Genomic DNA, 72,089 nt, shown 5'->3' with positions numbered 1-72,089 from the left:
GACTATAGTTTATGTAATTAGTACACATTACATTTGACACAATCAGAACAAATAATCTAATGAGCATCATAATTATGGTATTTCAGATATATTCAGGGTAGTGACCCATTCTTAAGAAAAGCTAGCCCTGCGCATTTCAGAAAAGGTCATCTTAGAGTTCTAAAGTAATGACCTTTCTTTGGGAATGAGACAGACAAACAAGAAATGCCTGTTAAGACAGAATCAGGCTAAGGAACCATTCTCACCAGCAGATTTGCATGCTGCTAACAGTCGATTAATTCAGTGCTCACTGATGGCACAGTGTGGGTGTCATTAAACTATTTTTAATGCTTTGTACAGATGGCTTTAAATCAACAGCTTTAAATATAGTGGGACTCATATTTATGTTTGAGTGGCAGGTTGTCACTTACTTCTAATACTATTCTCATATTTTTTTATTCCAGTGCCAATTCATAAAATGCATAGCAGAATAAAATCTACCTAAAATTTTTATTAAGATATTCATTAAGGATGTCAAGTTTAAACAAAACATACACTAAAAACAAACAAAAAGTTTTGTTTTGTGGTGAAACAAAAATAAGGAGCCCATTTATTCAAATTAGAATATTTCACTATAGAACATGGGTTTGGGTTACAAAATAAAACCTAACAACCTATCTAAGAAGGCAATCTCGTCTAATGCAATACTAGGTTTTTTAAGTACCAACTTTTTAGTAGCTACCCAACAGGAGTTGTACATGGCAGTGGACATTTGGAGAGAGAAAAGAAATGGCCCTTCCCTTGGAAACACTGCTCTATCCTTGTAATATTTGTCATTTGTGGTGGCTTCTATTGGAAATACCAAATTTAGATCAAATACCCATGCCACTTCCCTGCAATGAAATCCATTTCAGCCCAGTTTAGCTTTAAGAGCACACCAATCCGATTTGGGTTTAACTTTCTGAATTCATGCAGAAAGGACTCCAGAATCACCTGTTGTTGCTTGACATGAACAGGCTTTTTGAGGAAAAACCAAGGGCCAATGTCTGTTATCAAATCCAGTTTGTTGGATTTATGGACAAACCCTGTGACCTCTGGGACAATGAGGTGTTATAAATAGAAGAATGGGAGGGTAAAATATTAACTAAGAATCTTTTGCTCTAAGTTATTAATTAAAAACAAATGGAAAGTTTTCATTTCTGGGAGGATAGAGTAGACATATTTTCCCCATTTCTTCCACTAAGTAAAACTAAAACAAATACAAAGAAGACTCTGAAAGATAAAGAGAAGGGAGACTGTCTAGAGGCCTCAGAACCTGAGGAACAAAAATGGTGGCGAATTTCCTGGGTTTTTGTTTTGCCTTATGTATCCCAAATTTGGAGCCTGAAGAGGTTGAAGAAACCAGCAACCAGAATATGCCTACATGTTCAGATCAAAACAACAACAAAATCCTGCTCTTTGTACCCAAAGGGCCCAAACAAATACAATATAGAAGATAGAAAACCCTGAGGCAGTAACTGTTCTACTCCAGCCAAAAACCACAGATGGTCTCTCCCCCATCCATTTAAGTAAAGGGTAAGTGAGGAGCCGAGACTTCTACTCTCTGGAAATTGTAAATGAAGTTCACTACCTTGGTCCCCACCAGAGTAGTGTCAGACAAAGATGAGAGGAGAATACTTTTATCCCTAATAGGTGGTAACAAGCCACCAATCCCTGATGAGATGTCGGTAAAAACCATGTGAGGCGCCTGGACTTTCAACATCACACCAGTCATGAGTCACACTCTGATTTCTCTCTTGGGTGGTGTCAGAGGAGGCCAAATGGGGAGTAGGAACTTTTGCCACCACTGAGCTATAAGACAAAGCCGCCTGCCACATTTCCCCCATGCTTTATTTCAGAAGGAAGCCATGATGGGACCAATAACAAGGGGAAAGTAAACAAACAATGTTGACCTAAGTTTTACACCTTACATAAAATTTAACTCAGGATATATTATCACAGACTTCAATGTGAAATGCAAAACAATTTAACTATTAGGAAAAAGAATAGGAGAAAGTCGGTGGAATCTAGGACTAAGACAAAAATTCATTGTCCATAAGGATGATTCATAAAAGGAAAAATTGATAAATGGGGCCTTGTGAAAACTAAAAACTTTGCTCTGCAAAAGATCATGTTAAGAGGATGAAAAGACACACTACACATTAGAAGAGAGTGTTTGTAAACTGCATAATACAAGAAGAACGTTTTAATGCCTAGAATCTATAAGGAATTCAAAATAGTTTTAAAAATACAATAAGAAAATGGCCAAATACATGAATAGATATTTTGCTGAATAAGATAGATGGCAAATAATCATATGAAAAGATATTCATCCTTTTTAGATATTCAGAGCATGCAAATACAAACGATAGTAAGTTATCCCTACCCACCTACCAGAATGGCTAAAATAGAAAATAATGGTACTGACAAATACTGATGAAGATGTAGAACTGGATCACTCATACTTGAAAATGTAAGAATGGTATGCTGTGAAAAACAGTTTGGCAGTTCATTAAAAAAAAAAAAAAAAACTACCATAAGACCAGAAAATTGCAGTCTTGGACATTTATCCCGGAGATGGAAACTTATGTTCACACAAAAACCTCTATATTAACATGTAGAAGAGCTTCGTTCATAACAGCCTCCAAATGGGGAGATGTCCTCGAATGGTTGAAAGGTCACATAAACTATGGTATACACAGATTCTGTTCAAGGGAAAGAGTTAAAGAACAGAGTACTCGTATACACAATCATGACAACCTGGATGAATTTCAAGAGAATTATGCCCAGAGAGGGGGAAAAAAATTCCCCCCAAATTGCATACTGCAAGATTTTGTTTAAATAGCATTCTTGAAACAACACTATAGACATGAGAACAGATTAGTGTTTGCCAGGGGTTAGGGCCACAGCAGGGGTGAAAGGGGAGTATGGCTTTAAAAGGGCAACACAAAAAAATAAATAAAAAATAAAAATAAAAGGGCAACACAAAGTGGCTTTGTGATAATCGAAGTGTTGTGTATCATCACTATGTCAACGTCTATATCCTAGTTATGTTGTCGTATTGTAGTTCTAGCAGACTTCACTGTTGGAGACCAGTGCACGAAGGGTCCGTGGGAATTCTATGTATTATTTCTTATAACAGTGTGGAAATCTACATTTATATCAAAATAAAACTTTAATTAAAGTTTTAATTTAAAAAATTAATTTCTTATTAAAAAATAAACAGGGGACAGCCCACTTAATAAATTAGAAGACAGTGCGTGGTGGTGAAATGACCATATAAGCAAAGCGTTATTGAATTGAGGAATGCAGTCAAACCCAACAGGTGAGGTTTAGGGATGGCATCTCAGAAGAGGGGGCACGCAGCCAGGCCCATGGAACTAACAAGGTCCAAGGTCCCCACAGGCAGAGACTCACGGCCAAATGATGTCAAAGGTAGCATCCGAAGAGCCTGAGGATGGTGGCCGAGTGAAGGGGTAGGATGGGGACACTGTCTGAGGGTCATTTCTAGGAAGCAGCTTCCACAGGGTTAGAAAGGACAAAGACTGGAAATTTCACAGTTAAGAGGAATGTGTTCAGTGGTGAAAGGTGTATCAGAACTGTGATTTGTCAGTGCCTTGAGGACAGGGACGCCTCTGACTCAATATTGTGTCACCAAACTGCTGTCTACTACCTGGTGTACAACACAGGCCTTGTTAAATTGGCTGTGGCTGATTACACTAAGGTGGGGGGTTGACTGTGCTCTGCTAGGAGAGCAGAGCAGGAGCGCAGGCCCCAAGAAAGCCTCAGGTCTGGAATACGTGGGAATTGAGAGTAGAAACTCATTTCTTAGAGACGGAAGACAGATTTCTGCGGGCAATAGAGTCAAAGGGAAGTAAAAAAATAATCTCTTTTAAAAGACTTGGTTCAGAAGGTGAGAGCAAAACTGAAAATTAGAAGGCAAGGGCACAAAAAAAAAAAAAAAAAAAAAAGAAGGCAAGGGCACATTTAATACTATGTTCTTTCTGTGGTTTTAAGATGTGAGAAATGTGGATGTGCATCTTCGCCAGTGCAACAAGAGCCAAAGAGTTGGTGAAAAACTGAAAATCCAGGAGAGGAGATGAAAGGTAGATATGGAAAGGAACCTGAAGGAGTCCACTGGATGCAGATGTTTGTAGGTGGAGAGGTAGGAGTGCGTGCCAGATGGCCTCTATTTTTCACTTAAGTGGGAGGTTAACTGTGCTCTGCCAGGAGAGGAGAGCGGGAGCGCAGGCTGGAAGAAAGCCTCAGGCCTGGAATACATGGAAAATGAGAGAAGAAACTGAACCACAAGCATAAACTCATTTCTTAGACACATTTATCTACACTTGAGCCACACACACCTTTACTCACCGATGTATGCTTCTTCCCTTTGAAACTAATAACCCCAACCCCAAATGATGCATGTCTCTTCTGAAGCAGTTTTTTTTTCTGCTCCCGATAACCAAAGACCAAATGGCCCATGTATGAATGTCTGGAGCTATTTTCCAAATCATATCTAATCAACACAGCATATTCTTGAATTGCTGTAAACATATTGTTTTTCCAAAGACATAGTTAGGCGTTATATTTTGTTCGAGGACGGAACAAATGGAGGAACCTCGAGATGGATTTGCTCACTTGCCTTTGTAAGTGCCCTCCAGTGAATACAAAATATCTTATGAGTCATAGGACAGCACGACCTATTTTTAGACAAATACTCTTGTAAATTCATACGCGATGGTAGAAGGGTATTTTAAATCCTAATTGAACTAAGCCATCTCATTACCTGGCTATACTGACCGATGATGAGTGTTGCCATGGTGATGAGGCAATCAAGTTAGCAGGCCCTACTGTGAGAATTTTCTATTTCAGATGCTTTAGCAAGTTTCATCTAGCTCATCTCCAAACGCTTTCTAATCAGCGGGGAGACAAAGAAAATGATTCAGTGATACAGAAATAGGCACCACAAAGGAATAAAGGTTTTTTTTTTTTTTAAACAAATCTAATGACAAAGTATACTGACATATAATTTACAAAGGAAGATTTTTTGTTTTTTAGTTCTAAGGCTTTAAGCTTCTCGACAACAAATTAAAACTTTTCAAGCTATATGTATCAATTTTGACATTTTAAAATTTTATTCAAATTCAAGTAAGAATCAGAGCTTAAACAAACATTTTATTGTCTGCACAACTGGTCTCAAAGAAAATTATGGCTTGTGCTATCAACTGAACTGTGCCCTCTCCTAATTCAGATGTCAAAACCCTAATTGTCAATGTAGTGGTATTTTGGAGATGGGACTTTGGCAGATAATTAAGTTGAGATGAGCTCATGAGGGTGAGCCCCCCCCCGATGGGATTAGTGCCCTTAAAAGAAGAGGAAGAGACACCAGATGATTTCTCTGGCCCCCTCCCTCTTTCTTTCTCTGCCCGTCTGTCCCTTCATTCTGTGAGGACCCCAAAAGTCTGCTTATCCTGCAAGCCAGAAATAGAACCCTTACAAGGGAAGGGAATTAGCACTTTAATCTTGGAATGTCCAGCTTCCAGGATTGTGAGAAATAAACTCCTATTGCTTAAGCTACCAAATCCATGGTGTTCTGTTGTGGCATCCTGGGATGATAATATGGCTTGTTTGGGGAATACATCTTACAACTTGATGGAGGTCAGATATTGACAAATAATAAGTAATTTCCACGCTTAAAAATAAATCTAAGAGCAAGAGTTCAGAGTAGTTTCAATTTTATCTCAAAAAGGGAGTATGGAGCTATAAAAGCTGTGTCTGAAACTATAAAAAATTTTAAAGTTTTATCACTTCTATATGTTTGCTATTGTTATCTTCTTAGTCTAAGTGGCAATACAAGCTTGCAAATTCTAAAGTATAAAATTGTGTTTAGGAGCAGAAAGAAGAGGAAGAACCCAAAAAAGTATATCCTTTTTTTGGTCATTTGCATTATGGGAGGAAAATGGAATAGAATGCTTATGACAGGATTTAGTAAGAAAAGTTCTAGATAAAAATGGCAGTGGATTAACCATGCCAGTCAGTGTCTTCTAAATCCCATTATATTTTCTGCAAAGGCATACTAAAATATAAGACAAAGATGAACAATCACACTGCAAACACAAAAGAATAGAGGACAATATGCCAAATCTGGAGTTCCCTTCTACTAACTGGATTTCCTATGTGCTACAAAGGTAAGTATCAGCTCTGGTTTCTTTTGTTTGTTTGTTTGTTTGTTTGTTTTCCTTAAAGATTTTATTTATTTATTTGAGAGGGAGAGAGACCATGGGTGGGGGAGGGGCGGAGGGAGAAGTAGACTCCCTGCCGAGCAGGGAACCAGATCCAGGACTCAACTGGCGACTCCAGAATCAGGAACTGAGCTGAAGGGAGGTGCTCAACCTTCGGAGCCACCCAGGTGCCCACACTGGCCCTGTTTCATTTCACTGGTGGATGCCCAGAATCTAGGATCGCCCTTGGCACCCACGAGGTTCTCTGTAAACATTTGTCATCACCATGGTTCACAAGACAGCTACCGGGAATTGATAGAGAAGAACCTTTTGAACCACACAGCATATGTTTCCCCCTCGACAGCATCATGGACAGCTTCTAAAGAAAACAGACAAACATGATTCTCCATCCCAACGTGACACCGGGGTTATGCTGACCAGAGGAAAACTCACTACACAAGTGCTATCATCTAAGCCATTCAGAACAGACTAATTCTTTTCAAGGACTTATTTCTCTTTAACAACTGTTCTTACATTTATCTGCTCCATAATTCCCAGGACTTCGCCGGGCAATAACAAGAGAGGTGTGTACAGTGGTGTGCTGCAGCACGGTACACAGATACAGATACCCAGGGAAGCAGAGTTTGAGATGGTAAAATTTATTAATTAATTCTGGGTTATTTAGATGTTCACCTCCTACATGATACAAAGCGGATGATAAACAACATTGGCTTCTTTGGCTTATCTCTAGAACTGAACTGTCAGAGGAAAGAAGGTTCAATTGGAATTCATTCCAACCCGTCCATACAAAAAACCAAAAAACAAAAAACAAACCCAGTACCCCTTGACGTGGCAAACCAGAATGGAGTGGGATGCTTAGTCGTATAACCTGCACCTTTAGATCTGAGTGGGAAAAGGGGATAGCATCTAAGTGAACAATAAACACTGAGGCTAGGGTCACTACATCCCTGCTTCCTGGAAGCCGACATCAGAGCACCAAACTATGAATTGAGCAGAACTCTGGTGAAAGCAATGATAAACAGGACCTGTGCAATGCTAGTTTGAAACTTGGAAAGAATCTCAGGGAAAACGTGATTGATGGTAATTTTTCTAAAACAAAAAAAAGAAAACAATATATATGTGTGTACGCTTATCACCAATGACCATTATTTTCTTCTTCCATGTGCTAAAAACATAGATGGTTTATTCAAAAAGAATTAAAATTGTAACCTCTAATATAAAATTAAGCCTTCCTCAAACTATGATTTCAGCCAAAATATGTAGTATAAATGTGTAGAACATGGGTTTTGTTGGTCGCTGATGAACCTCCTTATCACTGCCTAATTAGCAATGCTGTCATTCTGTGGGAACTCTGACAAGTTTAGACAGCTTTTGACAATTTTTTGTTTGTTTTGCTGATGTCAACGAAACACCTTTAGTAAAACGTGGTATGTCCTGAACAAAGAGAAGGGGAGCTCTCAGTAAGAAATTGAAGTTGGAAGGATCATTTGAATCACTGACCTATTTTTTTTTCCCCAGTGCAAATCACTGACCTATTTTACCAACTACTGGCCCACGGCCCTGAGAGATACATAATCAACCCCCACACCCCAAATGATTTCCCATTCCCTTTCGCTATGATAATAACTGTGTCATGTTCTGTCTTTCTTCCCCTCCCTTCATTTCCTGTCTCACCACCCAAACAGAAAGCCCATTTATTGTTTAGATTAGGAAATACTGATATAAGGAAAAGAAGGAACAATGGAATGCTAATTAGCGAAGTGTTCAATAGACTCTTTGTTCCCTGATCTTTTCTATTTGAGTCCCATTTTTCCCCTTCAACTCATACCTCTTCCAAAATTATCATACTCTAAGTTCTTATCAACTCATTCTTTTTTTTTTTTCCCTTCTCTTTTCTCTACCTCCCCATAAACCTCCATAACCTGGGCTTTCTATTAGGCTGGCGAGTGTTTTTATTTGGATGACCATATTAACACATGAAGTAACCTTTTCCAAAAATTCCTGTAAAAAGAAATCAATTTACTGGATTTTCTTAGGATATGGGATAAAGTTGCTCTAGTTTTTTATTTTTCCTCCTCCACCTGTAAGTATCAAAAATATCCCGACAAAAATTGAGAGGGATAGCTTACAGAAAGTTCCATTTCTCTACTTTTCCTTATTCATCTCCTCTGCATTCAACCACCTACTAAGCTGAATATCTTTTAGAACAACAGATACTAATATCGCAGTAAATAAAATTTTGAAAATATTTCTGGAATTAGTTTTATGAGACATAAAATTTGGGGCTAAGTACTCTTTTAGAATCATTGCAGCTAGTCAATATTTCTGATTTGGGGAAATAGACTCCCATCCAGTCTCATGATTTAAAGTAATAACTTTGTGGTAAGAGCCGACAAATACCTAATTATCCCACTTGTCATAAATGTGTTCTGCAGACAATTAAGCATGTCAACTTTATGCAGACTTACAGAGATAGAAGACGTGACTCTAAGGTATGTGAATCCATGGAGGAATTCTTTATGAGGCTGCCTCCTGCTTTAGAAAAATGCAAACAAATCTTGCTGATGACCCAATAAAATCTGGAGGGCCATATTTCTGACTTGCAGTAAAATACTTAATTTTCAAATTTCTTGTGTTCCTATGCACACCCTTCTTCCCTTCTTTATATTAGCAAACTTTCCACTATATCAGAGGGCTGGCTTGTGCCAGGCACAGCTTTTTCAAGGCTGTCTCCCTGCTGATTTGTCTCCCCTGACTAGATTCAGTTGACTTTATAAAACACTTTCTGCATAATTTTGAACTTGATCGATTTCCTTGAGACATGAGCTCACATTAGAAATGCATCTTTCCAGATGCTGAAGCACATGCTTTCTCTTTCTGGATCCCTGTGAGGCATGAACTCTGGTGACCCAGCCTGGCAATTGGAGTTTCTGTAACAATATATTATGAGTTTTCTTCAAGTCATGGCAGCATGCAAATGCTCAAGCATGTGCTTATCAGAGCAAATGAAGAAATGTCCTGAAACCCATCTACATGCTATGATGTCACTCAGCAATGATGGTTCTTCTATGAGGTCAGAAAAAAATAGTCCATGTCCCAGACTGAGCCTCTGATTGTGCCAGGACCACACATGACCGTGACAATTTTCTTCCATCACCTACAGCAAATGTCATCTTCAGGATCTCTACTATTGATTAAACTTGATACATTCTAGCACTAGCAACTTGGCATTTCTCAACAAATGGTTGATGGAAAGAACATATTTTTTTCTTGAGCATATATTATATATCTGGTACAGTAGATAATCCATATACCTTCAGTATATGAACATGGGGTGAATGACCATTGGGAAAAATATGATTGCTTCTCTACAAATGAAAAAAAATCAAGATTCAATAGGGCTGAGAACTGACTCATGACTATATCACCCCTCACTTTGAATAAAGTTTCATTAGGTTTTTACCATTTTTAAGGTTCCATTAACAGTTTTCATCTCTACCTCAACCCATGCCACCATCTTAGAATTGCACTAATTATGTCACACCTGGAGGTGCCCCACTTTCAAATTTTGAACACTGTTTCACATTTGGCCTTGACTTCTATCTTGCTGTTTCTCTTTTCCTTCACTTGGAAACATGTGCTCTTAACTCTGTTGAGCCTTCCAGCACCTCAAATCTCCTGTTGTCTCGTGGCCTTACCAGATCTAGAATGGCCTCACTTTTTCAGCTGTCTATTCCTGGAAGTGCCCTTTCTTGAGCCCTATCACTTTCTTTACACATCTACTCCTGTGCTGCACCTGTAACAGACCCCACAAATTGGTCCTATTTACCTACATGCCCACTCTTCTTCATCTGAAGTATAGAGACTTAACTGGGCAGCTAGGAACCACTTATAAACCCATGGTTTTCAAGTCTTTCAAATCTCAAAGTCAGATTATCACGCTCTTTCTTTTGTAAATTATCTTCTCTCTTTTAACATATCCTTCCAACTGGTATGGAAATATGCTCATGTTTTTCCCTTTTAAAAAAACCCACAAAAATATTAGGATCCTACAATACCTTCTAGTCTTTGCTATTTCTCTCTTCTGCTTTACATCCAAACTTCTTGACTAGTTATCTATATACAATGTATTCATTTGTATTCTGGATTTCACTCCCATTGAAACAGCTCCTGATAATGCCACTTACTGCTGAATCCAGCAGGCATTTTCCATGTTCATCTTACTTGACTTGTCTAGAGAATTTTGTACTACAAACTATTCCCTTTAGTAGTCCTTTGGATATCACTCTCCTGAGCTTCTTTCTAACCATTTTAAGCTTTTCCTTCTTTGCCTCATTTTTAGGCTCATTCTTTTCCTCATAGCCATTAAATATTGGAGTTTCTCAAAATAAGACCATCTTCTAACTCTACTTTCTCTTAGCAGCTCACCGATGACCAGATTTCAATTTCCACTTTTATACACTTGACTGATAAATGAAACCCCTATGCCAGAACTTTCCAATACAACATCTTGCAATATTAGAAATGTTCTATAATTTGTGGCAGCCATATGGCATAAAACTTCCAGTTTCTTGTGCTGCTCCTAAGAGGAGCACAGTAACATGTATCCGAGGCCTTGAAGAGTCATGTCTCTTAGCTTGCTTCTTCTCACTCTAGCATCTTATCCTAAAGTATCTTAACCTTTTTATTCTGCAATATTACATTCAGTTTTCCTCCTACTACAAGACCTTGAATACTTCCTCAGAGAAACCTTCTTTGACTTCCATTATTGTATCAATTCTCTCAATTATCTTCTGGAAATTGGTGTTAATTTGTGTGATTCTCTGATTAATACTTGACTAAATTGAAAGCAAGGGCTTTACCTTTTGTAAACACCATTTTACTCCCAGTGCCTATTAAAATCCTTGGGATATAACAAGTATTCACTAAATAGATCCTGAATGAATACATGAATAGATCTTTCTTTACGGTTCTAGACTTTCTAGATATTTCAAACTTCCCCCAAGATATCCTGAATTGTATGCCACAAAGGGATCTGAAAACGACTGCAATGCTTTCTCTCACTCCTATCCAAACACACACACACACACACACACACACACACACACACACACACCTATTAGGACAGCATGATGGACCTTGTCATTCAAAACCAAAGATCTAGAAATTTACTTGAAATCTGCTTTTACTGGGGCACCTGAGTGGCTCAGTCAGCTGAACATCTCTGACTTCCACTGGGGTCATGACCTCCAGCCCTGAGTCAAGCTCCATGCTCAGTGGAGTCTGCTCATCCCTCTGCCCCTCTCTCCATTTAAATGCCCTCTCTCCCTCTCAAATTAATAAATAAATAAAATCCTTAAATCTGCTTTTACTTTCTCTTTAGCTTTCTACAGAGAAAATTACAAACCATTATTGAGAGTTATTAAAGAAATGATAAAATATAACTTGTATATGACTTAGAAGACCCCAAATGTAAATAGTACTGTATAATTTTTCCCAAGTTGATCCATAGATTCAATGCAATTTTCCTACCACTAATACTAGTATTGCTGTATTATATTTGGAACTGCACTGAATCTATAGGTCAATATGGGAGCAGTTATGCAATATTATTTACAGTATGGGGTCTCCTAAATTCTGTAGATAGTATATATTGTTGACTTTTGACAAGCTGATATCCAAATCAATACTGGAATACAAAAGCCAAAATGTATTCAGAAAAAAAAAAATCTTGCTGAAGAACAAGTTTATAGGAATTACAATAGTACTTAGGTAATTAAGATATAAGGTTCTAGCAATTATGATAGTATAGTATTAGCACATGGTTAGGCAAATCATTCAATGGAAGAGAATAGATGGTCCAGAAATATACCTACATATACACAATCCCCTGATTTGTGACAAAATGTCATTGCAGAGCAGTGGGAAAGCATGGCCTTTCCACTATATCATGCAAGGCGGGTGGTTATGCATATTAAAAATCTGGGACCCTATAAACACACATCAATTCAAGGTGGACTGTACATCTAAATGTAAAAGTTGAAACAATAATTTCTAGAAGAAAATATAAGACAAGAGCTCCATAACCTTGGAGATAGGGAAAGACAGTATAAACAAAGCACAAAGAGCAATAACCTTAGGGGTAATAATCGATAAATTGGTCTACATTAAAATTTTGCTTATCTAAACATAACCAGCAAAGAGTGGAAAAGCAGCCCATAAAATGGGAGAGGATATTTGCAATGTTGTAACTTACTGAGGAATCCTATAAGGAAAATACAGAAAGAAATTAAAAAAAAAAAGAGATACACAGTAGAAAAAGCGGCTGGATCCTTAAACAAGACTTTCAGGAAAGATGATATTCAACTGGCAAATAAATATATAAAAAGAGGTTCAACCTCATTAGTTATCAGTAAATGAAAATTGAAAGCACAAAAAGATATCCCTACAATGCCTTCCTTATCAGAATGGCTAAAATGAAAAAGATTGAGGACACTGAGTGCTGGTGATCACATGGTTACTAATTCTTATGGAGTGCTGCAGGATGGAGCTAAACATCCAAAAAACTTGAGAAAGAGTACACTGCATATACTACAGCATATACATACTCCATGACTCAACAGTTCTACTTATTGCTATGTATTTTATGAAACTGCATTCATATTTATACCAAAAGACCTATATAAGAATATTCATATTGGCATTTTTTATAAGAGCCCCAAAATGAAAACTACCAAATATATGTATCAAGAGTAGAATGGATATATATAGTGGGATATTTATACAATAGAAAAAAACTATAAGTGGGAACTGTTTATAGCAATGCATAATAAAACATTTGAATATGTCAAACATCATTTTGAGTCAAGGAGGTCAGACACAAAGGATTAGAAACATTGTAGGTTATCTTCATATAAGCACAAAAACAGTCAAGTCTATGATTTCAGAAGTTGAATTGATGGATAGTGACCGATAGGAGGCATGAAAATCCTGCTAGGGATCTGGAATCTTCTATTTCTTGGTCTCTGTGTTATTTACAGGAGACTGTGATTACTTTGTGAAAATTTATTAAGCTATACACTTAGGATTTGTATGCTTTTTACTACATATTATTAAAATGAACAGTTGTTTAAAAATACAATCCTGTTTCTCTCAATTTTATCACATAAGTATCAGTTAAGCCCACATTTTTTATCCCTTTGTCATTGCCTTAGTTCAGTCTTTCATCATCTCTCACTCTCAAGATGGCGGTAGCTTGCCAACTGGTTTTGCTCCTCCCAAAGCTATCCCCATGCAGTTATCTGTGAAAATCTTCTAATGGGCAAATATAACCATCACAGTGGTCTATTTAAAATGCTTTTATGTCTACCTATTTACAGAATCTGGTATTCAAGCACCTTGCTGGCAAGTCTTCCATTATTTCTATTTGCCTCAAACTGCATCTCTGTCCAGAAGCTCATGCTCCTGTTTGTATCTTCAGTGTGCATCAAAAATGGACATATACCAAAAAAGGGACATATACTATTTGATAGTGTTCAAGAAATAATAATAGCCGAGTTGGTGTCTGAAGCACGGTATGCGTGGCTCTATAACCCGTGGTCTTTTCACAATATCACAATGCCCACTAATGCAGGTATGGAGAACAACTTGCTTATTACAGAATCAATGTTCTTTAGGTTAATAACATCTAGCTTAGAAGAGCTAAATTAAAAAAAAAAGGAACATCAAAGCTATTACATTTATTTTTATGGTTTTCCCTAGCTGTTCTTCTATCTCATAGTATACTTAAAATAGCAGAAACTTTGACATTGTCATTTATCCTAAAGGGAATGACAAACAACTGAAAAAACTTACCAGGGCAGGAGAATAACATAATCATATTACATTTTTCAAAAACCAGAGTGAGAGTAGTGTTGAGGTAAATTAGAAGGGGCAAGACTGAAAGTAGAGAGAACAAGTGGAATCTATCTAATTAACACAGATAAAAGCCACTGGCAGCTTGAAGACAAGTTATTTTTTTTAAGATTTGATTTATTTATTCATGAGAGACACACACAGAGAGAGAGAGAGAGAGAGAGAGAGAGAGAGAGAGGCAGAGACGCAGGCAGAGAGAGAAGCAGGCTCCATGTAAGGAGCCTGATGTCGGACTTGGTCCCAGGTCTCCAGGATCACGCCCTGGGCTGAAGGCGGCGCTAAACTGCTGAACCACCAGGGCTGCCCAGACAAATTAAATTAGAAATAAATGATATAACATTTCAAAGATCATGAAATTTCCATTCTTAGAGGTGATGAGATACTAATAAATCTAAAGGATATTAAATAATCACTTTCCTAAAAAGTGTAGGTTGGATCAGATGATATTATGAGCTACATCATTTAAGTATAAGATTATAAAAATACTCTCCAGAATCTCATAATCAAGGAGTCGATCACACCCATGAATGCTGCTTGAAGATGTTATTCCTAGATGTTTTGTAACTGACTAGTAACTTAGAATGTTCATGGATGGAGAAGTTATTGTGTAAAAGAAATGGTGGAGAATCATAAAATGGGAGAAATCAATATTCATAATATGTAATTATTAATATGGTGAATATAGTTGATTAAATTGTATGATATAAAACTATTATCAATAATAATAATCTAGGTTTAAAATCCCACCTTATTAAAAATTAGGGCCAAGGGGAGGAAGGAAATAACATGTTCTCCTACTGGGTGGTAATGTACATTACATACTTTTATAAGTAGATGTTGTTCTTTCTTAGGCTGATAAGGAGATGAAATTGAAAATGTGTTTACTTTTTAAAGGGAATAATACTTATTATAATTAGTGTGCATAAGATTCAAGTCACTGGAGAAAAAAAAGCATAAAGAACTTGTTTGATATAGACTAATCTAGGCAAGAGGAACAGCAAAGCCTAAAAAACAGAATGTACAAACAGGACAAAATTATATGAAAAATACCAGTTATCACAGTTATGGTAAAGGATTAAATTATTCTTGTATTGGTAAAAGAACATAAACCAGTTATATATGATGTTCACAACATACACAGCAAAATGCAATGAAACAGAAAAATTAAACATAAAAAGATGGACAATTATATATCAGTTGATAACAAATGAAAAGAAAGCAGTCAAGGTAATATCAGTATTATAGATATCAAGGCAGAAGCATCAAATGGAGGGACACCTGGGTGGCTCAGCAGTTGAGCATCTGCCTTTGGCTCAGGAAGTGATCCTGGAGTTCTGGAATCGAGTCCCACATCAAGGTCCCTGTGCCTGTGTCTCTCCCTTCTCTCTGTTTCTCATGAATAAATAAATAAAAATCTTTAAATTAAAAAAAAAATCAAATGGGAAAATGAGTATGCTTTATATGAGTAATGAATGAATGAATACATATAAATGGCAATTATGAATATCTAAGTTTCAAATAATTTGATATTAACATATTTAAGGCTAAGATGTAGAAATAAAAGACAAAGTTGACAAAATTATAGCCAAAAAGAGTTGAGTATATCTTAATCTTTAACACAGAAAACAGAAAATAATTAATAGAGAAAAATGACTTGAATAAAAAAATAATATAATGAAAACGTATACCTACAGTGTTTACTGTGTGTCAGTCACCTGCTATATTTATTATATGTATCATTAGAGCTATTAGCTCATTTACTGCTCATGACAACCCTCTAGGAAGAACAATTATAATCTCATGTATAGATGAGGGAATTAATGCAAGCAAGTTTCAGTAGCTACACTAATGTTACACAGTTGAGATTGGTTGAGTCAAATATTAAACACAAGCAAGCCCTGTCTCCAGAGTTTTATCTCTTAACAACTTTATTATAGTTTCTTAATTAATAAATCAAACTGACAAGGCATAAATAGCTTTTGGGCCTTGATAAAGATTGTATGCATTCCTTTAGGTGTGTATATAATACATTTATACACATAATCAAAAATTTCAAAACATAGACAAAATGTATACTTACTTCTTTTGCCTCAAAATAATAAGTATAAAATAAAACTAAAAATACGACATAGAATAAAAATACATTTTGATAAGTTTGGGGTCAAAAATGAAATTAGTATTGGTATTACAGACATTTTACAATGAGAAACCTACAAAACTTTGGGGATCAAAGGTATACACAAAGAAAAATTAATGAACTTAAATAAATATATTATTGGATAAGAGAGAATATCAAGAATGAAAGAATGAACAAAAGAAAGAAAAGAAGGAAGGAAGAAAGGCAGACAAAACATAATATATAAATGTAGGAAAAGAAAATAAATCTGAAGAGGGCTGAAAGGAATATTTAATGATTTAAAACATGGAGTGTAATATCAAGTAAATTTGAAGAATGTACATAAGTCAACAAATGCATGATCCTGGTTGTGTTTTTGTAAGTAAACAACATATAGAGATTATTAAATAGGCTAGAAACACACTAAATGCACTGTGGTAATACTTGTTAGTGGAATTATCGTTTTTATGCTTTAAAATACATTTTACATGTTCTAAAATGAACATTCTCACTTCATTTGTATATAAAATAACTACTACTTACACAAACTGTGATGGGCATTGAGAAGTACAATGATGAAGAAAAAGGACAACAAAAGCTAGAATCCAAAGAAAATTTTTTTTTAAAAAAACAAAAACAAAAAAAATAGTACACATGCAACAGTGTGGATCATTCAGTAAAGCACTATTAGAGAATAGAGGCAGAAATTAACTTGTGATTCTGTTTATCCAAAAATGTACTAAAATGATTTGTAGTGCTAAGAATCAGAATGGAGACTGGTAGGAGTGGAGAGTGGTAGGAAAGAGAATCAACAAGAAAGGGACACAGGAAAACTTCCAGATTGATGGAAATGTCTTACACCTTGTTTGGAAGAGGATTTCCAAGGGACTACACTATTTCTTTGGCAGAACACTTAAGAAGTCTATTTTTCCAATCCTTGAACCTGAGTTGGCCTTGTTATTTGCTTTGGTCAATAAAATAAGGTAAAAATGACACTGTGCCACTTCTGAGCTTATGCTTCAAGAGGCATTGCTTGTGTCTTTTCCTCAGAACTGTGTTGCTGACCTCTGAGCAAGTCCAAATTAGTATTTTGGACAATGAAAGATCATTTAAAGAAGAGCCTAGTTTTCTCAACCTTCCACACTGGCCTTCAACACTGGCCATCCTACACTAGATTGCCCTCTGTCAAGTCCAGTCTTCCATAGATACCTGACTCTTGCTGAGACCAGAACTATGCCACAAACTAATGCTCTCATGAACAAAAATAAATGCCTACTGTCTTAAGTCACTTAACTTTAGGTTGGCTTGTTATGCAGCAACAGCTAGCAGATACATATGAAAACAAAATTTCATGTTTTCTAGTTTTTTGTGAAGAAAAAGTGACTTAACAGATAAAGAAGGAGCACTTAAAGGAGAACTGAAAGCTACTGAAAAATATGACAAATTGTTCAGACAAGTATCTCTTTTATGATTTTCTCTGGGCCAACAAAGGTACTATGAAAAAGAATTATATATATTAGAACTATGTTTGAGATCTATTTGGATGCTATTTAGAGATGAGTCATGGACTTTTATGTAAAATCTCATTGAGTAGGAATTACCGCCCGAGTGCTGAGCCATGAAAGATGGTATAGTCATATGCGTGTTCAGGAGGAAAAATGAATTACTAATACCTGCATTAGGCATGGAACACACAACTGGTTTCTAGTCCTGGTTTGTCCAATCTCCTCATTTTGAGATGAGAAACTGAGACCTCGAAGGGGAAAATGTCTTAAAAAGTCATTAGTAGCAGATGTAAATTTTCATCTATGTCTTTTGAGTAAATCAATCCAAATTTCACCTCACCCATGTACAGTTTTGAAACCCTGCAGTCCAATGGTTACTAATAATCATTTAATTATTTTAACGAGAGTTAATTCTTATGTAGTAAAGATATTACTACAAAGAAACTGAAGTTGTTAAGTGATCACCAAGCTCCCCTATGACTTCTCATCTCTATGGGTTAAGCCCATGATAGAAAAAGATAAGTAGAAACATGGAAGAACCACTCCTCCATTTTCTCTCCCCAAATAGATTTGCACTGATTCTAGGCTCTGTTTCAGAATACTATATTCACCTAATATTTACTAGGATAAATGCATTCATTAAGAAGAGAGGGTACCCCATTCTTATCTATGATAATTTTGTTTGAAGGCTATGCTGGTTCACCACAATTCCCAGCTGCGGTTTGAGCCAAGTTTTCACTTGTAAGTGAGTAGAGTCTAAGGCAAGCAGTGAGGAGAGCAACTTGTGGAAACTCATGGACTCTGGGGTAGGTAGAAACCAAGGAGAGTCCCGTGGGAAAATTCAGTCAGAAAAATCAAGTTGATTAGAGGAGAGACAGTTCTACATTTGGAGGGAGATGTCAATTGTACATGCATCCTTAGTGGTATCCTCAGGAGATATGTAATAGAAATAGGCTTAGTTTGGCCAAAAGACTATGATATTCAGGCTCCAGAGTTATAGAAGTTGATGTAGTATATGATCCTATTCAACAAATTGGATCCAGGACCTATCATCTCATTTACTTTGAATATGAACAACTCTTCACATCAGGGGTGACCAGAGAAAACCGTGCCAGGGCTCATTGAAGGGCTCTTCATGTTAGAACAACACAATGTCCTGGGGGGCTTCCAAATCCACATAGAATGAACTCTGGAGTAAAACATTTGAGTGTATTATTCTCAGCTGCCCATTTTAATCATAGGTGAGAAAGATCAAGCCTTTTGACCCTATTACATAGTTTCACATGGGGATACCTCATTCATCCAAGTTATAGATTTCAGATAAAGATATCAAAGAGAATTTGTAGACAGAGCCATTAACATATTGTGTCTAGTGGATCTGCCAATAGGCAACAGATGTGTTCAATGTCTAGGTAGCCCCAGAATGTTCTTGCTTTAGCAGATGTCATGGACTTCTCCAAAATGATGTGAGGGAAACACTGTTGATTTGGGATCAAACAAACTTGGGTTTGATCCTGGCTCTGACACAAACTGTGTGACTTTGCTCAAGTGTATTAACCTCTTAGAATTTCAGTTCCTTCATTTTTACAATGTGAGAGGTACTTCATGGGGTTGCTTTAAATGTCAACCTCACAATTAATATAAGTCATGAAAGTAAGTAATGTATAAGAAAAGCATCTAACCTATATCACGGGGTCAGTAATGTCAGTGCCTTTCTACCTGGAAGGCAAGCATCAAGCCCCTTCCATTCTTGTTCTCATTGATCAACAAAATGAAAGATACTCAATAAATGATACCAAAACTGCTATCCCGATTTCCAACACTGATACATTCATTTGAACATGGGAGGCTTTTAACTTTCAACTTCCTGAATCTCTCAATTATAAGATCAGCTGGATGGACTTTAACCTTAAACTCTAATTGGCCAAACACCCTGGACCCCAGTCATGCTACAGGTGGCCAGGGTATTCGTTGTCATCGGATAATAAAGTTGCCAAGCTTATAAAGACACTATATATGCTCTGGGTATAAATCAGAAATCATCTTAGAGTTTCTGAGGCAGACAAGCAACCGCAGAAAGAGATGATTTACAAAAATAAAGGGAATGAAATTTTTTCCATTAGCAATCTTCTGTATGCTTTGAAAAAACAAACAGGATTTGCCCTGTCATACAGTCTCACACTGTGACAGTCTCATTTATCAAAGTTATGGATTTTAGATATGAAGACAAGAAAATGTGCAGGCTCCTCAGTAGAAGCCAATGAATGGTCTGTTGTGCAGTTGTGTAGATTGCAGTAGAATATCTCAGTCCAGCTTCAGGCAAAGAAGCAGAGCTGGGGATCAGCTGAGCTAACACCCTGCCAAGACCTGGATCCTCTGAGGCCAGGCATCTTTTCATCCTTTCCACCTAACCTCCCTCTACTCCTGGCCCTATCTTCTCCTAATAGTAGCCTGGAGCATAGCTGCTTCTTTCTGAGAATCATGGAACCTTTGGCAATTATTAATCTTCCATTGTTATAATATCTTCAGAGAGAAGGAAGAGTGATTTTAAGTACAAAAATCAAGCTAGCCCTAAGTTTTGTTGACTCCTCTTAATCCCATAACTTTTGGGGTCACAATGAGTAAATCAATTCACTTAACGTCACTGGGGCAAAGCAATTAACTTTTTGAGCCTCAGTTTCTCCAAATGTAAAGAAAGGGGGAATACGAGATGAACTCTTTAGTGTTGAGCCAATTCTAAGGCCTTTTCTGATTCATTGTCATCTCCTTTCACAGCTCCAGACTCTTCAAATGGAACCAATTCATTTATCTACTGGAGCAGCCACAGCTTCTGGCCGTGGGCAAACAGCTGGGGGCAGGCATAGAAAGGCACTTCTGAGACTGTTTCTCCTTGTTATTGGCTAGTCGGTCACGCAGGAAGAACTTCCTGCTACCACATTTTCAGAACCCAGATACTCTTCCCTTTGGTACTTCAGTACCTCCTGTGGGTAACTTCAGTCTCCACTCTGAAACTCCAGGTTCCATTGTCACTTAGGGTGGTCACAACCCTTCTTGCCTCATGCTCTTTACTTCAGGTTGTGCTTAAAAATTGTTGTGAGAGGGCGCTTGGTGCTGTTAGTCAGAAGAGCATGAGACTCTAGATCTTGGGGTTGTGAGTTTGAGCCCCATGTTGGGTATAGAGATTACACAATAAAATTGAAATAAAATGACATAACATGACAACTTTTATAAAAGCTCTGAGTCTACGTTTTAGGAGCAGCTGTTCTGAGTCAAGGTCATTTCTGTTCCAACAGCAGTGATTTAGCTCAGACCAACTCTTCTCCTCACAATAATGGGCTTGCTGCAGTCCTCCTGGGGGACCTATGTCTGGCAGGGGGAAGTAAGTGGGCAGAACAAGGAAAGGATATGGAACAGGCGGCAGCCCCTGGATGACAGGTCTCCCCAAGGGAGCCTCCCCCAGCTGGAGCCAGCCAAGCCTAGCCTTTCTGCTGACAGATGCTCCTGCTTCCAGCCCTGTATCTCCCGACATGTTATTTGCAAAGGCCTGTAAGGTAGCTCTGTGGCCTCATTTCTCTGAGGATCTCCAGGGAAGCCAGCTTTCATGGTGACTATATAATTTATATCCAATTCCTTCACTTAATGGCTCTCATAGGTTCCCTAACACCTAAAGAGTAATATGTAAACTGGTTGGCACGACCTGGAAAGCTAGCTTTCTCATCTATAAAATGGGGATAATAATACCATACTTAAAGGGTTGTTCTGGAAATTATATAATCCACTAATATGCCTTGGTGATGATAAGGTAAGTGGGGGTACTCAAAAATAATTACCAGCTGTCTTTCCCTTCCCACTTCCTGACCTGGTCCTTATCTATTTTATAGGCACATCTCCTACTATTCACATTCCTCACATTAAACTACTTGAAATCTCTAAACGTTTTTCAAATTTTCACAATCTATCTTGAGAGTGATGCTCATGTTTTTTCTTGGGAGAAAACCCCTCAGACCTCAGGGCTGTAATGAAACCCTCCCTTATACTGCGCCTTTTTCAAAGAACACACCCTTGCCCTACGCTGTCCAGGCCACTACTGCCCTGATACAGCTCCACTGCAGCACTTAGCATTTTGTCATCAATGGTCATTAATCCTTACCAGAAACTGTATTACTCACTTTATAAACATTATCCTTACTCTTCAAAATAAGCCTGTGATTGTGGATATGTAGCCTGCATTGTGGATACGGAAAATGAAATTGAAAGGAGATTGGCCATAATACATAGCCTGGTTGCTTATTTGTCTTCTTGACTAGACTGTATTTAAATCATTACGTAAGAAAGCTAGCCCTCAATAAGTGACTACTCACTAAAGATAGAAACATCTCAGAAAAGACTTGTCTTTGGCCCTTGATTCATTTCTTACCCACATCATGGGCTTCTCTTTTCCTTTAAAGACATTTTTCTTTAAGCTAGTTTTGCTTCAGTGTACGCCATCAAAGAATTACAGAGGAACTTGATAGATCAAGCCAAACGTTTCTTGTTTTATAGATGTGCAAAAGCCTTGGAGATGATGTGCAAACGGCCTCAGAGACATTCAAACCTTTCCTGAGGTCAAAAGTGAAGTAGTGAGGGAGCTGGAATTCCAAGGACATGCGCTTTGTTTTCACGCAGGTCTTCTCCACACAGCACTGTTTAGCGGGTTTGCAGAAATGATTTATTTCCAAATCTATAAACATTTGAGTACAACCAGGAAGGTTTCCCCACCTGTGCAGATCCATTGAGAGCTGACCCTAAGTCAGGTTGGCCATTTATAGTTAGAATCTTTGGTGAATATTGGCATCTTCCCCCAAATTGGAGGTGAATAGAAATTTTATGTCTGCTCTCCCGACAATCTCAACTGGGTGGGCAAGTTCCAGGCAAAATACTGCCACCTGAAGGCCATTTACTAGCTAAGCAGGCATATAATAATCTTACTACCAATTCTTTAAACTTGCTGAAGTCCTGACTCTCTGTCAAGCACAGAGGCTTGGCATGAAGGCCTCGTCCGAAAGATTCACCCCAAGGCAAATGTGACAGATATGTTGATAGCATGCTCCACTATTATTCTTACAATGTCCAGAGTGCCAGGATATTCTTTCAATTGGAAAACACCAAATAGAATTCTAGTTCTAGGGTACTGGTGTGAGGGGCTGAATTACATAAGAGTGGACGTAAGCACATGATTATTGTAGCCAAATACCCCAGTACATATATTAAACACTGTATGTTTTCACTAATAAAATGTTTTTGTCTAATGTATTATATAACTGGCAACCCCTCTCCCCGCCGAACATGTTCTGATACAGGGAGTTGAAACACACCTCGAGAGTCCCAACCTCTCTGGGTAAGGGTAACTCATCATACCTAGGACCTGAGTTCCTTATTAGAAATATTTGGGTGTTGGGGGCACCTGGGTGGCTCCACAGTTGAGTGTCTGGCTTTGGCTCAGGTCGTGATCCCAGGGTCCTGGAATGGAGTACCACATCGGACTCCCTGCAGGGAGCCTGCTTCTCTCTCTGCCTCTCTCTCTCTCTCTATTTCTCATGATAAATAAATAAATATTCAAAAAAAAAAGAAATATCTGGGTGTTAACCAATTCTCCTAGCATATAAGTTAAATTGATTTACATACACATTTGTTGCTTGTCTACAGACAAGTAAATTGTGGACAATATAACAGTACTTCCTTTGTGATTCTGCTGAAAATGTCATACTTCCCTATTGGAACCTTCAGTGCATGGAATAGTTGTTCTAGGTAATATGTCTGCCTCTGCCAGCAGAAACGTCCATTATTTCTATCCTCCTAAGCACCCATCGGGCACCATGAACGGCATAAAATGAACATGCAATAAACGCATATGATCTTTGAATGAATGACTGAAGTAACAAATAATACAATGAATATATTAGAATAAGCAGCTTAAGGAATGACTGCTTGTTTCTAGTCAACTTGGGCTACTATAACCAAATACCCCAGGCTGGCTGGGTGGCTTAAACAACAGACATCTTAGCTCTCACAGTACTAGAGGCTGGGAGTTCAAGACCATGGTGTCAACAGGTTCAATTCTTGGTGAGAACCGTTTTTCTGGCTTGCAGGGCCTGCTATCTCTCTGTCCTCATGTGGCAAAGAGTAAGGGAGAGAGCTCTGGTCTCTCTTCCCTCCATGAAGAGAACTGATCTCATCATGGAAGCCCCACTCTCATGATCTCATTTAAGACTAATTAACCTTCAAAAGTCCCACCTCCAAATACCAACTCATCAAGGATAGGGCTTCAACATCTGAACTTGGGGCCGAGTAGGGGTGGGGGCATGCAAACCTTCAGTCCATAAAAGCACTCCAGTCTGCTTCCTCCATTGTGATCATTCTGAACAAAATAGCAAACACGGTGGGAAAGGTCCTCTTCTCTCTTATAAACAGCCAATGACACAGAAGTGGATGAGAAAAGCGAGAGTTCTCTATTAAGTTAAATTCCACCTGTATCTGACTTTCTCATCCATCGGAGGGGCCAATAGGGTCCTCGGAGAGCCAGGGTTTGAAGATAGACCTGACCTCACTCTGGAATGCAGAATTTCTGTGGTCAGCTGCGATATGCTGGGCAGGGGTACGCAGGGGCAGAAAGAGGTTCCAGGCTAGTGAACAATTTGCCCAAACCAGCTTTGTCCATTCCTGCTCTGCTTGCTTTACTTCCAGAGTCTTGATTCCAAGGTTACGCAGAGAGAAGCTGGCCTTCAGAGTTTCCTGCATATCCTGAAAGGAAGGGTTCTCACCATCTAATTTGCATTCTAATACGTGCAAAATTAATTGACAAAACCTTGCTGCTGCTTAACAGGACAAATGAACCATTTGCTTCCCAAATTACAGGGAGCTTTGAGGTCAGGCAGCCTGGGTAACCGGAGAGCCTCTCCCTCCAGACAGGGGAATGCAGACAAGCAGACCCTGGCTTTGGGAGCCAGCTCCATCCTGAGTGGTCATTGTCATCATCCTATTACAATACACAGGGGATCGGGGTATTAGCATGCCCAAGCCAGCATATGGTGCACATTTTATTAACTTAATCGTGGGACAACAGCAAGCTGTTTTCAAGATAATTTGGGCCCCTGTGAATAGTCATCCTTCTTCCCAGCCCTGGTTCAGCTCTGGAAGGGATGATGCACACACATCTCCTTTGCCCAATAGACTCCAAAGAAATCTTGCCAGTGTTTGTAATATCCGCAAAAGCCCTCTGTAAATAACACTCAGGCCACACTGAGCAGATTGAAGCCATGAAGCTCAGTTCCGCCTGACAGCTTTTCCCCCAAGTTGTTATTTTTGCAGTTTGGAAGGGAAGAAGGACCCCTGAACAGAAGATTCACAGCAGTCTTAACTTAGACTTTTTTTATGGCTGCTTTATGGAAGGTCATTTTTTATATTTTTGAAGGATAAAATAAATTCAGCTTCTCTATCTGGAAGCCTCTTTCTATGCCAGTCAGAGACTAGTTTTTTGTTGTTGTGTTTTGTTCTGTTTTGTTTTGAAGGATAATGGTAAAAGTAGGCATCCTCAGTTTATAAAATACACAGGTAACTTGGTCTCTACTCAGGCCAGGACCTCCCTCCTCAACCTCAATCCTTGTCTCTTCAATCCTTCCAACCATGAATACAAGGGTTTACAAGGGATTTCTTAGCAAACTATGCCATAGGAAATATCTCATCTGGAAAATGAGAGATACATTAGAGGGGTATCTTTAAGATGAAATAAGACACTTCATTCAACTTCCAGAAGAAATAGTTGTGACTGATTCCTAGAAGTAAAAGGGAAGCCCAACACAGGTAGAGGAGAACTGGGGACGCAGGGAAGAAACTAGTATTTATCACCTACTTATGGAAATAAACAATGGCCACCCAGGGGAGAAGAAGTACAGGCTATTTATTCAGAGCTGGTGAAGCAAAGGTATTAGCCAACATCTCTTGTGTTCAGGAAAGACTCAAAGGCAGGCAGAGGAGTGAGAAAGCTTTATAGTGGGAAAAAGGGAAGGGTTCAGGTGTGCCCTGGTTGAAAGCTGCCGGTGTGGAAACTGGAGATGGCTAACTAGAAGTAGGTACATCCTATGTGACTGGATTGAGAAGCCTGTTTGGCTTTATCTGGTTGGGTCTGTCTCGGAAGCAGAGGAAGCCGATAGGGAGTCATTGAGCAAGCCCTGGCCCTTCTGAACCGATTGCTACGAAGGCTGTGGCTTGGCTTCCTGGGTTGCTTGCTGAAGAGCTTATGAGTCAGAGTTCAATAGCCTTGCATTTTGCCCACTTGTCCTGTGGTGTCATGTCCAATCACATTTTCCATTTGTTCATACAATCTCTCAAACGGCAGGTACCATAATTTCATTTAATCTTCACAACAGTGCCATAGAAAAAAGACGTTGTTCACTGTCTCCCCAAAGAAGAAACTCAGGGAAGTTGCTTAAAGTGAAGCCTGTGGACTCTCTATATGTATACCTGGGGAAGGGACTAAAAGATACACCTAAAAGATACGCAAAATAATGTGCTTATATATATGCGTGCATTTTTCTCCCTGGGTAAAGTGCTGCACTTTCATAACTTTTTGATGATGTTTATTGACCTCCAAAAACAAAGGTCTTCTCCTCAGTAATTTAAACAAACAACAACGAGAACATCCCACAGTCTGTGGCAATATGCAGTCAACACTCAGAACTGCTCTAAAGAGAGAGATTTTGTTTTAGATATGGTTCACAAAAATAAATAAATAAATAAATAAATAAATAAATAAATAAATAAATAAATAAAATTTAAAAAAAATAATAAGGTTCACTTTGTCATGTTTCTGCCATCTTTGTTCATATTTTGAAAGCAGCTTCTTCCTGCCTCCTGTTTGCATTTCTCTTCCCAGATATCCGGAATATTTATTGGTCTTATGAGTTTCAGGTAACATTTCCTTTGAAAATGGGCTATAGCACAAATACAAGCTTTGAAAACTATTAAACAAAGTGAACTTTAAGGACTCTTAATTCTAAAAATATTAAATTTTATAGGTAACTTTTCTTTAGTGTCACCCAGGGAAGAACCAGATAAAAGGCCTTCCCAGACAAAATTTGCATGATGTGCCCATCCGTCATCCCTCTTCCTGATGGTTTCCACAGCTAACCTAGTCCCATGATAAGGAAGGGGAAGATGAGGGTTAGAGTCGTCACTGGATCCTTTCGATTTAACAGCTGTCCTATAAACAGTCTTAAAACTAGGGAAAAGCAAATTAGGTCTTCTATGAATTTACCTGCTTTCCCCACATACTCCCAACAGCAGAACCACCTGCCTCCCTATATGCAGATTGTCAGTTGGATGTGATAACCTCCTGAGAGGTGTGAGGGGATCATGTGTCACCCAACCCCGAAACCCCATCACTTTACACATTGTTTCCACAGCTGCCATGGGACCTATACCACAAATACTTAGTCTTAAGGTTTCTTTTATGATTTTATCTCGATGTTTTGAGACTAGAGTATACGACTGTTAAACACTGGTGCTCCTCAGGACTCTATACTGGACTGTCGTCCCTGGGTTCCCATTCCTTCTTCTTCTTTTAAACAGATTTATTCAGATATAATTGAAATGCCATACAATTCTCCCATTTAAATTATACAATTAAAAGGCTTTTAATACACTCACAAATATATATATAACCATTGCCACATCTTCACACTCAATGTTAGAACATTTTCATCACCTCAAAAAAAAAAAAAACAAAACCTTATCACCCTCTAGCTATTAACCCCCTTCCCTGACCCCCATTCCCAACCTGACCTGAGCAACCACTAATCTACTTAATATATCTATGGATTTCCCTATTCTGGTCAAGAACCATACAGGCTCTTCTGAGGCTTACTCCTTCCACGTAACACATTTTCAAAGCTCATCTGTGGGACATCATGTACTGACTACTAGATTCCCTCTTAATGGCCAAATAATATCTCATTGTATGTACTACAATATTTTATCATTTGTCAGTTGATGGACATTCGGGTTATTTCCATCTTTATGCTATTAGGAACAATGCTGCTATGAGCACTTGGATACATGCTTTTGTGTGGGCAAATGTTTTTACTTACATACCTAGGAGGATAATTACTGGACCATATGGTTACTCTATGTTTAATAGATTGGCTGATAATAGCCAGATTATTATCTATTATTATCAACTGCATCATTTTAGATTCCTACTAGCAGTGTTCCAATTTCCTCACATCCTCACCCACACTTTTTGTGATCAACCGTTCCTCTAGCTATACCAATTGATTGTGAAATGGTATCTCATTGTGATTTTGATACGCATTTTCCTAGTGACTATTGGTAGTGAAAATCTTCTCATATGCTTATTGACCATTTTTATATCTTTTTGAGAGAAATATCTTCCTATTCAGAGGCTTTGACATTTTTAAAAATGAGTTATTTGTCTACTGGTGAGTTGCAAAAGATTATGATCTATTCTAGATATGAATCCATTACTAACATATGATAGAAAATAATTTCTCCCATTCAATAGATTTTTCACTTTCTTAGTGACATCATTTGAAGGACAAAATGTTTAATATTGATGAAGTCCAATCTATTTTTTTGATGCCTATGTTTTTGCTGTCATATCTAAGAATCCTCTGTCAAACATGAATATTTATCTCTGTTTTCTTCTAAGAGTTCTTGATGGGTTTAGGGTTGATTTGTGTAGATCATGTGACATAAGGTCCAACTTCATTCTTTTGCATGTGGTTACCCAGTTGTCCCAGGGCTGTTTGTTGAAAAGACAATGTTAATAGTATTTTCCCATTAATAGTATTGGCACTCTTGTTGAAGATCAAATGACCATAGATTTTTTTAGTTTCTTTCTGGACTCTCAATTCTATTCCTTTGATCTGTGTGTCTATCTCTGTGACACTTTTGCACTGTCTTGGTTATTGTTGTTTGGCAGAAAGTTTTGATATCAGAAGTATGAATCGTCCCACTTGTTCTCCTTTTTAAGAATTATTTTGCTATTCTGGGTCCTTTGCAATTCTATAAGAATTTTATTTTATTTTAAAGATTTATTTGTTTGAGAGAGAGTGCATATACATGTGGTGGGGAGAGGGGCAGAAGGAGAGGGAGAGAACAGACTCCTCCCTGAGCACAGAGCCCAATGTGGAGCTTGATCCCAAAAGTCTGATCATGACCTGAGCCAAAATCAAGAGTTAGATTCTTAATAGACTGAGCCACCCAGACACCCCGACTATAAATAAGAATTTTAGAATCAGCTTTTAAATTTCTACAAAGAAGTCAGTTGGGACTCTGTTAGAGATTATGCTGAATTTGTAAACTAATTGGGGGAGTATTGCTATCTTAACAATAGTAAGTCTTCCAATCCATGAACATGGATGTTTTCCACTCCTTTAAACCTTAATTTCTTTCAACAATGTTTTATAGTGTTTGGAGTACAAATTTTACACACCTTTGTTAATTTAATCCTAAGTATTTTGTTCATTTTAATGCTATTTAAAATGTAATTGATTTCTTATTATCATTTTCAGATTGAATATTGCAAGTGTACAGAATACAATTAATAATTGACTTTATGTATTAATTTTATATCCTGTAACCCCACTGAACTCATCTGTATAATTCTAGGAGTTTCCCAGTGGCTTCCTTAGGTTTTTCCATATACAAAAATCATGTGATTTTGTACTCCTCGACTCCTCCTTCACTGCTTTTCATTTTCATTAAGTGAATGTTTTCTAATGTATTGTTTAATATAATTAATGGTATTACCACTATAATTTTTTAGTTCTTTTCTAGTGGTTGCTCTTGGATTTACCATGTACATCTTCTGAGACTTAGCTTCAGATTTATACTAGCCCAATTCAAGTGGTATAAAGAAATGCTACTCTGATATAGTTCAGTTCCCTTCTCTACCTCTTGTGGTATTTTTATGCGCATAATATCTATTAACATTATAGTTCACTTGGGGTGTCATAACAAAGTATTTTGAATTTCTGTAATGACTAATGATATTGAATATCTTTTAATATGCTCATTTGATACTTATCTGTCTTTATTGGTATATAAATATACTCTTTAAATATTTGGCCCATTTAAAAAAATGGAATTGTTTTCTCATTTTTGAGATTTGAGAGTTCTTTATATAATCTTATATATGTTGCAAATATCTTTCCTAGTCTGACTTACCTTTATATTCTCTTAACAGGGTCTTTAAAAGGGCAAGGTTTTTAATTTTGATGATACCCATTTTATTATATTTTTTCCTCTTTTTTTTAATTTTTATTTATTTATGATAGTCACAGAGAGAGAGAGAGAGAGGGAGGCAGAGACACAGGCAGAGGGAGAAGCAGGCTCCATGCACCGGTAGCCAAATGTGGGATTCGATCCCGGGTCTCCAGGATCACGCCCTGGGCCAAAGGCAGGCGCCAAACCGCTGCGCCACCCAGGGATCCCTATAATTTTTCTCTTATCAACCATGAGTTTGGTGTTCTAAGAACTCTTTGCTTACCCTAGGTCATGAGGCTTTTTTTTTTTCCTCTGTTTTCTTCTAAGAGTTCTAATTAGATTCTTCTAATTATGTTTTAATTCTAATTATTCTTTTTTTAGGTTTTATGTCACTCTTTCAAGTAAGCCTTCTCTGACCATCCAGAAAGATCAGATCCTTGTGTTATATATCTTTAGAACATTTTATACATTTTCCCAAATTTATAGTTGATGGTTATAGATGTTTTATGATTATTTGTTAAATGCCTGCCAACCCTCTTGATTGTAGCTTGCAGGTGTCCATATTTACTTACCATATTTACTTATATCCTTGAATCTAGTGCAGCTTACTCCATAGAAATTGAATGAATGAATGAATGAATAGAAGGATAAGCAAATGGAGTAGATGCCCCTATACACCATGGAAGACTAAAGTAAGAAAAAGCGTAGTTGTCCCAAGTCCCTTGGCTACTCGAGCTAAATAATTTGTCATGAAGCAATGAGGTCAAGCTGAAGTTATTATAACACTTATGCCCCCAGGGTCCACTCTAGAGGAAAAAAGTATATAGGGAGACCACAGAGGGAAAGGAAAAGGGCTAACATTATTTTAGGTTTTATTAGGTCTCAGCCACTTTGTATAAAAATATATCAGGCTCAAGGGTGTTAACCTTGACCTTGACCAAGGTTACTCTTCTAATAAATTTAAACTTGGGACATGGCTTGAAGCTTGAATCCAAACCCCGAACTCAATGAATGTTGTATTCCTATTCCTGTACTACCTTCCAAAATATAGCCTTAGGAAAAAAAATATATATAGCCTTAGGAATTAGCTTTGAACAGTCTATGTTGTTGTCAGAATACACCAAACTGAAGCATCGTGAGAAGATTACGGATCTTTTTTTTTTTTTTTTTTTTTTAGATATTCCTTGAGAGAAGAACAAAACATCTTAATACAAAAAGCCATCCTGATCTACCATGTAGGCAGAGTGCTGCTATAGTGCCCCTGAGTTATCTAATGACAAAAATACCTGCAAGCTATACCAAAAGACAAGAGAGCCTAGAAAACCTGCTCCTAATGGTAGAAACAAGGACAAGTTCTTAAACCCTTCATAAAACTAAATTAGTTAATCGTAGAATGGTTATAGGAACACGGTTATGAGACATATAAAGAAAGAACATAATTCCTCACACATAATAGATCTCAGCAGATGAGAGCTTCTTTTTCCCTTCTTTCACAACACCAGGGACTGCCATCATTGGGAAAAGGTCACAAGCTGTGAGAAGAGGCATTGCCCTGACTTGCTTGCTAGCTTCTCAGCCAACTCCTAAAGATACTGTTGGGAATCTTTGTTAAGAAGCCTCACTTGTAAGCTCAGCTGTATAGCCAAGTCCAGTGACAAACAAGGAGCTTTTTCTGATTGGAAAGACATTTTTGCTCAGGAGTGTTTAGGCCATCCCAATGTCCCAAGCCTGAGTCTGGTGTATATCATAGCAATGAGTAGGGTTTGTAAGTTTTTGTAGGTAAGGTTTTGAGGCTGGAGGTTCAAGCACCAACTTATCCAGGGTTCAGTTCTGTTCAGGGCCAGGACCTTTTTAGGTGGGAATACATCCAGACTCTCCATCCTGCTGACTCTGCAAATACCTCATGCTTTGAGATGCTACCTATAGTCTGGCATGAACTTCTAAGCCAATGCCTCTCAAACATTAGGTACACAGGATTCATCTGGGGATATTGTTAACAAGCAGATACTGATTCAGACTAAGTCTGCATTTTTGACAAACTCCATAGATCACACTTTGAGTAACCAAATTGAGTACCACACTTTGGTTCTCAAATTTAATAAGGATCAGAATCACTTAAAGCCTGGTAAGCTCTGGCCCTACCCATGGAGTGTGTGATTCAGTAAGCTTAGAGTATAGCCCCAAATTTTGCATTTCTAGTAAGTTCCCAGGTAATGCTGTTACTGTACTTTGAGAACCACTGCTCTAAGACATACACAACACGGCCCCTGTGATGCAGAGGCTCACATTGCTGTGATTCACCTGAACTGACAGGCCTAGACTGTGCATTGTTCTGGCTTCCTATGGCCACTGTGCTTTCGATCCTACGCTTTTTCTTGTATCACCTTTGTCTTCTGCTTTAGTGCCTCAATTTTCTGACTACTGCAACTTCTGACTGAGAGCTTCATTCCCTTGCCCCAAATCAACATAGTGGGAAGGACTACATAGAACATGGATACTAGATGGTGTGGGCCCCTGGAAGGCTGTCTTTGCAGACTAGCTACTATATCATTCTTCTATCCCAACAAACCATACCTGATGATATAATTCATCTAAGAAGTGTCTTAGAGAAAGCATCATCCCATTGTTCTAAAAGGAATGGTGGCAAGAACTCTGAGGAGAGGGAATAGAAAGCTAATTCCATCTACCACCCGGCATAGGCTCAGTCCTAGATCCCATCACCACCATGGTGGCCCCATTTTTACATCCTTTCTTCAATGTGTCAGTGACCCCGAGGGAGATGGAATGGGAATAGCTCATGTCCAATTATTGAATTGAAGCAAAAGCTGTTCTTTCCCTTTAACCTTGTCCATCCTCTGACCTACAAGGGCCCCTCCTGAGCCTAGTCTACGGTTCAACTCAGTAATACTCAGAGACATGTCACTGCAGCACCAGACAACTGCTGGCAACTACTAAGAGAAGTGACAGACATTCCCTCCCTAGGTCTTTAATGTGGAATCACTCTCTGCTGTCAAATCTGTCTGCACTTGACCTTTCAGCGAAGAGCAAGTAACTGTTAACAAGCATCTCCTGGATAAGAAGCAATAAATCCATTCCCACTGCTCCAGCTTCCTTCCATCCAGTGGGTGCTCTACTCTGGACACCTCTGGACACCATACTGGGTTCCACTTCAGGCATCCTGGGGGACAGGCTTTCTTCACACTTCATGTGCAAATCCAACTGGAGGTGGAGTTCTCCATAGGAGAAACATTTCAAAGCGTCCTATTCAGGTCTCTGCTACCTCTTAGCGATATTAATTAATCTGTTCCCTGGAGAGCCAAATGGAGATGGTAATTATAGAAAAGAAAGTGAGAAAGATCAACTATTTATTTTCCCAACAAACACTCTCAGCTGACCGATTAAATCTTTACTTGGATCTCAGACTCACAGCACCATCATGTCAACTTTGAAGGGATTACAGATTAATAGAATATGTTAGTAATGTCTGCGAATTATTAACATTTTATAATAAAATGGCAGCTGCCTATGTCTCACCTCTGATGTGCCAGGTTTTAGTGCCTTGTGTATAATAATTAATTTAACTCTCACAGCAACCAAATACATTTGGCATTGCTATTAGTTTCATCTTACAGAGAGATCAAGTGTTCTTCCAAGATCTATTGGGTGCTAGAGGCAGGAGCCGAACTCAGGCTCTCCGATTCGTCACTGTCTGCATTTTATATTTCCCAAATTGCTTGCATATGATCTGCTTGCTTTGGAAGGTAGGGAGTATTCTTATATTTTGCAGATAAGGGAGGTGAGATTGGGACAGGTTAGGTCACATCTTTGAGTTTTGTGCAGGGCATTTCTGAAATTAATTCAGACCCTCTCTTTAAGAGCCATTTTAAGGTATCCCAGCCTTTTTAAGGACACGCTCTCTCCTTTCCAGTACAGGACAGAAGTCCCAGACAGACGATCACACCAAGACGCAGGGCTCACAAGGGCCATGCACAGTCCCAGCACAATTAGGCCAGGAAAGCGCAGCAGAGTAATGTGATTTTTTTACTCAATAGCTTTAAATTTTGGTCACCTAGGGTGGGTGGATAAACAGATCATTGTGAGTTTTCTTTGCAATGCATCTTGACACACCAAGCTCCTGGCCTCTGGGTTTCTAACCGCTATTCCTAATGTGATTCCACACCAAGTTTTAGGATTCCCAATCACACCATTATATTCTCCCAGGAGAAATCAGCCACAGGCAACGGGGGGGGGGGGGGGCGGGAGTCTGGCCTCCCTGCTTCCCCCCATCTGCCTGTGTGCTCTCACCTCCAACCATCTCATTGATGACCCGTAAACGCTGCAGGTGGCCTTCCCGGGGGACTAGAAAAACCAAGGGGAGCCAGCGGTGCCTGGGCTCGGGGCCAGCCCGAGTGGGCACTTCTGCGAGGGTCAGGCCCGTGGCACCAAGGGCCCCTCCCCGAAGCACCGGCGCCTGCTAACCTCCTGCTTACTGCACTGATTATGCCTGTTGTTTCTTTTCTCCCCTCAAGCTAGAATGTAGGCCCACAGAGGTGAGGACTTGGCCTTTTTCATAATTGACGCTACTATTTAGAAGAGTCCTTATGCCGCCCCAGAGGCTAAATAGATACCAGAAATTGATGAGCATATGAAGTACCTTCTGGATATTACCTGTACCTTCCAAAAGCATCTCGTATTATCAAAAATTAAACTGATTATATTTTTGCCAAAACTCCTCGTGTCCATTTCTCCAAACCGCATGGGCAGAGCAGGCCTGGTATTATTCTCGTTGTCACTTCACCCCCTACCTCATTTTACATTCTCACCATCCCCACTGTCGCCCTTCTGGCCCAGGAGCTCATTGTCTGGTCTTGCCCTGAGTCACTGCAAAGTTTCCCACCTGCTTCCTTGCCTCTACTCGGGTACCTGTTCAATGCTAACACCCGCCACAGGGATGATTCTAGAACCTGCGGATAATCTTGTCGCAGTTTTGTCTATGATCCTTTCATGATACTCTACACTTCGAGGATAATGGACACCTCCCCTCTCTTGGAACATGGCTTTGTCTATCATCTGCCCCCCACCCCTACCCCCAGCCCCACTCCTGCTCTCCCTGCAGCTGCATTTTTCAGCTTGGGTTTCTCAGCCACACCTGCCCACCTGCCTGGCATCCCACTGGCTCACGATCGCTCTTCATTCTCTGACTTGCCACACATTTTTTTCCTTGACCTGGAAGTCCCCTTCTCCAACCGGATGCTTCCTCTTCTTGAAGACACAATTCAAGTCTTAACATCTCAGGCTTGGATCATGTCCTTCTTAGCTGCTCCCATAAACCTATCATGTGCACCTGCAGCTGTCATTTTTGGTCACACATCTGTCTCCTCCACCATACTATAAATCCTTCAGGGGCAAGAGATGTGCTTCCACTCTATGTCACTAGAACCCACCCCAGGGTCAGAGGTAGAGTCCTCACTGAAGAAATGTTTAATAAGATAAATTGAAAGGAGCAGAGAGAAATGCTTGTGCCCGTCTCTTTCCCTCATCTTGGGCTGATGCTCATGAGTCATGAAATAGCTTCGAAAAGATTGCACCTTCAGCAATTAGGTCCAGTGGAGATGCAGCGTAACTTTAGGGTCAGCTATAACTGGGTGAAACTGTAAGTCTTGCAATTTGATATTTTAGTGGTTTAGACTAGAGCCAGACAGGTTTTTTTTTTTTCCAGCTAGGCCTTATCCAGTTATTTTTCTGACATGTTAAGGAAAATGGCAACTTCTGAGTAACACCTAACATCCTAGAATTAAACTTTTCAACCAGTACAGAGCAGATATGAGCTCCTTCTCCTTTTGTCCCTCCAGGTCTAAGAGCCTGGATGCCAAGTCCATCCTCTCTGGCTAAGGTGGGGATGTGTGGGCACTTATCTAAGTTTAATTAAATAAAAAGGCACCAAAAAAAAAGGCACTTAAACATTTTACGAAGACTAACATTGTGAATTATGGTTTCCTAACCTACATCAGGAATGGTGCAGCCTAGAGTGGGGTGAGAACGGTGAGACAGAGGCCAAGAGAAGAGAGGCAAGGGTGACCATCTCTCCTCTCACTCCTCTGGGCTCCTCTGGTCACCGGGCCCGGGACACCTGGCACAGTTCAGTCTGGCTCAACACATCACCGATGGGGACAAGTCAATTCTTTCTGCAATTGCATCAAAGAGTAAAAGACATGTGAACAGAGGGCAGATTAAGGAGAACAATGCTTTGCATACTGACAACTGGGGATAGATAAGAGCCCACTGAGGCAAAGGGAAAGGGGCAACTAAAGGCTGCAGTGGGTGTCCTGTCACTTCTGGCTCAGAGCTTGGACGTGCCAGGCCAACAGTCAAAGCCAAGGATGGCTTGGTTGATGGTGTGCACAGAGCTCCCTCCTAGTCTACACAGTGGAATCCTCAAAGCCAGTTTGCAGACACCTGGCTGGCCCCATTGGGCCCGCTCCCTCTACCACGCGTATACACACACACACCATGAGGTGCTGGGCCTTCAGCTTACTTCATGAAGAGGACAAAGAGAGGCGAGGATTGTCTGACATGGCCCAGAGGTACTGAGCCTCCGAGCAGCGGAGCAAGGTCCGGTCCCAGGGTGCTGTGGTGACATTCCCCGAGGAAACCTTATCTGCTTGGTGGCTGAGGTCCCCGATCTTACACTAGAGGAAGATGAATGGCTTGGAGGCCTAACAGCGGTCTCCAGGGAAGCCCTGGGCAGGGTGAGGAGGGTGCCCTAAAAGCACGACAGCTGCCTGCCATGCTCACATCAGAGCCACATTCGCTTCACCAGAGGCAGGGGCAGAAGGGCTTCCCAGCACAGGCATTTTCCCAGTAGCGTAGGCTCCCCACAAAGTCCAAGGGAGTCCCTGGCCTTCTCGCGGAAAGTAAGCCTGGAAGGGCCCAGGGTGCTCTAAAAGTGCAGGGTGTTCTCCCCTCTGACTGAAACAGATGTGCTCTGGCCATAAGCTCCCTGTGAAGCTCATGTATTGGTGGCAATGCGGGGGGGGGGGGGGGGGGGGGGATCTCCGGGCACAGACAGGATGCTGGCCCCTCCTACTGCATCACCTGTTATCCCAACAAGGGGGCCCAGGTGCTCTGACGGAGACAGAAATATGGGGGCCTCCGGTCATAGGGATGGAGCTGTGGGTCCCAGGAGTGCCTGGACAGGTGCGCCTTGGGTACCTGGACTGGAGATGCGACCAGGAGTAGCGCCTGGCAGTGGTGTGATGCTATCCCCTGAACAGGTAGGCCCAGGGGCTCGCCCTCCAGGCAGGAGCCTCCTAGGTGCTGGGCACCTCGGTGCAGGGGCCTCGGCTGCAGGGCGCCTCAGCTGCAGGGCGCCTCGGTGCAGGGGCCTAGGTGCGGGTCGCTGCTCTCCCCGGAGCCGCAGAAGCCCAGAGGGGAAGGCAGCCGGGGCGGGGGGGGGGCACACCCCGGCCAGCGGCGTGGGTCAGAGGCAGGCCTGGGAGCCCAGGCGGCGGAGGAGGCAGGGACGCGGCACCACTGCTGCTCTTCAGGGGCCTCCTCGGGGCAGGGGGGGCTCAAGGGCTGAGAGGGAGGTGCCAGTCAGGGGAGGCCGGGACCTGGGCCAGGCGGGCCGGGCTTACCTGCTGTGCAGTCAGGCACCTGCAGGAGCAGGCGGCGCCGCGGCGTCCAGGGAGCCCGGAGGTGAAAGCCCGCGGGGGGGGGGGGGGTGCAGGTTGGCCGCAGCTGGGTCCAGGGGCCGCAGGTGGTTCTCAGGCGTGCTGGGGCGGCCCTGGGAGGCGGAGGCGGGGTCCTGGGGGTCCCGGGGAGGGAGGGTGCCCGAAACCAGGGAGGACAGGCGGCGCCCACAGGCCCAGGGGCCTCGGCTGTGCGGGGAAGGCCCCACGGAGGCGGTGCACAGCGGGTGACGGTGCGGACCGGGGGCCGCGGCTCGCCAGCCTGGGGCGCCAGCGCCTTCGGGGCGGGTTCTCGGGAAAACCCCAGACGAGGTCTGCGCCCCGAACAGAGGGGAGATTCTCCACCGAGGGCAGAAGACGGGGAGCTCCCGGGCCAGGCCTGGGGGAAGGTCCGGAGACAGCAGGACGCAGCAGGTGGGCCAGTCAGGTGGATGCTGGTGCGCAGCGGGGGCGCTGGGGGGCTGGGGTGCAGCACAGGGGAGCTGGGAGGGTGGGCGGCTGGGGCACAGCAGGGGGGGCCTGGGGCACGGCAGAGGGGGCTGGGGCACAGCAGAGGAGGAGCTGGGGGGGCTGGGGCACAACACAGGGGAGCTGGGAGGGTGGGCGTCTGGGGCGCAGGAGGTGGGGGGGCTGGGGCACAGCACAGGGGTGCTGGGCGGGACGCCGATGCGGACAGTGTGCGAGGCGCAAGGGCGCAGCCAAGGCCTGACCCTCCCCCCGGCCTCACCCGGCCCTGGGGGGGCACCAGGTGGGCCTGGCCGGTGTGCGGCGGGTCCGCGGGCACCGGGCCCCACGCGAGCAGGGCTGCCCCCCGGTGTGTGGGCTCCGTGGCTCCGGGCCTGCCAGGCATCTGAGCGCTGCGCAGCAGACGGCCCCGTTCCGGGGGACCCCGGAGGGCTCACTGCCCCAAGCCGGGCACCCAAGCAATCAGAACTCACTGAGGGACGGGGCTCTTGGGGCATCTGGTGGGACAGGCGGTGTCTGGAAGGAGAAATGGGAGACAGGATGGGTAAGAGCGGAGCTGGAAAGAGAGGTCAAGCAGCATGGGGACATGAGGGGCCTCTTCCCTTATGAAGCCACCTGGGATGTCACTGACCCTCCTTTTAGGATAATAGAAATGGCTTTATCTTAATTACCCTGGTGGGCACTTGAGTGTTCGCATTTGTCGACACCTACAGAACTGTGGGCTTCCAGTCGGTGCCTTATTTTATGCAAATGTTACCTTAAGTTCATCTGTAAACCGTTAGATGTCAGAGTATAGGAACATCACTTTAAAGTCCTTGTTTTGTGGGTAAATAGGGTAAACTGGACCAAACCAATGGCAAAGGAGGCTAACATTTGTTCATGACTGTTTTAAGAATTTTTAATACACATTGGCAAATCCAGGCAGAAAAGATAATGCTGATGCCGAGGAATGGCAGGCAATGGGAAGGCAAGATGGGGGTGTCGGGGAAGGAGGAGCAAAGCAAGTCAAGGAGGAAAGCAAAGCATCAGCAAGCTGGTGCAGAAAAGCTTGGTGAACATATGCATGGAAACAGCTAGCCCTTCTTATAGTGTCCATCCTAGCTTCCACTGATGAGAAGACCACGGGCCATGGGTTCTCAAGTCCTGGGACACACGCCCAGATGGTGGGACCCTAACTCGAGCTGTTCCAGTCAGACCTCTCTCTGGATCAAACCAGTCGGCACAAGGAGAGGATAGCTCAGCCTTTAGAGAGTCTTATTTATGGGTGGGGCTGTCCCCATTCCCATCCAGCAGCTTCCCAGCTAACAAATCACCAGACACCTGTTAACCTAGGTTATCCCACCCCCTTCTACCAATGCTGGTGGGTCAGGGCTTGAGACATTGACTTCTCCAGATTGGCAATCTGCTGACACAAAACCAAACTCCGTATTCTCCAGATACCTAAAGGACCCAGGATCTCACGGCATATTCAAATGGTCCAGGACATAATCCAAAATTACTCACCACAAAAAGAACAAGCAAAATCTAACACTCAGCAGGTGCAAACTCGGAAATGACATGATTGTTAGAATCATCAAAGACTGTAAAGAAGCTGCCATAACCATTTCCAGAATGTAAGGGTGACCACTTTTGAATTCAATGGAGAGATAAAGCTTCTCAACTATAAAAAAAAAAAAGAGCCAAATTTAAGAAGCATAATATATGATACATTTTACATTGTGCATGGTGGCTCAATAACAAAATGGAGATACCAAAAAAAGAAGAGTCAGTGACCTTGAAGATAGATTAATAGAAATTATTTAATCTAAGCAGAGGACAAAGGACAGGGAAAAAATTAGCAGACTCGGGGAACTATAGAAAAATATTAAAAAGGCTAATATTGAAACCATCAGATGGCCATGAGGAGAAGAAAAGGAGAGGGTTACAAATCAGGAAAGGTGGAAAGCTAAAATCAATCCTGTAGTGTTATTTTAGAAATGGAAGTAAAACTTTAGAAATTGAATATAAATGATGCCTACATATGGAAATAAGTGTATTTGTGTATGGGTTTGTGTATTTATTATTTCTGTCTGCTAGAGAGGGTTTAGCAGTAAGGATACCCTAATAGTAATGAGTATAGATGCCACCCAGTTTTGAGTTTCTTTTTTTTTTTTTTAAGATTTTTATTTATTTATGAGAGAGAGAGAAGCAGAGACACAGGCAGAGGGAGAAGCAGGCTCCATGCCGGGAGCCCGACGTGGGACTCGATCCCGGGACTCCAGGATCACGCCTTGGGCCGAAGGCAGGCACTAAACTGCTGAACCACCCAGGGATCCCCAGTTTTGAGTTTCTAAATGCCATCTGGCCCATAAGGTCTCTGCGATCCTTAGACAAAATGGCTAATATCAGACTGGACTGGAAACCTGCAGATGAATTGGAAATACCCGTGCCAGAAAGTAAGGAGATGCTCCAAAACAGTGGGATATGTCAATGGAACACAGAAGCCAGAAGGAAAGGGCTCATGCTGGCCAAATCAGGGAGAATTTTAGCATCAGAATAAAGTTACTCATCAAACAAAATGAGAATCCAGAGACCTGTGGTGATACAAACAAATACAGAAATACAGAAATAAATTAAATAGAAGGGAGATCTATTCCTTTCACTGGAATGCCAACAAATAAATGTAGAAAAAATGATGAAATTAGGAAATCATTTCCTAATAATAATATAATTAATTTAGTGAGGCATGAATCTGGAATACACTCTAAAATTTGTGGGTGAAAGTGTGATTAGAATTAGAATATTCACATCATTTTCAAAGTTTATTAATTACAAGTGGAAAAAAGAGTGTACCCTTCCAGTAGGAAATCCGGCAGATATACACACTTAAGATAATCAGGTATCTTAAGTTATGATCAGTAATGGGCCAAGTTGACAGCATATTCTCAAGGATATGACATACTTACTGTAAATTATACTTACTACAGGACCACTATGATGCTCCTGACAAAAATGTGTGATTTTAACCTAGTCGTGACAAAATAACAAAATGAAAATGAAAGCTGTTCCACGAAATAAATGGCCTTGAACTTTTAAAAATGCCAACTTCGTGAAAATCAAGGAAAAACTAAGGACCTGTTCTAGATTAAATGAATCTAAAGGGACATGACAACGAAATGCAATGTGTGCTTCTGGAGTGGCTCTAGGACCAGAATTTTTTTTTAAATCTTCCCCTACCTTTACCTATAAAGTGTATTATTAGGACAGTTCGTGAGATTTGAACAAGAGCAATAGAAAATTATAATAACATCCACCAAAGTGAAATTTGTAAACTCTCAATTGCAGTGTGATTATGAAAGAGAATGACCTTGATTTGTAGGAAAAATACTGAAGTACTCCAGGCAAAAGAGACATCATATCAACAGCATATTATCATATACCAACTAGAAAATGTAATAGAGAAAATATACCACTTACAACTGCAATGAACTGCTAAGATATCAATGAATAAATGTATATGTGTTATGAAATGTCATAATGGAAAGAATATCTGAATAAATAGGTTTCCATAGATAGGAAAAATCAATATCCTAGAATTTCAATTCTTCACAAAGTGAAGAATTTCACTAACACCAATAAGATTCCAATAAACATGTCAATGATATTGTTTACAGTTAGGCAAACTTATTGTAAAATCAATTTATACCAATATGGAGAAAAAATAGATAATCTAAAAAGAAGGGAACAGGAAGGAATCTTCCTTCAAAATAATAGCATGGTAATTAAGACATGGTAATTAAGTTGGGTATTAACACAGCAAACAAAAAACAAAAACAGATTGTATTAGTCTGATAGAGCTACCATAAAAAATACCATCGATTGGATAGCTTAAACAACAGATTTGATTTTCTCACAGCTTTGGAGTTAGAAGTCCCAGGTCAGGGTGCCAAGCAATTCCTGGTGAGAGCTTTCCTCCTGGCTTGGAGATAACTCCCTATTTACTATGGCTTCACATGGCCTTCCCTGTGTCACACACAGGAAGGGGGATGGTGGAGAACAAGAGTGCTGACGTCTCTTGTTCTTCTTATAAGGACACTAGTTCTTTTGGATTTAGGGCCTCACCTTTATGCTCGTAATTTCCTTTTTTCCTGATCTCCATACAGTCACCCAGGGAATTAGGATTTCAACATATGAATTTGTTGAGGGGATGCAATCAGTCCACGACATTAATCGGTGAAATATAACAGCCCAGAAACAGTCACACATACATGAGGACTTGGTTTGTGATAACAAAGACTGTTTGACCAGAATTTAGCCAGACTCCTTTGAGATCTCTTCATTAGGCCTCATTGTGGGACTGCTGAGCAGTTTTAGCAAAGAATCTTGCTAAGCCAGTTCATGGAGCATATCCTCACCTTTAATAGTCAGTCAAATCCCTGTTCCTCCACCATTAATATCTAACCAAATTCTTGATACCTAACCAAGTTGTTCTCTTTTTTTTGTTTTCTTTTTTTTTTTTTTAATCTCTATGCCCAACGCGGGTCTTGAACTCATAACCCCAGGATGAAGAGTCACACGCTCCACTGACTAAGCCAGCTAGGTGCCCCTGACCAAGTTGTTCTTAGAACTATTCCATTCTCTCCCTTTCTCTGTCCCCTGGCGATAAAGTTCTACTACTCCCTGTTGTATTCTGAGTTTAGTCTCTCTCCTCTACAGCCATAGTTTATTCCCTATTTTATTCAATAAAATCTATCTTGCTGTTTTTAACAAATGTCAGAATAGGTTTCAGATAAAAATGGAAACCTAAATCTTAGGGTAAATAGGATATTGAAAAACCATGTAGGGAGGCAGACAGCTGCTATTACAAATTCACACCACAAATGATGATGAAGGTGGTGATGATGATGATGACAAAACAAATATTAAAACCTTCTCTTATTATCATAGGTTAAAATGTCTGTTATTTTATACCATAGGTTAAAAATAAATTTCAAATGAAGTAACTGCATGAAAAATAGAAACTTTGACATTTTAAATTTAGTATTAATTAAAACTTAGATGAGCAGAGAGCACGAATTTCAGTATGAGGAGCCTTGAAAGACTACAATACTGTAGAAAATGTAAAGACCTGGATTAACCATTAGCCTTTGCTTGTGTAGATAAAAAAAAAAGATCAGTGATTATTTACATAGCAATTACCATGAAATATACTGTAACTTGTTATCATAAAATTTAGTTTCTGCATAAGCCTATTTCTTAAAAGAGGCAAAGTACTTTCCTAATATCATAAAATTTGTTTTCAAAATGCCAAGGACTGCTGACTTCTGACTTTACAATTATGAATATTTACTATAATAAACTATGTGCTAGAAATGTTTGTTGTAGAAAAATGTGTGTGCCCCCCCTAGAATTATAAATTACTTTCCATGGGAGCCTACTCGTATGCATTTTGTGATGATAAGTTGGCTGATTATACTCACTTATTTTGATAAGAATATCTCAACCAGTATAAAAAGTACTTGGGTGCTTGTAAAATTAGAAGAGTATATAAAGGCATTTCTCCTTTAAAATATCATTTTGCAAGTCAATTCTAAAAGATTAACTCCAAGACACATGGTTTTTCATGACAACCAAAAATAAAAACACCTTTTGAAACTCTTAAAAGAGAAGTATTTTTGCATCCTATTAGAAAAAAAAAAGATATACACATGTATGCACACAAACACACAGCCCTGAGGAAAACTATTGATAAAACAAAAAACTTCTGTTTAGCAAAACCATCATTAACAAGCAAAACAAACAAGATAGGAAATATATTTGGAGAAGGTATTTACAACATATATAACAATTATTGAGAAGCTGTAAAGAGCTTTTAAATTTCAATTTAAAAAGACAAATACCTTATAGATTTTTTTCATATCCCTTGAAGAAGCTGGCCGTATGAAATTAAAAGCAGTTCAAAGGAGGAAACTAAATTACAAAAAAAAAAAAAAACCGCACAAAAGAAAAATCTCACTCATGATGGGAAGAGCAAATTCTTTAAAAAATAAAAAGAAAACTTTTTTTTAATCACTCTCAGAATAGAAAAAAATCTGGCATGTCTATTAAGTTTGCTAGGATTTTAAACAAAAAGCAAATTTTCCTTTCTACTAGTATAAATATACATTATAAATGTATATTTATGTCACCAAATATGCATTTGGTATAATAAGGTTAAAAACTTGACTGTGTTGGGGAACCTGGGTGGCTCAGTTGGTCAAGCATCTGACTCTTGGTCATAACCTCAGGGTTCTGGGACTGAGCCCTGCATGATCTCCTTGCTCAGCTAAGAGTATGCTCTGCTCCTCCTCTTGCTTTCTCTCTCCCACATAAATAAATACAATCTTAAAACAACAACAACAACAACATACACACAAAAACTTGACTGTGTCTTCATGGTAACCCTTCAATCCTACAATTGGTATATACTTTTGAGAAATTCTTATATGTGAGCAACAGCAGACATGTCAAGGATGTTTGCTGTAACAGGGTAACAAAAATTCAACAGCAATTAAATGTCCATTGATAAAGTAAACTGTGGACTATTTATATATTAAAACACCACATTGTGTTTAAAATGAATGGACTTATATATAGTGCTATGGAAAGAAGTTTAAAACCTAATGTTAAGCAAAAGAAATAAAAGTAGTTGCATAAAAGATAATCATTTCTGGGAAATTTAAAGATAGAAATACAAAAAGCAATTTATATATTAACTCTTCCCAAACATAGCATAAAATTGTACAGCATATGTGCTGATTAATTTTATGTATCAACTTGGCTAGACTATGATTCCCAGCCAGATGTATATATCTATATATAGAGATGGAGAGGGAAAGGGAGAGTGGGAGGGAGAGGGAGAGTGAAACAGAGCCCTGATTAATATAGTATTCAAGTTTTGAACTTTCATAGGAAATATATGAAGCCAACTTCGGATTGGTGGCTACATCTAAGGAGGGAGAAAGGCAAATGGTTTGGGGACAAGAAATAAAACTCTGGCTTTACCTATGATGTTTTATGAAAATATATATCATAATTTCATATAAGTATGCAGATTCATATATCAAACAAAAATGCCAAAATGTTAACAATTCCAAGAGGGAGGAACTGAACATGATTTCCATTATTCTCTCTACTTTTCTATACCTTCAAGTACAAAATAAACAAGTGCTGCACAAGAAAGCAGTTTTATCCCAATCATGAAAATGGTGCTGTTTTGTATTTGGTGTTGGGTTCACATGGCCTGGGTGAAGGTTGCCTCAGTGAAATGTCCTCATGTTTCCCTGCAAATGTGCTCTCATTTGACCTTATTCAGCAACCTTGTGTCTTCTTCTTTTTTTTTTTTTTTTTATTTATGACAGTCACAGAGAGAGAAGGAGAGAGAGGCAGAGACACAGGCAGATGGAGAAGCAGGCTTCATGCACCGGGAGCCCGACGTGGGATTCGATCCCAGGTCTCCAGGATCGCGCCCTGGGCCAAAGGCAGGCGCCAAACCGCTGCGCCACCCAGGGATCCCAACCTTGTGTCTTCTAACACAGTCTCTGATACTGAAGGAAACATGCCTTGGGTTGGAAAAAAAAAAAAGTTTTGATAACTAAAATTAAAATATCCAATTGCAAATCAATAACTCTTCAGTCTCTACCATCTACATCTAGTTGATGTAAATTGTCTTCTAAGCTAAAACATTTGCAGTTTTTCAAGATTAAAAACATTATGTTTTAAGATTTGATTTATTTATTCGAGAGAAAGCAGGGAGGGGAGGAGCATAGGGAAATGGAAAAGCAGACTCCATGCTGAGCACAGAGCCCAACATGAGGCTCAATCTCAGGACCCTGCAGTCATGACCTGAGCTGAGCATTGAGTCGGGTGCTTAACTGAGCCACCCAGATGCACCCCAAAAATATTAGTGTTTGTTCTAACAATGCTAAAAGCGTAACAGAGGATAGGCTAGTTCCCTTCTCTCCTAGAGGTTCAGAGCTGGAGCTCCAAACCAGGTTCCTCCACCTGCCGAGCACATTTATGAAGGGTGTTTTTCCACATTATTTAAATGTGTGTTAATATAAAAATGGGGGGATCCCTGGGTGGCTCAGCAGTTTGGCGTCTGCCTTCGGCTCAGGGCATGACCCCGGGGTCCCGGGATCAAGTCCCACATCGAGCTCCCTGGGTGGAACCTGCTTCTCCCTCTGCCTGTGTCTCTGCCTCTCTCTCTCTCTCTCTCAGTTATGAAAAAATAAATAAAATATTTAAAATATATATATATATATATATATACATATGATACAAAACCAAATAAGTGGGAATTATTGAGCTAAACTAAATGGATGTTCTTTATGGCAAGATTTCACAGAGCATCTTGCATATTGAGATACTTGATAAAATTCCTAAAGGATACGACATGTAACATGTCATGTTGCCCATGTCATCTTATTTCATAAAATGTCCCATGGGACTAGTATCCAATACAATGTCATGGGAAATGCCAACATGAAGACCATCGGTATCTTTGGGGGCTGAAGCACTATATAACATATTTACCTCCCTGTATATGAAGGAGGTTGTTTAAATGTGTGTAAGCTTTCCTTGTTTCTTGTGGGAAAAGAAATCAGTTCTACCTTCATCATGATAGCAGCTAGACACCATTCTCTGCTTGACAAGCTGTCAAGGATTTGAGGTCAGTATTAAGTCACCTTCAGTTTTTTCCCCTCTTGTTTAAGTGATTCCGTGGACTTCCTCAGAGGAAAATGAGCAAAAGATAAGTAGAATATACTGGAAATTTAGCCTCACAGAAAAACATGTGACAGGCATTTTTAGAAGCAAGCTTTTTCCCGTCTGACAACTCTAAGACAACATACTTTTTCATATTTGTGGAAACAGTGAGCTGTATCCTGCACCCCAACTAAAACACACATATACCTCTACACGTGCACGCATGCACACACAGCCCTCTTCACCCCACCGTGACATGCAATAAAGTTATGAGCTTCCAACAAGTTATCTATTCTGTGAAAGATAGCAGTTCCCCATTTATTCCCCTGAGCAGCTGATTTTCATGCTTTAATAGCATTACAGAAAATCCATTCCTCGCTCTCTTTAATACAAGGGCATCTGACGAGTTCATCAGTCCTGTCTTCATTTGATGCCAGTCAGCATTTCTCTAGCTCAGTACAGCTGCAAAGAGCTTTCCAATCTGACCTTCTGTATTCCGGTGCATGTCAAGCTAGTGAGTGGCAGGAACAGGAAGAAAAGGGGTAAGAAAAATAAAAGTTCTTTTAAAATAACTTTCACACCAGGTTTTGAATTGGAAGCAATAGCAAGAAAAATAATTTTGTAAGTTTTTTTTAAAGTTTTTTTTTTTTATTTTTCTTTGCCCAACTTATTCACAGGTGGTTTTCATTATCAACACCTAAGAAAATCAGAGGCAACTATGATGCTGTAAGGATGGCGAAACTCAATTCAATTTCTGATCCCAAAATGCCTCATGTGGAACTTCGGGAGAACCATGGATTCTCTAAATTCAATTTCTTCATTTTCAAAAGGAGGGAATAATAACTGTGGCTGGGTCCATAAATTTGGCTCAATGCTCACTCTAAATCTCTTTTTTGGATCAATTTTTATCATATTTCCGGAACATCCAGACTAGATCTTCCAATAGAGCACCTTTGTAGCAGAGATGGCCATGTAATATGATTCTGGACAATAAGACATAAGAGGATTTCTCTGGGATTTGTAAGGCTGTGCTTTTCTGACCCAGACCTGCAATTCTGTATGTCTAACAATCTCCCAGGTGATACCAGTGTCTTCATGGATTGCACGTTAGTAGCAAGAGTCTGGAAGGCAAACGATGAGGACCATATCCTCCAATGTGTTAGGAGAGGTGCAGCAGAGGGATAGTGTGCAAACCCAGTAGGGTGCTGAATCTTATGTGTGTGTGTGTGTGTGTGTGTGTGTATATATATATATATATATATATATATATATAATGCATAGCTGTATTATTCATTTATATACATTTATGCATATATAAATAAATAGATGGATTTTGTTAATTTTATTTCTTTTGCTTCTATAAAGGGAGAAGAGAGAGGAGGGAAGTGGACTGAGTCACCTGGTTGAAGTCTAGAACTCTAGGTGGTGAAAATAACCTAGGAACTTGTTGAAAGACTAGAAATGTCTAATACTTTTAAGTTGTCTCTAAACATTACTAAAGTCATCTGCACACTAAAGGATCTTTGGTTAATAGATAATATCTGCTTGTTTATTTGTTGTAATGGAATAAATGGGACCACATGCACAGATCATTGAGTGGGTTCATATAATAAGGTAATAGAAGAATCAGAAGGTGTGAGCTAAAGTCCATGAAATGTGATTCCCTTAAAAATGTCAAAGTCTTTGAGTGGACATTGCACTTTTCACAAGTTGTATATGTAATAGGGGAGTTTGAGCCGATGATGTTTATGCATTAAAGGACAGAAAGGTCCCAGCTCACTTTTAGGTTACATTTACATCCAGTGCACATGTGAGAAGAAGCAAACACTAGAAACAAATAAACAAAAGCATTATAAGCGTGTTTTCCAGTCCGGCATGCAAGGAATTTGAAATCATTCACTTTTATCCAACAACAACAGAAAACCTAAGCAAACCAAAAATTGACAATCTTCTTCAATTTGCCAGAGAATTGAGGTCACAGGAAAACCACTGCCTCCACCCAGAATTGGAGATACAGACAGGCAGATTCCATGAATTACAATTTACTAGAGCAGAAACCCAGGAGAAGAAAACTCTGTGGGAACCAGTACCAGAGAAGGAAAAACTTAACTTGTAACTGATGAGCTGTTGGTAGTTCAATATTTTCAAATCTGAGCACTAAAAACTCCTGGGAGTCCCACACTTTGTGTTTTACCTCCAGAAGCACCATCAGGTTTCTCACAGTGAGGATCAAAGTCCCCACATACTTCCTTCCAGCAGAGGAAGGGGGGAAAATAGCCATTACAAAATACATCTGGAGCATTCTGCTCTTCTTAATAGGCCTGCCCTCAAGAGGATCTATTTTATAAGCACATATCTGACTAGGGTTTTATCAGAGCCTAAATTATCTGGAGAGCATGGAAACACTCAACTCCAACTGACTCTAGACTTCCACAGAGGGTAGGAAAATACCCATCTCCAGCTCCCATTAGCCTTCCTATCTTACCTAAGGAAAGCAAAGCAAAACGAAGCTGAGAAGCCCTTGTAATGACCATAGCTCAGGTCAGAAGTCCCCTGAAAGACTGATGCATAATCATAGTACCTTAGAAAGCTTTCCCTCCACCCACACCTTACCACGAGAGCAATTGGGCTTCCGTATAATAAGAGAATCCCAGCAAAAGAATTGCCTAATTCAAACTCTAATTAAGAAGCAGTCCCAAGAGAAACTAAAAGCGAATAGGTGAGACAAAAGCAAGGACATCAGAGGAAACTCTAACCTATGACACCTACAGCTACAATGACAGTAAATATAGCATAGCCTCGAGCCAGATATACTTGAAACCTTACACTAAAAAACAATTTACCTGAGTTCCTTTTACCCAGTACATCATGTCAGGTTTAAAAAAAAAAAAGTCACAATCATACTAAAAAACAAACAAAAGTTTGAAAAGAACAAACATCAGAACCACACTCAGATCTAGCAGAGATGTTGGGACTGCCAGACTAGGAAATTAAAACCATGATTAATAAACTATCAGCACTAATGGAAAAAAGTGAGTGACATGCAAGAACAGATAGATAATATAAGCAGAGAGATAAAAGTCCTAAGAATGAATTAAAAGAAAATGCTACAGGGGCGCCTAGGAGGGTCAGTTGGTTAAGCGCCCAACTCTCAGGCTCCACATTGGGCTCTACACTGGGTGTGGAGCCTACTTGGGATTCTCTCTCTTCTTCTGCCTCTGCTCCTCCAACTCCACTCACCTTTTCTCTCTCTCTAAAGAAAAAGAAAGAACATGCTAGAAACTAAAGACACTGTAATGGAAATGAGGAATGTCTTTGATTGACTCGCCACTAGAAAGGAAAGAATCAGCCAGGAAAGAATCAACAAGCTTGAAGAAATGTCAATAGAAACTTCCGGGAATTGAAATACAGAATGGGGAAAAAAAAAAACAAAAATGGATGAAAGGAACACAATATTGAAGAACTATGGGACAATTTTAAAAGGTATAAAAAACCCTGCATAATGAGAATAACCTAAAGAGGAGAGAGTAAGAAATAGAAGAAAGATTTGGAGCAACAGTAAAAGAATTCTCTAAATTAATGACTGACACCAAATCATAGCTGCAGGTGGCTTAGCAAACAGAAAGCAAGATAAACGCTAAAAATTTGATACCTACATATATCATATTCAAGCTGCAGAAAATCAACACAAAGAAAGAGTATTTAAGGAAGCCAGAGAAAAAGAAGAATTACGTCAGACTTCTCTAAAGAATTCATACAAGTAGAGAGAGAATAGAACAAAATACTTAAAGTCTTCATGGAATCACCAACAGAGAATCCTTTATTCAGCAAATATCCTTCAAAAGTGAGGGAGAAATAGGCTTTATCAAGCAAATAAAAATTGAAGGAATCCGTTGCCAGTAGGCCTGTCTTGAAATGTTAAAAGAAATTCTAAAGAAGGAAAATGATACAGATCAGAAGTTCAGATCTACCTAAAGAAAGGAAGACCTTTAGAGAAAGAATAAGTGAAGGTAAAATAAAGCCTTTTATTTTTATTTTTCTTGACTGACCTACCAGAAAACAGCTTGTTCCTAATAGCAACGATGTGTTAAGAGATTATCCTCTGGATAGGTGAAATGAAGAACGGCTAAGTTGTAAGGGATGGGAGAGAGGAGTTCGGTGTATTTTGTTAAAAGCTACTTGCACTATTTATGAAGTATTATAGCATTACTTGAAAGTGGACTTGTGTTAGTTGTAAATGTATATTGCAAACTCAAGAGTAACCACTAAAAAAGTATGTATTTTGCCACCTAATGATCACCACTTTGTTTATTGGACTACACACACACACACGCATGCGTGTGCGCTAAGACAACAGAAACAAATGGAATCATACAAAATGCTCAAATAAAACCAGAAAAGAGAGAAAAATACAAAAATAAAAAATAAAAAAGAAACCATGAACACGGACAACAAATAATAAACAGTAAAACTGTGGTAGATATTAATCCCAATATACAGTGGTCAGTGTATAAATGTCAGTGGTCTAAGTACCTATAGGAAGGAGCTATAAGAGTGGGGGACAAACAAAACACCATTATCCAAATATATGTTGTCTACAAGAAATCTATTTTAAGTATAAAGACACAGACTAAAAGTGAAGGAATGGAGAAAGATATGCCACACTTTTCTTTCTGCCTACATGGAAAACAATTAGACCCAAATCAGTGATGTTCTTTCTCCCAGTAAACAGTGTTGTATTGAAGATTAACACTGTTCTGCATTTCTTGATTTAAGGTAAATATGTGTGTACGTAAAGTCTTAGATGTTTTATTAGTCTACAACTATTCAGTTTAATTGTATATACTGTGAGATGGATTGTTTTTGTATGTTCATCCTTTGTAAATAAATCATTTTTTTAAAAACAAAACCAGTACCATTGTCCTGTGTTGAGAGCTTGATTGTTAGAAAAAAGATATTATTAGAAACAAATTTTCAAAAATGGAAATGCATGGTCTATGATAGAAAATACTGATAAATTGGACTTCATCAAAATGTAAAACTTGTGATCTGCAAAAGACATGTTAAGAAAACAAAAAGCCACAGACTGAGAAACTACATTTGCAAAATACATATTTGATAAAGGGCTGATACCCAAAATATACCAAAAATTCTTAAAACTCAACAATAAACAACCCAATTAAAAATGGATGGAAGATCCAAACAGACACCTCCCCAAAGAATATGTACTGATGACAAGCAAGCTTATGAAAATATATTAAACATCACATGTCACTAGGGAATTGAAAATTAAAACAACGAGACATCACCACACACCTACTTGAGTTGCTAAAATTGCTAAAATCTAAAATATCACCAAAACTAAATGTGGGAAAGGATGTGGAGCAACAGAAAATCTCATCCATTGATGAAGACAATGCAAAATAGTACAGTTATTTTGGAAGAAAGCTTGCAAAACTATACATACTCTTACCCAGAAAAGGTCATGTGCTCCAGTTTATCATTTGAACGAGTCATCTTTCAGAGTGCAAGAGGGGCCCTAAAAACATGAAAATTATATAGTTTCCAAATAATTAGTTATTGGCTGATAATTTGGTTTATTAACTTAGCAAACTACACTATAGAAAAATATTTTCTCCATTTGTAAAATATCTTCCCTCTAGTTTGTTGTCCTTTCCCTTCAAGATTTAAAGATGATCATTTCTTTGTTGTTGTTGTTGTTTTTTTAAGATTTGTTTACTCATGAGAGACACAGAGAGTAGCAGAGACATGGGCAAAGGGAGAAGCAGGCTCCATGTGGGGAGCTGATGTGGGACTCGATCCTGGGACTCCGGGGTCATACCCTAAGCAAAAAGGAGATAGATGCTCACCCACTGAGCCACTCTGGTGCCCCAAAGATGATCATTTCTTTGAATCAGCTTCTACCTTATGTGTTGAGAAGTCAGCTGTCCATTGAATCATTGCTCTTTTCAAGTCTAGTGTCTACCCTGGAGAAACACTTGCACAGATCCACACAGAGAAATGCAAAACTGTTCAAGACAACATCGCTTATAACAGAAAAATATAAAAAATCCACTGATGAACAGTAGTGAATAAACTATGGTAGTTTTTATCATGGACTACATCACAATGGATGTAAGGTGATGATTTCTATATACTGACATGCACACATTATTTTGTTTTATTATGTTTTATTTTAGAGAGAATGCACGAGTGGGGGAAAGGGCAGAGGAGAAGGAAAGAATCTCAAGCAGACTCCATGCTGAACGTGAGGCCTAATACAGGCTTTGATCTCAGGACCCTAAGATCGTGACCTGAGCCAAAACCAACAGTCAAATGCTAGACTGAATGAGCCACCGGGGATCATTTTTAAATGAAATACTGGTAAATGGTATATTGTTTCTCCTTTCTGAAAACTTTCTTTTATCCCCCAAGACCAGGTTATGTGCTCTGGCTATATTCTACTTCTTCTTCACTTGAAATTAGTTATTTGTCCAGTTATTCATATCTTCCAGTAGACTCTCAACTCCACAATTGCAAACATTAGGTTACATTGCTTATAAAAACTTGAATTTCCATCCTACACAGTCCTTCTTCAGTCAGCTTCAATTTCTTCCCTCCTCATCTGTCTTCTTCACAGTCCAGCCACTTAAGTACCACTACTCTTCAAGGGAGCCCTGAGGAGATCACCAGGTGGGACCTCAGAGTTTCCTTCCTTATCTGTACAATGATCACAGCAAGCCACAGAGGGAAGATGCACAGAGTTCTGAGCACTCACAGAGTCGCTCCAAGGGTAGAGTCACTGTGCTCCTTATCAGAGGGAAGACTCTTTTCTCCTTGTGCCCTGGACCACAGAGCATCACCTGCTCTAAGTCCACCTTCTAACCAGGTCATTGAGACCACAACCTCAACCCAGCCAGATAAAAACCAAGCCTCTTTCCCTCAAGGAAATTTACCACCTACTGATCACCAATTTACTTTTAGGAGACTCCAGGTTTGACCAAGGACAGGATATGAACATTTTTGAGTCTCTACCCTACAGCAGATGCTGAGTGTGCATTTTACCTACTTTATATAATTTAAGATCCCCTTGAGACAGGCCATCCCCATTTTAAGAGCAGGTGATTGCAGCACAGAGGTTAAATGGTTTGTCCATAGACACATTAGTGTTATTGATCCGCTCCATGATTTAAACTTAGAGCTGCCTAATTCCAAAGCCTACGTTTTCTCTACCAAGCCACTAAGATCTATGCATGGCTAAAACACAAGGGTAAGTTTAAAGTCTTGCTATGCAAAGTATGGTCTAAGGATGAGTTGTGTGGGACCACGTGGAAGGTTGTTAAATATGGAGACTGGCCAACCCCAAACAACTCAAGCAGAATTAGCATTTCAGAAAGAACCCCCACTCAGGTGATTTTTATGGACATTGAAATTGAAAGAGCATCCATTAACGATATACGACAGATTTGCAGGTCAAGTGACCAAAAGGATGGCGACTGGGTATATATTAGGCAACCACCTAATAGGGCAAAAAGATGAAAGTGGACTTTGGGAGAGGGGAAAGGCAGCCCGGTTTTAGATATTTGGAATTTATATGAAAGACGTTCAAGTGGAGGTATTCAGGGGTAATTGGATACGGTAGTTTGGAGATCAGAAGGAGTCCCAGACTGGAGATGTGAACTGGGGAGTCGTCATGCATTGTGGGATGTAGGGCCGTGAATGTGGGTGAGGCTAAAGGGGAAGAACACAGAAAGAAAAGAGCCAATGACAAAAGGAGCCCAGAGGCTATGGTGTGAAAGTTTGCAATTCTCTGAACTGTTTGTCTCTAAGACTTAGAACTAGAAACCTTAGTTGGAAGGTCTTGTTAAAAGTTAAAATTTTTCAGTATGAGGAAGAGGTGTCTAACAGAGCTCTTCCATGAATGAATGGGCTTTGTGGAGAAATAAAGAGGAATCCTCCTTGTGTCCCGTCTGGCACACACACAGTTCTCAGAGGTGCTACAGAAAGAATTTAAATGCCAAAGCCTTGGAACTACTGCAACCCTGAAGCTCCACCACTGCCCCATTACCAAGGCTAAATGGTTATGTTAACTGTAAATGTCCCTGTGTGTTCGAATTCCAGGGTGGCTAACTGGAACTGCAGTAAAAGGCCATCAAGCTTTGATGTTAAGTATTTATATAGAATTAAAATAGCTGCCTCAAGTTTTTTTTTTTTTTTAATTTTTATTTACTTAGGATAGTCACAGAGAGAGAGAGAGAGGGAGGCAGAGACACAGGCAGAGGGAGAAGCAGGCTCCATGCACCGGGAGCCCGATGTGGGATTCGATCCCGGGTCTCCAGGATCGCGCCCTGGGCCAAAGGCAGGCGCCAAACCGCTGCGCCACCCAGGGATCCCTGCCTCAAGTTTTATATATCACAAGGATTTGTTATAACCCTTGAAAATTGCTGTTGTAATTTTTCTAGCACTGTCACAGAGCAGACTAGGGTTATGTTAGGAAAATATAATGTGAAACACAGTGACTGAAAACCCTTAGAGGTCTATCCAATCCTTTCTCTCCATTATCCCCAATATATAATCTTGCCTTGACTCTTGCTCTAGAACTGTCCGAAAATAAGGTCTGAGCCTGCCAGGTCGTGGGTAGGATGGTGGAAAAGATGTTACTTTTGAGGAAAATCTATTGCCGTCAATCAAGAGCCCAACTCCTTGGGTTTTATACGTGGTACTTCACAGACTGACCCAGACCCATCTCTAGGTATCCACTGTTCACATTTTTTCTCTCCAAAATGGTCTTTGCTTTATTCTTCACCTAGAAGAATTACTCTCACCTTTCAAGATCCCATTTAAATGTTCTTTGTTCACTAATACTTTCCCAAGTAGATTTAGTCCTTTCACAGCAATCTGCACATACTTGTAATACAGCAATTAAGGCACTTTCTGGTGGGGCCTCTGGGTGGCTCAGTGGTCAAGCCTCTGCTTTCAGCTTAGGTCGTGACCCCGGGGTCCTAGGATTGAGTCCCTCATCAGGGTCCCTGCAGGGAGCCTGCTTCTCCCTCTCCCTGTGTTTCTGCCTCTTTCTGTGCTCTCATGAATAAATAAATAAAATCTTAAAAAAAAATTAAAAAGACACTTTCTGGTGATAGCGATCAGCAGTGTTCCCCCAGAGCATTGAATTTAGGAGCAGTTTCTGTTCTTTTCATCTTGTGTCCACAGCGTCCACTGGCTCTAGTAGTCTGAAAGGCCTCAAATGTTTATCAAAGCAGGGCCACCCTGGTAAGCATGTGTGCATGTCTGCCAAGCTGTGTGCATGCATTTGTACACAAATTTGTAGACATGCACACACAAATAAATCCCAAATTGCTTTTCTTCCTCTCTCTATTTTTCTCTTGAGTGTGCAAAATTATAGTCCTACTGTGGCATTTGCCTGAGTAAGTGGCCCTTATAAACCCTTAGAAGCCTACAAGCAATACAAAGTAAAGATCCATTTTCTAACCTTGAAGAGATTCAGATGAATTCGAGAAGATGTATAAAAGGGACTCATTGTCTTGATCACCTACTCACTGGATGACCAGTAATTTCTCCACTATCTTCATTTCTTTCCTCTCCACTTGGCTTATGTGTTGACCAAGGATACAGAAGCACAAAAATAATAACCAAAGCCTAAAAGAGAAGACTAACCAGGGATCCCTGGGTGGCGCAGTGGTTTGGCGCCTGCCTTTGGCCCAGGGTGCGATCCCGGAGACCCGGGATTGAATCCCACGTCAGGCTCCCGGTGCATGGAGCCTGCTTCTCCCTCTGCCTGTGTCTCTGCCTCTCTCTCTCTCTCTGTGGCTATCATAAATAAAAAAAAAAAAAAGAGAAGACTAACCAATAACTAAATATGCCCCTTTCATTATCTGTTCCTTACTCAAACTGGGGATTGAGAGGTCATCTGGATCAGTGAGTGGAGTCAGTCAGAGAGATCAGAGGGCTATTTTTGGATTAGCAGTTAGTGCTGAGGGCAGCAAAACACAATTCCTAGATAGGATTTGAAGCTTGACTCTTAGTAGATATCTGTTTCTGGAGAGTCAATTAATCTCTCAGATTTCCAGTTTGCCCATCTGCAAGTGACAATACCTCACATCATGGTTGCAAGGATTATGAAATGGCTTACGTGTAACCCATCATGATGTGAAGGAAGGATAGATAGCATCGTAAAAATGATCTTAATGTCGTCTTATAATTGGTTATATAGGTAATCCTGGGAGTTGCTCTGTATTAGTCTGAGTTTCCCAGAGAAAAAGAACCAATAGGAGATATATCTATCTAAACATATCTCATACATGACATTTATTCTAAGGTATTGACTCATGTAATTATGGAGTCTAAGAAGTACCAAGATTTGCAGTCTGTAAGCTGGAGGCCTGAGAAAGCTGATGATGGAGCTCTAGAATCCCAAGGCCTAAGAACCAGCAGCAGAACTATTGGTATAAATTCCAGTCTGAATGTCATCAGGCTAAAGACTCAGAAAGGACCAATGTTAAAATTCAAGTCCAAAAGCAAGGAAAGACCAATGTTTCAGCTCAAGCAGACAGACAGAAGTTCTTCTCAGTCTTTTTGTTCTTTCTAGGACTTCACTCGACTAGATGAAGCCTTCCCTAATTAGTGAGGGAGATTCACTTTACTCTATCTACCGATTCAAACATTCATCTCATTCAGAAGCACCCTCAACAACACACTCAGAATAATACCTGACCAAACATCTGGGCACGCTATGCCCTAGTCAAGCTGACGCATACAATTAACTATCACACACTTATTACTCCAAATTTCAATAGGGTATTATGATCCTTCAGGAGTTCCTATCATAGCAGACATTCAAGAGTGTATCTCTAATCAATTAATCTAGTCTCCATGATCATTCTGCTGGCACTGAGCCCTGAGGTTACCCGGAAACCACCCATTTCTGTGCGTATCAACATAGCCTTGGGGCAATGTCATACAGAACGACCCCTTGCCCTGTTACTATGCTTTCGGTCTACTTAATATCCTGCTTAACACAGTGTGATTGTCATTAATATTGGGTCTCATGGGCATTTGGAAAGACTTTTTCAAATCCTAAGAGTAAATGGGAGGAAGACCAGAGATCCTCATGGAAGAGCGTTAAAAATAAAACCATATCTTTGGCCTTTTAAGAATTAGGTCAGAATCAGATTTAAACGTGTGTGCCACTCCTTATCAACCCATTAGTGACTATGAGGGGGTCTCTGTGGTTTCTGGGGGAAAGCACTCAATGCAGAGTGGGGGTCTGCACTGATTCTAGGGATCAGGCTCCCAGGATCCTTCCCACCACACTAGCAGGAAAGGCTCAATGATTGTTGGGTTGGTACCTGCCCAGTTTGATTGTTTGAAAGTAACCATTCACCTCTTAAAGACCTTGAGCTTTTGGCATCATAGGCTCTAAATTGTGTTACACAATTCATCTGAAGAGGGCTGAGGCCCAATAATGCTGATCTATTTTTTTTTCCACTCAGCAAATGGATGATTTGATTTTCTCCTCCTCCCAATTAGCATCAATGGTAGATTTCCTAACGGTGTGATTTGAGCTTGAAGGTTAAACATGGCATGCCTGTCTGTTGTTCAGATCAATGCAGCTCTGACATTGCTATTCCTCACCTTAACTTCCATCAATGATTTGATTTAAACCAGCTGCTTTTGCTAATTCAGTAATTAGTGACTTGGCAAAGCACTAATCGTATTGGGAGGTAGAAAAAAAAAACCCTCAGATTTACATATGTAATGAAATTTCAGCATGAAAAGATTGTTCCAAAGAATAGTATCTAAGATGAAACTCAAATTTAGAAAAAAGAAAAAGAAAAAAGAAATCACTAAATGCTCTAGCGCCTAAGATCCATGCAGTGGTATTGCTCCATTCTGTGAACACCAAATGTGTGCCAGGCATTGTGCCAAATGCTTTACATACATTACTATAATCCCCCTACTGACCTTAAGAGATAGTTATTATCAACCACCCTTAAGAGATGAGACACTGGGCACCTGGGTAGCTCAGTGGTTGAGCATCTGCCTTTGACTCAGGCCGTGACCCTGGGGTCCGGGGATCAAGTCCCACATCAGGCTCCCTATAGGGAGCCTGCTTCTCCTTCTGCCTGTGTCTCTGCCTTTCTCTCTGTGTCTCTCATGAATAAATAAATAAATAAAAATCTTTAAAGATGAGACACTAAAGCCCAGGAACACTCAATGTTTTTCTCAGTATTTCCTGGCCAGAAAATGAAAGAGAAGAAAATCAGATTCCATGTTCTTTAAATCCCTTTTCACAACTTTTAGATTTTTTTTTTCTTACACTCCCAAAGGGGTAAAATTCTGTGAAAATCACACTGATACCAATTCAAGAAAGCTGAATGCTTTATCCTGATTGTTCATTTGATTGGCTGGGATCTTGTATCCAATGGCTCTACAGATGAAGCCCGGTATATGGAACTTTGGTCTCATTTAAAGATCCAAAGTTGTCTATGTGTTTAGTCCTGGGTTAGAAATTATTTAGCACTGTCGAAATGTCTGCTGTTAACTGTCTATGCACACCAGCTCATATTATAGTTCTAAAAGTATCAATCCACATGCACTGACCTAACCATAGGCATGGATATGTATTGTCCCTAGACGTACTGGCACAGTCTCTATCCCAAGAAAAATTTCTGAACATTAGAAAAAAATGTCACTTTTTTTCTATGCCAGCTTTGGAAATAAACAGATAAATGATGACTAGACCTACAATATTTTATACAGAAAATTGCTTAACAATAACTAAATCAATCCAGCAAAAGAAAAAACTGCTTATTGAAAAAGTAACTCTCAAAGAGTTTGGTTTTACATGCGTTATTCACCTTTATCTTTCTAGGAACTTTGTCAGGTGGGGTTTTTAGAAATGAGGAAATTGGAGCTTGAGGAGGTCTAGGGCCTTGCCCAAGGTCACAGGGCTGGTGAGGACCAATGCTTGCCTTTCAGAGTCCTGTATTCTGTACTCATGGTAAACACAGCTAATTAATCAGCATGCTCTTTTGTGCTAAGCCTGGGAAGTTTTTAGAAACCCCCTTTCTGCATTGAGTGCCCCCCTCCCCCTGCCAAAAAACAAAACAAAACACAGAGACCCCTCAGTAGTCACCAATGGATTGATAAGAAGTGACACACATTTTCAAATCTGGTTCTAACCTTACTGCTAAGATATAAATATACTGGCAAAGCCATTTAAACATTTTAAGGAATGAGGCAGGCAGCCACATGGCACCGCTGCCTCACTTTGGTGAGTTAATGCATCCTGTGTGGTGAATCCTTAAGCTAGCCTCTCGGATAGGTCACTGAGGCTCCTAGGAAAGAGGTGATTACTTAAGCCAACTGCTTTCCCCAGAGACAAACACCAACTCACCCAAGGCTTTATCATCCTGGGAGGTGACTGTTTACAGAACTCAACTTTCACTTAACTAAGAAAACACATTTTAAAATTGATTTTTCTCTCAAAATGCACTTGGGTTTTGTAAATGAACCCAAAGAGCAGCTTTCTAAAGTTAAATAACAATTCCCTGGAGAGTTTGCAGAGCAGCCTCAAAGTTAAACATATGTAAATAAACTACACTTCATTTCCTTCCACACCAGGCAACCTGGTCTCTATCATTTAAATTAGGTGAGTTGAAGTATGCATAGAGCCTACACCATGCTGGGATAGTATGTAGACACTCAAAACTTCTCCTTTTTATTTTATTCTGACGTCCTTTGCAAGGATTTCTTCCCTCCCATGCCTCCAAAAATAATTGATAAAGATTTTGATCAAGTAAAACTCAATCTTCTAACTTAATTACAGATAATGTAGTCAAAAATATTTTTAACAGAAAGTCCAAAAATGGTGAATTTCACGATTTAAATTATCTGTCACTGGGATCCCTGGGTGGCGCAGCAGTTTAGCACCTGCCTTTGGCCCAGGGGCGATCCTGGAGACCCGGGATCGAATCCCACATTGGGGTCCCGGTGCATGGAGCCTGCTTCTCCCTCTGCCTATGTCTCTGCTTCTCTCTCTCTCTCTCTCTCTCTCTCTCTCTATCATAAATAAATAAAGATTAAAAAAATAAATTATCTGTTATTAATCCTTCAGTCTTAAAAAAACCTAATCCTTCATTAAAAAAAACTCTTTAGCTATTCACTAATAGATTAAAAAGAAGAATTTAAAAGGGAAATACATCTCCTTTCAGAGAAGGAAGATGTTCAGAGACTACAGAAAAAGACAAAGAAGGTGGAGTCCAAAGAAGGTAGTTTCATGTAACGATATTTGTAAAAAAATTAGAAGTTAGTGACAGTACAGAAATGAAGTTGACCAAATCATTCTATTACAGAAACAGGTGATATTTGCCACATACTTTCTACTCCAAATATTTATTTCTAAACAAAAATTTGAAAAATATTAAAAAGTAGTTTGGAAAATAAATACATCCTGATCTCACAACTCATGGGTAACTATTGCTAATATTTTTACTATTTCCATTCAGTAATTCTCCTCTATATAGTAATATATTTTTAAGTGCATTTATTTTCATAAATTCAGGATTTTATATGAGCATAGGTGTATATATGTGCGAATGGCTACGTGTGTAGACAAGCACATGCACATATACAGATGTGGGTGCCCATGGGTGCGCAGGCACAGGGATATAATGTATACAGGCATGCGTGTTTGTTACATGCATGTTTGTGTTCATGGATGCATACGTATAATCATTTGTACGTGTGCATGTCACATGCATATATATATGAACGTGTATTTCTATGTTTCTGCACTTATCAGTCTGTGTCTTTGTATATTCAAATGTACGTGTATATGTGTATCTGAGTGTGTGTGCGTGTTTGTGTTTTGTATGCCTGCATATCTCCGTGTGATTTTACCAATAACCATATATGGTACTCTCATCACTATTTAATCCTAAAGTGTTTGTAATATTAATTTTTCTCTATTCTTGTAGTTCTTATATATTTCTGTAGTTTTATGTTCCATCATTCATAGCGCCAAATAGTCTTATGAGGCTTATTAGAAAAACTCACCTTGTATGCAACTGATGAATCCCTAAATTCTCCCCCTGAACTAATAATACATTAGACATTAACTAAGTTGAATTTAAATAAAACTATTAAAAAAAAAAACCTCACCTTATGTCCCTCTCCTCCCAAGCAACTAATTTAAGTCTGTGAGCCAATGGGCACCCGGGGGGGCCCAGTCAGAGGGACATAGGACTTGGGCTTAGATCATGATCTCAGGGTCCTGGGGTTGGCCAGGCATCCATGCTCTGCATTCAGTGGGGAGTCTGCTTCTCCCTCTCATTTCTCTGCTCTTCCCCTCGCTCGTGTTCTCTCTCAAATAAATAAATAAAATCTTTAAAAAAATCTATGAGCCAAATCTTCTATTATTTGACTTCACGGATCAACAGGACACATTTGCATTTCAATAATCTCAAGTTTTTTAGTCTTAAATATCATATGTTACTTCTCCAAACTTAATATAGAGACTGAGCTATTTTTCATTGATTTTCCCCACCACTGCTTACGGCCAGTCTGGGAGCTCCACAATTTCCCCAGGATACTCTAATTTGGGTAAGACCAGTAGTCAGGCCTACTTTCTTTGTCCAGGTAAACACTATGTCCATGTGAACCTTGGTTACTCTGGCTTGTCTAAACAATACACTATTTATTCTTATTTTCCATGAGCTTCTCATTACCTTAAACTCCTCCATCTTTATCGTCACTTGTTACAATTACTTTGATTTGTTGTGCATGGATAGCCCATGGCTGGTAATTAAATATCCAAAAATGAGATTTGAGCACTTCAGGTTTATAGTTCTTAGTTTTTTGCCTTTATGCAGTAAATACAGCTATATATTTAATGACATACACGTGAGACTTCCTTTGTAACCTAAAATATGATTCATTTGAGTGAATTATCTCTGGTGTCTTTAGAAAAGTAACTTTATTCTCTATCTTTTTGCTATAAAGTACTATTTTATCTATTATATAAATCTTGACAGCTATGTTATCCAAGCCCTCCATATTCTTATTTTTGTCTATATAACCAGTTAATTCTGAGGAAAACATGTTCTTAAAAATATGCTCTAATCATCATTTTGTTAACTTTTTACAATTCTGGGATCCCTGGGTGGCGCAGCAGTTTGGCACCTGCCTTTGGCCCAGGGCGCGATCCTGGAGACCTGGGATCGAATCCCACGTCAGGCTCCCGGTGCATGGAGCCTGCTTCTCCCTCTGCCTGTGTCTCTGCCTCTCTCTCTCTCACTGTGTGTCTATCATAAATAAATAAAAATTAAAAAAAAAAAGAAAATGAAAAACAAAACTTTTTACAATTCTAACAAATTTTGCAATATGTATTTTATCACTGTGGTACTGTGGTATAGTGGAACCTTGACAGAGTGTGTATTTTGTCACTATTAAATACATATAAAATATATGAATACATTTATATAAAATATATATAAAATATATATAAAACTTTGTCACATCTCTTTGTTCTTTCTTCTCTTTTGTGAGCTTTGGAAATAGCCTTCTTTATTCTTTTTCTCTTTTACTTAGCTTTGGATTTATGTATGTTGTTCAGTTCCTAAGGTTTTTAAAACAGCTTTATTGAGGCATAATTTACATATGAGTGGGAGGGACTTGCTAGACTAGTATTTGATAATGTCCCACAGGCTTCTTTACTTACTGCTTCTTTAGTATAATTTTTACTGATCTATTTAAAAAAAAAAACAACTATTTGTTTCTTTTGACAGTCATGATGGAAGACAAGCCTTTGCAATGAATTCTTAAAATTTAAGTTATGGCACATGCAATTCCATTTTAAAGTCATCGGGTTGATCTCAAAAATAATCTCTTCATGAATATGTTCTTTTTTTATGGTTTATTATTACACCTTAGGGATCCCTGGGTGGCGCAGCGGTTTGGCGCCTGCCTTTGGCCCAGGGCGCGATCCTGGAGACCCGGGACCGAATCCCACATCAGGCTCCCAGTGCATGGAGCCTGCTTCTCCCTCTGCCTGTGTCTCTGCCTCTCTCTCTCTCTCTCTCTCTCTCTGTGTGTGACTATCATAAATAAATAAAAAATTAAAAAAAAGATTTTATTATTACACCTTAATTCTTTAATCATGGTTTTCTTTAGTTCTTGGAACATATTTATAATAGTTGCTTTAAAACATGCATCTGCTATGTCAACTATACTAAAAAAGAAGAGAGAGTCAAAACAAAAACACGTATCTGCTAGGCACAACATTTAATCCCCCTCACAGTTTTTATTGACTGTGTTTTTCCTGTGAACATGTCACACCTGTTGCACTTCCCTGTTACCTTTTTATGTCTCATGGTTTTTTTTTGTTTGTTTTTGTTTTCAGATTATATAGCAATTTTAGATTTTGATCCCCTTTGGGTATTTATATTAATGTTCTTTATAAGATTTTTATTGTTGTTGTTCTGTGATTTGCCTGGTCTGAGTCCATGGAGTCTGTCTCCTTACACTGTACAGAGACTAAGCCCTCAGGTCATTCGTATTTATTCTTATTTTCATTTTTGTGCGTAGCTTCCTAGGGCTCACATCTGAGTCCGCAAATCTTAGTGGTGAGCCAATGATCGGTCAGGAGTTCTGCTCAGAAACCCTGAGTCAATAAGTCTTATGGAACAAGAAGTTTTCTGTAAAAAATTCAGAGTTTTAGGGGATCCCTGGGTGGCTCAGCAGTTTAGCGCCTGCCTTGGGCCCAGGGCATGCTCCTGGAGTCCTGGGATCAAGTCCCACAACAGGCTCCTTGCATGGAGCCTGCCTCTCCCTCTGCCTGTGTCTCTGCCTCTCTCTCTCTCTCTGTGTGTCTCTCATGAATAAATAAATAAAATCTTTAAAAATAAAATAAATTAAATTAAAAAATAAAAAAAAATTCAGAGTTTTACAAAGTTTAAAAGTATGCTCCAGGTTGTCCCCCCTCCCCACACTTGGGCTTTTTTTTTAAAAAAGTATTTTTCTTTCATTTATTTATTTAACAGATTGAGAGAGAGACAGAGAGAGAGAGCACAAGCAGGGGGAGCTGCAGAGGGAGAGGGAGAAACACCTTCCCGGTGAGCAGGGAGCCCTACGACACCGACACGGGCTCCATCCCAGGATCCCAGGATCAGGACCTGAGCCAAAGGCTGAGGCTTCACTGACTGAGCCACCCAGGTGTCCCCTGCCTTGAACCTTCTCGTAACTCTTGTGCACACGTGCAGGACCTCACATTCAGCCAAGGGTGTGTGTCTCTGTCCTGTGCTGCACACCGTCCGGCAGATGCATGCGACCTTCCAGAACAGCTGGCCTCATGGAAGCCTCCCTACACTCGCCATGAATGCTTCAATTCTTGGATTCCCGGGGTGTCCCCCTGGCTTGTCTACCAGTCTGTGGCTTGACCCAACCAGTATCATAACTCCAGACCACTGTTGACCTTAACACATTCTTTTGCTGCCAAGATCACGACTATCTCAGACTCACAGATACGGAGTTTTGCCAACTTCCAAATCCAGTCAGCCTCCTCAAAAAAAAAAAAAAAAATACATTCACAGCATCCTTGGCCCTTGTAGAGCTATCACAGCTCTGAAGGTGGCTTCACAGAAATATGAAACTACTGTACCATTTATTTTACGCATTCAGTGGTATAGTCTGTGGTTCCCAGTGTCGATCTGATTGTTGAATTGCTCTGAGGTTATTTTCTTTTTCCTTTTTATTGTACATTTTGTGTAGGTAGTTCCTGCAAGCTCATTCAGAAATTTTTCTAAAATTTCCCAAGGTGAGACTATATATTTCTTCAGTTTGCTCATCACTCAGTGAGGCCTGTCATTTAGAGACAGGTGTTTTTCTCAGTCAATGAAATATTTTGTCAATTCTTTAATTATTTCCTTCTTGTGTGTCCTCCGGTCATTTCTTCTGGAATGCCCAATAGATGAGGGTGGAAACATCATATTTCTCAATTTTTTTAATTTAAAGTTTCCAGATTTTTTTTTTTTTTTTTTGCTGTTTATTATAGAAAAAATTCTCAATCCGTCTTCCTGTTTTAATGATTTGCTCTTCAGGGGTGCCTTTGCTATTGATTATAATTATTGATTTTGTAATGTAACTATTGATTTTGTAATGTTTATAATTTTCCTTTATAAAAGTCACTCTTTTATTACATGTAATGACAAGTAGATATATTTTATGATATAATATTGTTTCTTAAATTTCTGTACTTTTTGAAACTCTGCTTTTCATTCTTTTTTAATATTCTACTTAAATTCAATTTGCCAACATATAGTATAACACCCAGTGCTCATCCCATCAAGTGCCCTCTTCAGTGCCCATCACCCAGTTATCCCATCCACCCACCACTTGCCCTTTGGCAACCCTTTGATTCCCAGAGCCAGGAGTCTCTCCTGGTTTGTCTTCCTCTCTCTCTGCTTTTCATCATTGTAGGAAATCTCTTGCCTCAGTTGTTCTCCCATGTTTTCTGGTCTTTTGTGAGGGTTCTCATCTTTTTTGGCTTCCCTGTAGGTACGTGTATGAATGTTATGACTTAACAGTGCTATTTCTTTTAGGAGCCATGGGGAAGCAGCACAAGGCAGTCTTCAGCAATGTATAGAAATATCTAGTTCTCAGTGAGCAGTGAGGACCATACCGTCTGGAATTTTCAGCCTTCCAGGCAACTCCTCTGACTTTCAGGCTCCACATTCCCACTGTTTGTCATTATCTGGTTCAGTTGCTTCTGAGACCCAGGGCCTGGCCCAAAAAGCATCAGATTTAAGAGACCGGGTAGTCTGGATAATCATGTATGGTACCACAGCCACCCAGCTCTGAGTGCTCCCAGGTGATCCCTCCATTTTCTTAGCTTGGAAAACCTCACCTACCTCTCTGATTTTTTATTTAATTCTTTCCTGAGTCTGCTATGGGCTATTCTTTACACCAGGAAAATCTTATCTGCCTTCTGTCCTTCAGGGCAGTCTCACAATATCTGGTGTACAAGCACCCCATTTTCTTTTTCACTATAACATAACAAAGACTGTCATGATTTGATTTTTTTTTAAATATTTTCTGTCAGTTCAAGTGTTGCCAAGGATATGGAGAGGAACCCTCTCATGCACTGCTGAGTATGTAAACTGGTGCAGCTATGTGGGAAACAATATGGAGTGTCCTAAAAAACTTAAAAATAGAAATACCATATATTCCAGTAATTCCAATACTGATATTTACCCCACGAAAATGAAAATATTAATTCATCAATTCATTCTTACATACACCCCTATGTTTATTGCAATACTATTTATAATAGTGAAGTTATAGAAGCAATCCAAGGGTCTATAAAAAGATGAATTAATAAAGAAGTGGTGGTACATACTTACAACGGAATACTATACAGCCATGAAAAGATGAAATCTTGCCATTTGTGACATGAATGAACCTACAGGGTATTCCACTAAGTGAAATAAGGCAGACTGAGAAAGATAAATGCCATATGATTTCACTTATATGGGAAAGCTAAAAAAAAATAAATGAATAAACAAACTAAACCTGAATCAGACCTGTACATACAGGGAACTGATGGTCGCCAGAGAGAAGGGATCAGGGGATGGGCAAAATGGGAGAAGGGGAGTGGAAGACAGAGGCTTCTAGTTATGGAATGAATACATCATGGGGGTAAAAGGCACAGCATAGGGCATATAGTCAGTGGAAGTGTAATAGCATTGTGTGATGACAGATGGGAGCTACGTGAGGTGAGCATAACATGGCGTATACAGTTGTTGAATCACTGTGCCATACACCCGAAACTAAAGTAACACTGTGTTAGCTATACTCAATAAAAAACATTTTAATAAAGTAAACTCAAGATTGTCTAAAGTAAAACAAAATACACTTTCTGTCAATTCAAAGTGTGCTACGTGCCAAAACTACTTACTATCATATAGCCATTTTTTTTTCCACAAAAGTACATAATCTCGTGGGGTTTTTCACCCACGGTTGTACCACCAAAACCTACTACATCAATTGGGAGTTAATAAATGTTGAATGAGTAAATTATTTCCAGGAACAAGGAATTTTAGAGACTGCATCATTTTAATATATATTTAAAATTGAATAATTTATAATTTGACACTTATTTAACATTAGAAATTTCAGTTGTTTCTCAAATTTCAGTACAATGTTCTAGTCAACACTTTTTGTCTTAATATGTTGCCTTTTAAATAATTTCTTTGTAACCTTTTCCAATTCCATAATTCTGTTTTTGCAGTTTTGCTTAATCTGCTATTTCATATTCTTTTCAATATTTAGTTGTTCGTTTCCAGTTATTATTTTTAAATCTAATTTTTCCTTTCTATTTTTTTGTTTCTATAGTCTTCACTCCCTCTTTAAGTTATTTAAAACGGTAAGAATATTTATGTCTAATATACCTGCTCCTAAGCCTTTGAGGGTATGATTCTGTTGGTTTTTCTCATTTTTACTTAACCTGCTTCGTGTTATTATTTTTCTTAATTTAGCTTCTAATTATGAGCTCATCTATTCTTAAAACTTTGTAGGGATTCTTGAGGTATTGGATGAAGGTGGATTGCTCTTGAGAGTCTGCATTTGCTTCTCCAGGCTCTTGGGGACAATACCAATTCAGAATCGCTTTAACCTAAATTCTTAACTTCCAGTTTTAATTACCTCTCAGGCAGTGTAAATATGGGCTGTAAACCCATATGGGTATTTGGCTTTTGTCTACCTAGTCCAAAGAAAAATTACTTTCTGCTATATCCGGCACCAAAGAACTAGAGATAAATTCCTTCTCTGATGTACTTAAACACAGTAAAAATATTTGCATTTTAGTGTACTATTCGTGAAGTCCTTGAGGATACAGGGGCAGCTGACTTATTTCTAGTCCACTCTGACAACCTTCTGTGGACCCTCCTATGAAACTCTCATTTGAGGCTAAGAATAGTTTTTTTGTTTTTTTGAGACTAAGTTTTTGTTCCTCTGTTTCTCTAGTCCTCACTCCACACCATAAGGTCACAAAAACTAAGTCCAAGCTCACTGGGATTCAACAGATGATTTATATGAAAAAGTTGCTTATTGCTATGGGTTCCTACTCTGACATAGTTTTGAGCTCTAGCACTTGGTCTTTCTTTGTCTACTCAACAATACTTGTTTTTAATATTTATTTTTTCATTTGTTCATGAGAGATACAGAGAGAGGCAGAGACACAGGCAGAGGGAGAAGCAGGCTCCATGCAGGGAGCCTGATGCGGGACTCGATCCCAGGACCCCAGGGTCACAACCTGAGCTGAAGGCAGACGTTCAACCACTGATCCCCCCAGGTGTCTAATATATATGTTTTTTTAATCCAGCATTTTTACCTGTTATTAGAAGGGTCCGCCCTGGTATCTACTATAACACCAGAAACAGACGTTACCATTTGTCTAATCTTCAAAAGCTATAAAATAGTATTCAAATCAATTAAATGATATGCTCCAAACATAAGAAAACACTTCAGGAAACACAGCACCATTGCTTCAAGTTGTATGTTGTTGCTTGTGATCTTTCATTCCAACTTCTTCATAGCTTTATTTTAGCTAAGTTGAAACGTCTTCCATGCTCAAGTTCAACTTCCAACTTAAAGCCTGTCTGAATATTCTATCCAGTATTAATTTGAAACGTTTCTTCCTCACATATCAGATACATAAATATGCTATATTCCAAATTAAATAATGGATTATCATCTCCATTTTCTATATTGGGAAATGGAGCTTAAGACTGCATAAGTCAGGAAGCACTAAAATTGGCGTTTCAATCTTTCTGCCAACTCCCCACCTTGGGGCTGCAATAACAGGGAACACAAAGTCTTACTTATTTCTTTGCAGCTTGCAATTTTATCCTCAGAAGGTGAATGGTTGTTGTTCCTAAGGGTAGCTTGGGACAGAGGCTGTTTTAACCACCAGATTGTATTTATTAGTAGCCCCAATCAAACGGAATCCCAAAACATGCAATCTAAGTTAAAAAGTAGGCCTGTTTCACATCCTACTTCAACTGTGGAATAGAAATAAGTATTATTCAAAGGGGTCACAACAGGCTCTTGGCACTTTATGGTTCTGAAGAGCCTGTCCTCCCAAGTACTGAAACTTTGATTTTTTTTTCCTCACCTGTGCCTCACCTTCAGGTACAGCAGATACAATTCAGCTTCATGCTCCCTCTTTTTCCCATCCTTGCTTCCTGAGAGCCTCTGCAGAGTGTACATGATGTACCAGCTCATGGTAGAGTTTGGTTTTGGGAACCCTGCTCATAGCCACACTAGTACCACCGACCTTGCCCTTAAAAAGCAATAACAGCTTTCTGAAGACTTAACAGTGGAAAGTATGTACAGTGTAATACAACTTCACGTGTATGATAAGCAAGATGTTACGGTTTCACCGAATTACTTTGTATGAATTGAAAATTCCCCTTGAACACATCCCTTCCTCTGGGTTCTGTATCTGCTCCGTACCATGAAAAGATTGACACTAATAACCCCAGAGATTTCCTCCAGCTTAACGCCTTATCACCAAGTCATTTCCTTTCCCCTGTCTACTCATACTTGGTTGAATTCCTGCTTGATTTTGTCTCTTCAGGTGTGTTCCTTCCATCACCCTCATGTATGTCTGCAACATGAGAATACAGATTGTGTCTGTCTCCTGCCCGCCATTCCCCTATGGCACCTATAACAATGAGAGCATGTGGCAGGCACACAGGGAGTGTGACTTCCATGGGCCAGAGTCATGGGCCACTGATCCCTTGAGCTCCTCACTCAACCTCGTGTCCCACTGTCCTTAGGAAGCCAGACCAGAGCTGTGACTTCACCCAGTGCAGTGAGCTCTGACCACACGTATGGGTGTAGATCCACATTCACGTGCCATCCACAACAACCAACAAAGCAGCACAGAACTGACAAATACCCACCCACATTCCCTCTTTTCCATAAACCTGCCTCTACTAATTGTGCTGCTTAAAATTAAATATTATCTACATACCCTGTTATAGCTTACAATTTACATAAGTTCACTTAATAACAAAGCTGTGTGTAATATTGATGTGGAAGGAGGGGTTCAGAAAGGACAAATAGATTCCCAAGGTCAAGCTGAGTCAGCTCTGGCATCCCAGGCACTTCTGTGATCAAACCATCGCATTACCCCCCTGGAATACTGTGCAACTCACAGGGTCTTGCTCAGGGGGAAGGGTGAAGAGCAGGTTTCCACATCTCTCCCTCCCCCCCACCCCGAGCAGAACTAGCACCAGGTCCATGATTTCAGTAGATGATTGGGATGTGGGCTTCTGTAGGAAACACACAAACTCATGTATCTGTACTCGTGTCATCGCTTCAGATGTGTTCGTGGCTCAGAAGACATGTTGTGAATGATGAAATAGAAATTTGTCTGTTCTGCACCCTAGGATCTCATGGTAAAAGCTCCACTTCCTGTTGGGAACCAGGTATTTTTGCTTAGGATTCAATTCAGACACAGTCAGAGTCCTTGTCTCTTTGTAACCTTCCCACATTCTGATCCCAAGATATTACCCTGACTAATATTTGGAGCCAAAGAAATCTCAAATTTGCTTGTCTGGAAATTTTAAAAGGGCCAGATAAATTTTTAAAACAATTTTTTTTTCAGATTGCTACAATAGGATACCTTAGACTCAGTGGTTTTTAGGCAACAGAGATTTACTTCTCACAGTTCTAGAGACTGGTACGTCCAAGATCAAGGTACTAGCAGACCTGATGTCCAAGTGAGAAGCCATTTCCTGCTTCATAGACACCCATCTTCTCACTGTGTCCTCACATGGTGGCGGGAGTGAGGGAGCTCTCTGGGGTCTCTCTTGTGGGGTCACTAATCCCATTTATGGGAGCTCACCCTTCTGACTGGATCCTCTCCTAAAGGCCCACCTCCAAGTACCATCTCACCAGGGATTAGGCTTCATCACAGGAGTTGGGGTGAGGGTGGGGACACAAACATTCAGTCTACAGCACCTGCCTTATTTGGAACAACAAAACTTAACGTGAAATCTATTATGAAAGCCAAAGACGCAATTGTTTTGTCATTGTCATTGTTGGAAAAGGCAATTTAATGGGA

At 39.7% G+C, this 72,089-nt stretch overlaps 1 protein-coding gene across 1 annotated transcript; it reads right to left on the bottom strand.

Moving 5' to 3' along the window:
- Window positions 1-37,707: 37,707 nt before the first annotated feature.
- LOC129509412 (basic proline-rich protein-like) lies at window positions 37,708-70,240 on the bottom strand. The gene is made up of 2 exons (XM_055324860.1): window positions 70,131-70,240; window positions 37,708-38,731 (listed from the first exon to the last, which is right to left on the bottom strand). The coding sequence occupies exons 1-2, from the start codon at window positions 70,238-70,240 to the stop codon at window positions 37,708-37,710; spliced, it is 1,134 nt and encodes a 377-aa protein (XP_055180835.1).
- Between the last annotated feature and the right edge of the window lie 1,849 nt (window positions 70,241-72,089).

This window comes from Nyctereutes procyonoides, unplaced genomic scaffold (genome assembly GCF_905146905.1).
Source record: "Nyctereutes procyonoides isolate TBG_1078 unplaced genomic scaffold, NYPRO_anot_genome, whole genome shotgun sequence".
NCBI classification, from domain to species: domain Eukaryota; kingdom Metazoa; phylum Chordata; class Mammalia; order Carnivora; family Canidae; genus Nyctereutes; species Nyctereutes procyonoides.
This window is presented reverse-complemented; position numbering and strand designations above follow the sequence as displayed.

Excerpts from the sequence above, each read along its gene's own strand:
- LOC129509412 (XM_055324860.1), bottom strand. The coding sequence starts at position 70,240 with ATGAGCTGGTACATCATGTACACTCTGCAGAGGCTCTCAGGAAGCAAG. Across the intron at positions 38,732-70,130 it reads TACCTGAAGGTGAGGCACAG|ACACCGCCTGTCCCACCAGA; the intron begins GTGAGGAAAAAA and ends TTCTCCTTCCAG.